The sequence below is a fragment of the Balaenoptera physalus genome (genome assembly GCF_965194825.1).
Source record: "Balaenoptera physalus genome assembly, chromosome: Y".
In the NCBI taxonomy this organism is placed as follows: Eukaryota; Metazoa; Chordata; class Mammalia; order Artiodactyla; family Balaenopteridae; genus Balaenoptera; species Balaenoptera physalus.
Window position 1 is genome coordinate 932947 of NC_138904.1, and position 60000 is coordinate 992946.

Consider the following 60000-nt stretch of genomic DNA (forward strand, 5'->3'; position numbering starts at 1 on the left):
CCGGGCCCAGGCCGCTCACCGCGTTGCTGAGGATCTCCTGGCGGCGCGGGGAGGCGCTGGCCAGCACCACGTGCTTGTGCTGCAGCTTCCCGATCACCGGACACAGCACCATGGTGCCGCCGCGACCCGACCCCAAGCTCCACTCCGCGCCTGGATCCGCACGCCCCAGGCCGCGCGCCCAGCGACGCGCGCCTGCCGCCGCGGCTCCGGCTCCGCCCCAACCAAGCCCCGCCCCTGCCGCTGGAGCTCCGCCCGGGCCTCACCCCCCCCATGAAGCCCCGCCCCGGCCAGTGGAGCTCCGCCCGGGCCTCACCCGCCCATGAAGCCCCGCCCAGGGCCCGCCCCCCCTCGGAGGAAGCGGCTCCGGACCGCTTCCGTGCCGGCCCCGAACGAAGCCCCGCCCCACCCACGAAGCCCCGCCCCCAACCGGCAGCCGGCGACGCGAGCTGGGCGCGGGCTGGGGGCCTGGGGTGAGGGCGGTCTGCGGGTCCCCAGAACCCGGAGACCAAGGGGCACCTTGAGAGCACTGAGCGGGCGATGGGGAAAAAAAAAGGAGTGTCCGTGTGAATCGGTGGAGGCGTCCCCGCGGGTGCCGTGGGGGACGGAGATGAGGGGTCCCCGGGGCGCGGTGGGGGGCGGAGATGGGGGTCGACGGGGCGCAGTGGGCGTGCGGCACGTCTCAGCCTCAGCGCTGGTGCTGTTTGGGGGCAGGTCATTCATTTTTGTGGGGCTGCCCTGGGCGATTGCAGGGTATTTAGCAGCATGTCTGGTTTCCGTCCACTAGATGGCAGTAGCTGCCCTCCAAGTTGGGGACAACCGAACGTCTGCGCATGTCCTATCCACTGGGGGACCGAATCGCCCCTCGTTGTGTGCCTGGGCTATAGATAGATGATAGATAGATAGATAGATAGATAGATAGATAGATAGATGATAGATAGATAGATAGATAGATAGATAGATAGATAGATAGATAGATAGATAGATAGATAGATAGACAAGGTGAATAGATGATTGATAGATACCATGGATGGATGGGCAGTTAGATGGATGGATGGCTACAGATACATAGATCGTAGATAGATAAATAGATGTTAGATAAATGCTAGATGGATAAATGATAGAGATAGATTATTTATTAATATAGAGACAAATAGATATGACGGATGGATGGATGGATACATAGATAGATACACAGATAATTAATAGGTAGGTGACAGAGCACATATATATAAACTAATACATACCTACGTGTATGTAGATGTACATGTGTCTGTATATATATATGGTATATCATGGTATGCGGGATATATCAACGTGACATCCTAATATATGTTTTGATGGCATCGTAATGTCCAGTTTTTTTCCCCTTAACTTTCTGTGCTGGGTGATCCCGCACAAGGCATCAGATGGTCGTGCAAACCAGGTCCCTGTGCACCAAGCCCCCCAGGTCCCCACCCTAACGCCCTCTTGGTTAACCCATCAGAGGGCTGACCACCCACCAGCAAGCCCCTCCACAGTGAGTTCTGATTCACCGTGTGGACTCACCCTGCCCCAAACTTTACCCGTTTTGGGGGAGTCATTTCCGGATTGGTTGAACTTTACGTTTCCCTCAAATGTCTAGAGTTAGAAATAATTCTTCTTTTTGTTCTTCTTCTTTCTAATTCTAGGCATTTCAAGGAAATGTAAAAGTTCAACCAGTCAGGAAGCATCTTTATCACGTAATCATCTTCCCCCAGACAGTGACAATGAATATTTAGCTGGAAAGGTCAGGATGGAGGCATAAATACCTGTTTTCAAATTGCACAGCAGAAAAGGTGCCAAACTGCCCGCCCTCCAGCCGAGCTTGAGGCGCCCTTACTGGTTCTCCTCTGTCGATGCTGGCGTCACTGAGTTTTATCTGGATGAAGACATCAGAGAAGGTATTGCAAAGGCAAACTCGAAAACCATTTAATGAAGGATCACTATCCGATGGGGTCAATTCCCCCCGAATCTCCAGAACCAGCCCCGAAGACTCCTGTTCAGTTCAATGCACAAGCCAAACATCTTGCTTAAAAAAATAGACGGTTTATTCTGAGGAAGTTCTAGGTGTACAGGGCAGTTGTCAGCATAGTACTGAAGCTCGTCAACCACCTTCCCCATCCTTCCCCGCCATGTTAACACCGACATCCCGGCCATAACGAAGAACCGACATCAGTCCGTTTCGAAGGAGGGATCGGTGTTGGAATCTCGTCCGTTTTCCCAATGCTCTTCTGGGATCCAGTCTGCGATCCTCTCATTTTCCTTAGATGTTCCACCTTCCATCTTTCTCAGGATTGTTGACAAGGAGGGGAGCAGGCTGACGGATGTGTTGATGGTTTTGACTTACGCTGTAGGAAGGTCTTGGTGACAGACAAACTCAACAAGGTGACGAGGAAGGCAAGAAAGGAACGGTGGTTGGCACGGGACACACTTTAAATTAGGGATTTAGCCAGGGACGTCCGGCAGAAGTTACCAGCCAAACCTGGGTCCCCACGGGTGTGGGATGGGACTCTGGGGCAGGTGCTGGGTTCGACTCCCTGCCGTCTCACTCACCAGCTCCGGGCCACCGTTGTGGCCTTTATCGCTGAGTCCCACAGCAGTAATCCTACACATCTCATCCCCCTTAGGAACACGCCCTGCACGTTTATTTACATCCATTCCTACACTAGAGGTATTTTAACAGCACTAAGGAATCTCACTGGCATTACAGAATCGTATAGGTTTCCAAAGACAGATCAGACGCTGGAAGAAAAAATAAATCAATGTCTTCGTGCGAGAGTTTCCAACAAACCACCTGCTTTTAGCATGGATATTTTAAAACAGGCTCAAGTAAAGAGAATGACATAATGCAACCCCGTGTTGCCATCACCCAGGCTCAAGCATTGTGAGCCATGGGCATTCTGGCAGTTTTCGTTCATCCGGTCCCCAGATATGCAGGCACAAATGCACACACGCGCGTGCACACACAAAGACGTGGGCGCGTGCACGTGTACACACGTGTGTGAAGTGTGCGTATATGGGTATGCACGCACGTGTGTATGTGCATGCTTGTATTTGCTCTCGTATTTTAAAGCAAGCATCAAGCATCGTAGCACTCCGCCCAGGACTATTTTCATTTACATCTTCAGCCTTTTAGGATTTCTTTTAACAAAGCCAAAGCCCCATCATCCCACCCAAGCAATCCTGGATTCCACCCCACGCCCCGTTCATGTTCTGCTGCCCCGGTTCACTCCAGGAGCCCAGAACAACATGATTCTGCCGTCCTTGAAATTCCAGGGAGCCCGGTGGGAGGGTAATGGGCTGGTTCGGCCGTGAGATGGGAGGGGTCTTGGTCAGGCAGGGGTCTCAGGAGTCAGAGAGAGAAACCTGTCCGCCCAGCACATGGGGAAAAGTCAGGGATGTGGGTCTCTGCATTCCTCCTTCTCCCACACCCTCCCAAGAGCTGAATCACAGAATCACATCTTGTTTTTTTTTTTTATGTCTATGTAAATGCAAATGTGCTATCCTTTTACGGGAGGCTTAAGAGGGCGACAGATTGAGCGAGTGTGTGGGGAGAACACACACGTACACACACACACACACAACATTATTAAAAGGCTGAAAGAGAGGCAAATCCCGCCCTGGGATTTCAGGTGATCTGACGGACCTCTCGGACAGGCTGACGGTCGCCTGAAGTTCTGGATGGAAATTCCCAGCAATTCGAAAGACCCTGTCGGGCCTCCTGAACTTCGGTGGAATTGGGGGCCCCTAGAGTGCAGAAGTCACGGGGGCGTCGACAGCCCTGGATGGCTGAGTGGCCGCACAACCAAATAAGGGCTGGCAGAGCCCTCTGTGACCCAAAGGCTAGAGGGACGTGACATCCACTGGGGGAGGGTGTTACTACCTAGACTGGCTTCCTCTGAATTCAAGCTGTGATGCTTAATCACAAAGCAGCAGAAAAACGTCCTGTGAGGGTGGTTTGAGGTTTTTCACAGCTTTGCAGCATCAGACGCTGGAGGCCCACGCCCAGACGTGGGTGCCACTGTCTCTCCGGCTCAGGGTTTCCGCCCCCGGCCTGTTGCTGGCTCGACCTGGCTTTCTAGGGTTCGGCTTTGGGACGGCCGGGAAGAGTGGGGGGACGGCACGTCATCCACGGACCATCCAGGTCCCCGACACGTGCCCTTTTCTCGTCCCTTCCGCCCATGGGCTCAAGTCCTTCCTCAGGGGCACGTCCGGCTGTCCCTCTGAGGCTCCCGAGGGTGGCTCTCGGCTCCCTGTAAACACAGGAACTGGCTCGGACGCTGTCCTCTGTGGCGATGTCCCAGCTGTGTGGCCTGGGGCGGAGGAGGGTGAAGGGGACCTCCAGGCTGCACCTGCAAGCCTCGGGATTGCATTCCACAAAGCAGGTCCCACGCTGGCAGCCAGCGGCAGGCACCGGCCCTCCTGCAGTCACCCAAGCAGGTGCCAGAGGCTCGGTCTCAGAATTTCAGAGTGTGGTGTGTCCTGGGGCAGCCATAACAAGTTCCCATAAACTGGAGGCTAAAACCCCAGACAGACCTGCATCCTCCCCCAGCCCTGGGGACCAGACGTCTGAGGTCGAGGTGTCCCAGGGCCGCGCTCCCTCCAGAGGCTCCAGGGGAGGGTCCCCTTCCTGCCTCTTCCAGCTCCTGGGGGCTCCAGGCGTCCCTGGGCTCGTGGCCGCCTCCCTCCCGTCTCTGCCTCTGTCTTCCCGGGGCTTCTCCTCTGTGTCTGGGTCTCTCCTCTCTGCCTCTTAGAAGGACCCTGTCGTTGGATGTAGGGCCACCCTGATCCCATAGGTCACACCTTGCGGTTCCTAGCGGACATGGACTTTGGGGAGACACCGTTCACCCCAGGACACGTACGTCTGCTTCTCTTCCAACGTGACCAGGTGCTTCCAGGACATCAGCTCACAAGCCCCACCCGCATCTCTGACCCATGGAGGGGACGTCACCTGCCCCACAGCCAACCCACCCTGGAGGTCCCTGAGCCCCCGCCTGCCAGCCCCTCCAAGGTCTCACCTTATAGGCTGCAGGGCTGTTTTCCTTTCCCAGGGGAGCCCTGAACTCAGTTCTGTGCATCTCCCTGTGATGTGCAAAGCACCCAAAAGCTTGTTCTTTCAGGCAAATCCCGGCCTCCCGGGAACCTGCTGGTTTAGGATCCTGGGCACTCCGGGGACGGGGCCCCTTGTCTTCCCACAGCAGCCCAGGTACTGGGGCCGGCCCAGGTGTGTCCCAGGCGTGTCCCAGGTGTGTCCCAGGTGCTGAGCAGACCTGCTTCGGGCTCGTGTGGTCAGTGCTCTCCCCTGGTCCTCAGAGGATCCCACGGGTCAGGCCAGGAGCCCCTCCAGACCCCCAGGACGACTTGCTGTGGCCTGGGGTTCTCAGCTGGGAGGGGGCCCCCCCCGAGGCAAGCTGCACCCCGAGGCGGGTCAGGGAGATGCAGTTGTAGCTGCGAACACTCAGAAACTTGTCATCCGCCCAGAGACCCTCGGTCCACACCTCCGGGACGGACGTCCTTCCGGTCTGGGGGCCGTCGCTCGGGGATATTTAAGGAGAACCTGACCCCCGACGGGAAGCCCCCGTGTTTGCTTGGCTCCGGGGGGCGGGGGGAACCAGGTGATGTCGGGGGGAACAGGTGAGGTCGCAGGGACCCATGGGCCCCCAGAGCAGAGCACGGGGCCCGAGGTGGCCGGTCCACGGGCACGTGGCCAAATCCCAGCGCCCGGCGGGATGGCGGGTGGATCGCCCGCAGGGCGGGGGAAGGACCCCGCCGCCCTCTCCCGGCTGCCCCTCCCCCGCCCCCGAGGGCGCCCGGCTCAGAAGACGCTCTCCTGCCGCTTGACGCTGGGCCGGCCGGCGGCGTCCAGCCCCTCCGCGGAGCGCACGGACAGCGTGCGGCCGGAGCCGAGGCTCTCGCGGCACCCCTCGGGGCTGCCGGTGGCCAGGGGCCTGTAGCCCAGGTAGCGCCGCATGTGGAGCTGGAACTCATGGGAGGCGAAGTAGTAGACGAAGGGGTCCAGGCAGTTGTTGAGGCAGCTGAGGCAGAGCGTGAGCTTGTACACGTGGTAGTAGCTGCGGCCGAAGAACAGCCGGCTGACCACGTGGGCCAGCAGCACGAAGTTGTTGGGCGCGAAGCAGGTGACGAAGGCCAGCAGCACCACGGCCGCCAGGCACACGGCGCGCCTCCTCCGGGCCTCCCCGTGGCGGTCGGCCGAGCGCAGCAGCGCGAGGATGGTGGCCGTGTAGCAGACCACGGTGACCACGAAGGGGATGAGGAAGAGCACGACGAACAGGGTGAAGAGGAACGCCGCCCACGTGGCCACGCTGGGGAGCATGGTGGACTTGAGGACGTCGAAGCAGGTGACGATGCCCAGCGCCTCCACGGCGTAGGTGAGGTCCGTGCGCGCCAGCGGCGACAGGGCGGCCAGAAGCAGGAGCCACGTGCCGGCGCAGGCGGCCGCGGCGTAGCGACGGCAGCGCCAGCGGGCGGAGGCCAGCGGGTACACGACGCCCAGGAAGCGGTCCACGCTGATGCACGTCATGGTGAGGATGGAGGAGTACATGTTCGCGTAGAAGGCCACGGTCACCACGTTGCACAGCAGCTCGCCGAACACCCAGTGGTTGCCGTTGCAGTGGTAGTAGATCTGGAACGGTAGCACGCAGGCCAGCATCAGGTCCGTGACGCTCAGGTTGATCATGAAGATGACCGAGGGTGTCTTGGGCCCGATGTGGCGGCACAGCACCCACAGCGAGAACAAGTTGCCGGGGATACTGATGAGCGCCACCAGCGAGTACACCACCGGCAGGACCACCGCGATGGCCGGGTCCCGCAGCATCAGGAGGGTGGCGTTGTCTGGACGCGTCAGGTTCATGTCCATCCTGGAGCCGGGCGTTTGGGGGCCGATCTGGAAGAGAAGAGGGGCGCCAGGGGTGAGAGGGGCGGACGACGGGGTGTGCTCGCGCAGGGGCGGAGAGGTGGGAGGGTCCCCGGCGCCCGAGGGGCGGGCAGCTCCCGCTTCCTCCTCCGCTGACCCTCCCTCCCTTCTGGTCCCTCTTCCCGCCCTCCACCTGTATCCCAGACCCAATGGATGCTAAGTTCTCAAGGGCTGTATCACTCACAAAAGCTGCAAGGAACCATCTGAAAACACCCACCACCGGCTGCCCGGCTCCTGACCCAGCGTGGGGGTCACAAACCTGCCCCTCCATCCTGCACTGGGTGGTGGTGGGGGGGAAGAGACCCCGCACCGGGACGTGGAGACCCCGTGTCCTGTCCCTGCAGGCAGCAGGTGTGGGATCAAGTCTGCCAGGGCCAGAGGACACAGGACTCTTCCTGTAACTGCCCACAGCCCGGCTGCACCTCGGTCACTGCACTCCTGCCCCTCCCCTGGCAACTTCCTTCCTGCCTGCGACTTGGAAGCATGGGGCGCATGCTGTGAGGCACGGTGCGGAGGCGTCAATGCTGGGGCCATGAGGATGCAGGGCAGTGAGGCTGAGGTACAAGGTTACAGAGTTACCAAGGGAATGACTCTGTTTCCAACATGCAAAGCAGCTTCCCTCGGATGCTCTGAGCCCCGATTTCTTCACTGGCACACAGTGAAGTCAGGGTCCCCCCACCCCAGGGCTGTGCTGGGTATCGCAGGCTGCCCTCCCCGACCACACGGGTGTGCTGTGCTGCTGGCGTCGTGGTCCCAGCAGGATAGTAACTGTCACCCTGGGCCTGGCCTCCTGCCTTTGGCCCATAGCCGCTCATCGCCCCAACACCCCAGCTCCACTCCCTTCCACATTCGGGACCCCAATCCCAGAGCACCCATTGTGGCTGCTCCTTTGGGGCGGGGGGGATGTTGGGGCCCCTGAGACATCATCTCCATGTCCTCCCTCCCTCCCTCCCCGGTGATGTCACAATAACCCTCTTATTGTGACATCACCGGTAGCACCAGCAGGACATGAAGATAGAAAAGGGGCTTGGAGGTGTGCTGGTGACACGTTCCCAAACTGCAAAGGGGAGTGGATGCCCTGCCCGGCCCTGGCCCTGATGGGGGCTCCTGGGGGTTCCCCCCAGACCACACAGAGCATCCTCTGCTCCTCCCCCAGTGGTCCCACAGAGGAGCCTCCCCCCGGGCTGCTCCCAGCCGAGGGAGCCGGGGACCATGGTTGAAGGGAGCAGTGTCTGTCTTGCGAGCACCTGCTTCCAGGTGCCACGTCCCCACCGTCTCCACCGTCCCCGCCGGACGTGGTTTTGGAACCCCAGCGGCCTCCTTGCCTCCCGGGAAGTGCACAGCAATACAGGAGCCCACGGAGAGGCCCAGGTACCTCGTGGGAATGGCAGCCCATCCTGCTGCAAACCATGGGGAAGATGGAACGGCTGATGGGCGGGTGTGTGACATCTTTGTTCTTGTCTTGACCCCCCCAGTGAGCTCCCAGAGCTTTTCCCAAGCATAGGACGGGCTCTTTGTGGGCAGAGGGTGCAATCGGAATATGTATTACAGGAGTGGGGGAAACTGCCCATCAGGTCACGGTCTTAAAAGCAGACGCTGAGGTTTCCCGGAGAAGAAGGAATTCTGAGTCCAGACAGCAAGGTCAGCTCGTGCCTGGGTCTCTAGCCCCGCCCCCTGCCCTGCGGATTTCACACTCACCAGCCCCACAGCCGTGTAAGCCAATTCCTTGAGATAAATGTCTTTATGGATATATTGTATTTTACATTTGTAGGTACGTATATGTGCAAATATAGGCATGTGTCTTTGTATACACATGTACACTTATGTGTATATATATCCTCTTGCATATAGTTGTATGTATGGGTGTGTATATACGCGTGTGTGTGCATATACACACGTATCCGGTCGCATACATATCATATTGCATGTATACATACGTGTCTATATACAACACACACCCTATTGCCTGTATACAGTGGGTTGGCCAGAAAGTTCGTTCGGGTTTTTCCGTACGGTCTTATGGAAAAACCGAAACAAACTTTTTGGCCAACCCAATATATGTGTGTGTGTGTGTGTGTGTGTGTGTGTGTGTGTGTATACACACACAGATATATGTCCTATGGCATAGCCATGCATGTGTATGTATATATATACACATGTATATTCAATTGCACAAGTATGTGTATACAATTTATGTGTATATATGTAGACATAAATATGTATATAAATGCAATAGGGTATATATGCCGTAGGTTATATATGTGTGTGTGTATATGCACACATATATATACACGCATGTCATAGGCTGTCTATGTATTGATGTACATACACATCTATGCGGTAGTGCATTGTACACATACATGTACGTGCAATTGAATATACATGTGTATATACATCTTTCTAGCTCTCCATCCTCAGGTTTCTGTTCCTCCGGAGAACCCTGATGGTACAGAGCTAACGGTCCTGAGGGCCCTCCTGAGGCTGGGGAACCATGACTAGATGCTCGTTACTTTTATGCTGACCCTCATGTGAAGAGACAGTGGGTTTGCATTTCCAGCTCCTTCCACAGAGCGCTCGGGATAACAGAGGTGGGAGGTCCCTGCCCACGACGACACCTCCCGCCGGCTCCTCACGCCGCGCTTTATCAGGAACGTTAAAACCAAAACCAGTTGGGAACAAGTGGCTGGGTCTCCTGCCCACGTTCACGGCGTGAAAGCTCCTGTTCTTTGCCTGGAGCCGCTGGGGAGCACCAAGCCTGCCCTTCAGAGCTCACGGAGCAGTCTGGAGCCAGAGCCCCAGAGCCCTGGGCTGGGCACCCATGCCGACGCCAGGTCCCAACACGCCGGGTCCCTCCTGCAAATATGGACATAACTGAGGTGTGGGAAGAGGCCCTGGACCTGGTCTGGAAATGCAAACCCTCTGCAGCCAGTGGGTTCTGAGCTGCTGGAACCTGAACCGCTGGCCCTTGAACCTTGCACTCCTGAACTTCTGTTTTTCCCGCTGATCTTCCCCCCGCCCCCCGCCCCCGTGACAGAGAAGTCTGCCCAGCTGTCCGCACACCCTGCTCCTGACTGCCGGCCCCTCAGACCCACAGAGAGGGGGGGCCCGGGCCCTGCGGGGACAAGGGATCCCTGGGGCTGCCTACACCCCGCCTTGTGGGCACAGCGGGTCCCTGTTTCACTTTCTTTCTAATTTCTCATGTAAACACAACCCAAAGGCAGCTCCTAGTTCACTTCTGTTGCTTTTCAAAGTCTGGGTGACGGCTTTGCTGCCGTATCGACCTGGATGATACCGGATTTCTCTTTCTTTGAATGCTGGACAAAAGAGCTTTGACACTTAAAGTAGGAAAAACACAACAAAAATACCCCAACAAAGCAAACAAACAAACACAAAAGAAAGAAAGAGAAGCGCGGCGTGTGTATTTTCTCACTTTCAAAGATGGCACCCAAGTTGGGCCACCTGACCTGGAGTCCACGGGGTGGGGACAGCTGGTGGGGGTCAAGAACATGGCTTAAGGGTGCCATGAGGGACCGTGAAGTGTGCTGTTCGGCTGAGGGTCTGCCCAGGGTGCCACGTTCCTGTAAGGGGCCGTCTGCAAGCCGGGAAGAGGGTCCTCCCCAGAATGTGACCCTGTTGGCACCGTGATCCCAGACACCCAGCCTCCAGGACCGGGAGAAATAAATGCCTGTCGTTTAAGCCGCCCCGTCTGCGATATTCTGTGATAGCTGCCCGACCTGACCCAGACAGACATTATCCTGATGGCCTCAGCCCGTGGCTGCAGGCACCTCAGCACCACGTGCGCTGTTGTGGTGACACGGCGCTGGTCACAGGTGTGTATTCCCTGCACCGCACCTCACAGGGCCCTGCATCTGGCTCTTAGGTCTCACTGATGGATTCACCTGGGTTTTGACTCACTCCACGTGAATCCAGACTTTCCTTCTGGCTGCGTTCACCTGGAGAAGCCCTTTGCCCCCAAGGGTTTGGGACTCGGAAACCGGAGCTGCAAGCTTGTGCAAACAGCATATCATGTAAAAGTCGGCCGGGTCTCAGCCAGCCTGGGGGTCTTTCCCTGGAGCCCAGCGTACACCCCACGAGAGGAAACTCTGCCATCTGCCTGGGGTTTCAAGGTCTGTGTTTCTCACCGTGCCTCTTCCTTCTCTTCTCGAGATCCCGTCGGGGATGACCGAGTTGCTATTTTGCCGTTGGCCGAGGCTGTCCCTTCTGCATTTGACCGCAACTGTGTACGATGCCAGGGCTCCTGAGATCAGGGTGTGGGGCTCAGCCGGGCGTCAGGCCCCTAAGACACCCACGGCTCCCATCCCCACTGCAGTCTGACGTGTCTCGACATGGTCACAGGGGCGTCCATCCCTGGATGTCTGTGAGCAGGAAACGTGGTCATTGAGCCACCGGGGAGGCCAGGGCCCAGCCTTCGACTCTGATCTGACTGCAACTCCCCTTTCAAGCCTTCCTGCCCTGCTCTTTCTTCCTCTGCAGGGGACGCGCCATCTGCGGTGAGTGTGCACAGCGAGCTTCCGCAAACCCACTTAAAAATGGCCTGCGTTTCGCTTTGAGTGGGAAGCTTTCTGCTCCGCTGGCTCACGGCCAGGTGCCATCCTACGGTCATTGTGTGGGGGGGTGCTGGCCCCTCCTCACAGCCACCCACCTCCATCCATCCTCGGCTTCAGGCGGAAAAGGGAGCCGTACTTCTCGGGGTCCCCATGGATGCTGCAGCGGGACCCATGGAAGGGAGAGATGCCCATAATGTACAGAGGACGGGGGGTGACCGGGGAGGCTGCTGTGTGTTCCCGGGGGGATGGGGGTGGTGGTCTGAGAAGACCCATGACGGACAGAGCTTCACACAGAGAACCCATCCCCCTCGAGCGGAATTCCGAGGGCGGGGTGGCATTTGGGGGGCCTTTTTCCATTTCTGCTCAAACAGTTATGAATGCCACCCGCCCCCCTGGGATCTGATCTGTCCTAACCTCCAGGTGGGAGCTTCAAAAGAGTGAGAATTTGCATAACACGCGGCCGCCCTGCATGGGTTGCAGAAAACCCATGTGGGTGTCAGGAGGCTCCCGCCACCCTCTGCAGCCCTGGCGCTGCTGCCTCCCCCCCCCCCGCCGTGGGCCCCACCGTGCTTTCACCTGTACCGTCTCAGGGGAGGGCAGGCAGCCCCCTTGGGGCTCCGGAGCCCCAGCCTGCAGCCTCGTGGTGTCTGGAGCCCGGAGCACGGCCGCCGGCTGCAGAGATCACGGCTGATTAATAAAGAAATCACCTCTAACAGATGCTGGCTTCTCTGAAACCCACGGCGTTTGTGGTTTGGACCTGGAGGAGGTCTGGGAGGTGGCAGGATGGAAATTTTGTGAAACGAGCAACAAACAGCCGCTGGTGGCCACCAGACGCTCTCCAGGCGCTGGGCGAGCAGAGGTGGCTCTTGCAAAAGGCACCGGGCACCGGGCTGCCCAAAGCAGGCGGCTTGGAGGCGGCGGGCGGGAAGTTCTGGCTTGTTCTCTGCAGGAAACCGCACGCAGTTCTGAGACACAGACTCAGCTGCATCTCAGGTGTCCAGGGCTCCTGTGTATCGCCCCCTCCAGACCCCCCGGCCCCCGTCTTGGTCTCTTTTTTCTTAATAGTCGTATTGAGCTGTAAGTTATATATCATCAAGTTTCCCCATTTACAATGGACACATCAGGACTTCCCTGGTGGCGCAGTGGTTAAGAATCCACCTGCCAATGCAGGGGACATGGGTTTGAGCCCTGGTCCGGGAAGATCCCACATGCCGCGGGGCAACTAAGCATATGCACCACAACTACTGAGCCTGTGCTCTAGAGCCCAGGAGCCACAACTACTGAAGCCCACGCACCAAGAGCCCGTGCTCCACAACAAGAGAAGCCACCGCAATGAGAAGCCCGCGCACCGCAAGGAAGAGCAGCCCCCGCTCGCTGCAACTAGAGAAAGCCTGCATGCAGCAACGAAGACCCAACACAGCCAAAAATAAGTAAATAAAATAAATTTTAAAAAATGCGCAGTGCAGCAGTTTTTCATAAATTTGCAGACATGCACCCACCCCCAACACGTGATCCCAGAACATTTTCATTGTCTTGAAAAGAAACCTTGCACACCACGGCCGTCACCTCACACTCCCCTGCCCCAGCCCACATGGATACAGGTTTAGAAATTAAGTTTGAATTCACCTGTCATACAAGTGACCATGCTTAAAGTGCACCATTCGGTGGCACAGAGGACATTCACAAGGTTTTGGGGCCATCGCCTCTATCTGTTTCTAGAAAGTGTTCATTATCCCGAAAGGAGACCCCATCCCCATTAAGAGTCACTCCCTATCTCCCTCCCCCAGCCCTTAATCTGCCTTCTGTGTCTGTGGGTTTGTGTGTTCCGGACGTTTCCTCTCAATGGAATTGCATACTGTGTGTCCTTCTGTGTCAGGCTTCCCTCACTGAGCATCATGTGTTCAAGGTCCATCCACATTGTAACCTGTGTCAGAGCTTCACTGCTTGTCACGGCTGAGTCATATTCCACTGTGTGGATGGACCCCATTCTGTGTATCCATCCATCCCTCCATCCATCCATCCATCCATCCATCCATCCACCCATCCATCCATCCACCCATCCCTCCACCCATCCATCCATCCACCCATCCCTCCACCCATCCACCCATCCATCCATCCACCCATCCCTCCACCCATCCATCCATCCACCCATCCCTCCACCCATCCATCCATCCACCCGTCCATCCACCCATCCATCCATCCACCCGTCCATCCATCCGTCCATCCATCCACCCGTCCATCCATCCGTCCGTCCATCCACCCATCCATCCATCCATCCACCCATCCCTCCACCCATCCATCCATCCACCCATCCATCCAGCCATCCATCCATCCACCCATCCATCCAGCCATCCATCCATCCACCCATCCATCCAGCCATCCATCCATCCACCCATCCATCCATCCATCCACCCATCCATTCATCCATCCATCCATCCACCCATCCATCCATCCGTCCATCCAGCCACCCGTCCATCCATCCGTCCGTCCGTCCATCCATCCATCCATCCATCCATCCATCCATCCATCCACCCATCCATCCGTCCATCCATCCGTCCATCCACCCGTCCATCCACCCGTCCATCCACCTGTCCATCCGTCCACCCGTCCACCCGTCCATCCATCCATCCATCCACCCATCCATCCACCCATCCACCCATCCATCCACCCATCCACCCACCCATCCACCCATCCACCCATCCACCCACCCACCCATCCATACATCCATCCATCCATCCATCCATCCACCCGTCCATCCATCCACCCATCCATCCACCCGTCCATCCATCCATCCATCCACCCATCCATCCACCCATCCACCCATCCATCCACCCATCCACCCACCCATCCATCCATCCATCCGTCCATCCATCCGTCCATCCACCCGTCCATCCATCCGTCCATCCATCCGGCCATCCGTCCACCCATCCATCCATCCATGGACACTTGGGTTTCCACTTTTTGTTTGTTGTGAACCAAGCTGCTTATCACTCACACCCAGCCTGGGACCACCCCCGACGTGAAGTTTGGAGATGCTGAGTACACTGGTCCTTCCGTCTCTGTTGAGGTGGGTCTTACTCAGGTGGGGAGGAGAAAAGCACCCCTGAGTCAAAGGGATGAGTGCTGTTTGGGGACTGCCCCCCCATATCCTTTCAACCATCACAGCCAGTGTTTCCCGAGTGCTGGGGCTAAACTCACAGCGGCGGGCACTGGAGGGTCTGGACCCTGGGAAGCCGTGACCCGGCCCCGTGCAGTGTGGACTGGCCTTCCTTGGGGGTTTCTTGGGTTTCTGTGCAACCCAGGTTGTGGTGCTTTGCTACGGCAGCCCTGGGAGCCTCAGCCCCGAAGCGTTCAAGGGCCACGGCTTCAGAGAGCTGGTGATGTCGGAGCCTCCAAATGGATGGTGCCTTGTGGTACGTAGAATATTCACTCCTGAGATACACATGGGCGGAGCAGCCCTGTCCGGCTGATCGCTGCAGGGACCAGTGGTGCCTCTCGTACCCGCGACAGCTCCCACCCCACAGATTTTGTTCAACAGACTCAGGATGACGGAGCCACGCTGAACTAACAGCTGACTGATGTGGGAAGTGCTGGGAAAATGAATGGTGTGGGGTCTCCCCACCCAAACACTCAAGTGTCCTCATGTGTCACATCGGGGATATAGACTCATCCTCTGAGGGTTGCCGTGGTACCAAGTGACCCAGTGATGGTGAAGTGTGTCATAAACCGGGGTGTGTCCATAAATATTAACTAGGTCAGTAACTGGGGGGGGGTCCTGGGTTGTCCTAACAAATGACCACAAGCTGGGGGCTTTGCAATAACAGGAATTCATCCTCCTCCAGTCCTGGAGACCAGACGTCTGAGCTCAAGGTGTCCTAGGGCCGCGCTCCCTCCAGAGGCTCCAGGGGAGGGTCCTTCCCGCCTCTTCCAGCTTCTGGGGGCTCCAGGCGTCCCTGGGCTTGTGGCCGCATCCCTCCCGTCTCTGCCTCCATCTTCCCAGGGCTTCTCCTCTGTATCTGTGTCTCTCCTCTTCTGTCTCTTAGAAGGACCCTGTCATTGTGTTTAGGGCCACCCTCATCCAGGAGGACCTCATCTCAGGCCCTTCACTTCATCACATCTGCAAAGACCCTATTTCCAAATAATACCCCTTCCTGAGGTTCTGGGTGGTCATGAATCTTGGGGGACACCATTCAATTCACTACACCCTCCCACTGAGCAAGAACCCTATAAATAACTCAGCACATAACAGGTGAATTTCTCCTGAAATTTGATCATGACATTTAATGCACTTGTCTTTCCAGAATCCTTACATAGGTGCCAATAATCAATAATAATCAGTAGGGTTTTAAAGAATATCTCAGGGTCACCGACTGTTTGACACACTTGTGGAAGGACCCTGTCGTGGGATGTAGGGCCATCCCAATTCCAGGAGGACCTCATTGCAGATCCTTCATTTCATCACATCTGCAAAGACCCTGTTTCCAAACAAATCACATTCATAGGCTCTGGAGGCCAGGACGTGGATATGTTTTTTGCAGACCCCCACGCGGCCAACTTCAGGCATCAAGGAGATTATTTCTAAGAGCTCTTTGACCTCAGTGCACCCCGGGGTGAGGGTTCCAGGTTTAGCCACATCCCCTCCAGCACCAAGGCTGAGGCATGTTTTTGGAGAGAAGACCCCCTCCGCCCACCCCAGGCACCCATGCTGCAGAGGTGGAGGGAACACAAGGCTGGTCTGGAATCTAAGCATCACGCCCAGAAATTCTGGCCATTCCCTCAAGGGTCGGGACTCCAGGGAGGCTGTGCGCCCTCACCACCAGGCTCGTGTGGAAGACCCCCTTCTTGCCCGTGACCCCAGGACTTTGCTAATGCTTCTGAAGCTGCCCGGCAGAGGAAGCTGCATTGGGTTTTCTGGTCGACCATGGGAAACTCACAGAAGACATAGGAAACTCTGTGGTTCTCGTGGGTGAACTCCGTCTCCCCCCAAGTTCATAGGTTGAAGTCCTAACTCCCCGTAGGTCAGCGTGTGACTTTAGTTCCAAGGAGGGTCTTTGCAGATGTAATTAGTTAGATTTAGATGAGGTCCCACTGGAGCAGGGTGGGACCTGAGTCCACTATGACCGGTGTCCTTATAAAAAGGGGACATTTGGACACAAACACACAGAAGGAGGGAGACAGCCAGGTGGGAATGGATGCAGAGAAGGAGGTGATGTTTCTGTAATCCAAGAAATGCCAAGGTGGCCAGGAAACTCCAGAAGTTGGGAGAGAGGCGTGGAATAGAGTCTCCCGACAGCCTCCAGAAGGAACCAACCCTGCAGATGCCTTGACTTCAGACTTCAGGTTTCCAGAAAGGAGAGACACTGAATCTGTGTTGTTGAAGCCCTCCAGTTGGGGGTGATTTTTTCCAGCAGCCCCAGGAGAAAAATGCACAAGGGGAAAGAGAAAGGATTGAGCCGACAGACTCCAGAAAGCCAAAGCAATGATCCTGCAAAATAAAAGAGAGGGAGGGATCTCAAAGAAAAGACGCAGCCTGAAAGGATGAGATCGTAGGAAACAGAAAGACATGAAGACACAGCCGACAGCCTCAGGGGTGACATCGGTAGCGGGGAGGAGGGATAGAAATAGTGAAAGATGTAAAAACTGCATGGCAAGCAACATCAATGTATATTGATGTGACCTCCCCCCCCTTTTTTGGCCAACACTCTCAGGGGGCGGGCATATAAATGAGCTTTGCCAAAGCCCAGGATGAATGGAAGCTCCAGCCAACGTGGAGCTGCACCCAAGGACTAAAGAAATACTTCAGGTTCTCCTGCTCAGGTCTCATGCCCACAGTGGGCGAGCTTTCCCCCCAGCACCCCTTATTCCAGAGGCCCACAGTGCTGAGGGACACTCCCCCAGGACCCAGACACAGCATCCTGTCCAGCCCTGGTGGGGACAGGGGTACAGGTGTATGTTTGTAGGCAGGGTCACACTGGCTTCAAGGAGAATTCAGCTTTGGGCCAACTTACTGGTGTGGCCGGAATTTTAGACATGGTCCCGTGGTCCCCATTCACACACTGAAACTTGTTGGAGCAAGAGTCTTGATTGACAGGTCATCTCGATATATGAGGGGTCCTGAGGGGGGAAGAGACAGTGGACGGACCCCAGGGTTCTCACCCAGGCAACGTTGTCATCCCCGCCAGGGGACACTCGGCAATGTCTGGGGACATTTCTGGTTGTCACAGCTGGGAGACGGGGTGCTCCTGGCACCTGGCGGGTGGAGACCAGGGAAGCTGCTCCACAACCCACAGTGCCCAGGACGCCCCTCATCAGAGAGTCATCCAGCCCCGATGTCAGTAGTGCTGAGGCTGAGAAACTCTGACCTAGCATGAGAGACTATCTATCCATCTATCTATGTACCTATGTATCTATATATCTATGTATCTATCTGTCTATTTACCTTTCATTGATCTATGATCCATCCAGCTATCCATCTATCATCTAAGTATCTATCAACCTATCATCTCTATCCTGTCTATCTATCTATCCATCCCTTCATTTATCACCTGTCTACTATAGCTATCTATCTATCATCTATTTATCCATCTATCTGCTTATCTATCATGTATCTATCATTTGTCTAGGGAAGTCCAAATGATCCCATCAACAGATGGTGTTGGAACAACTCCCATCCACATGCCAAAAAAAAAAAAAAAAAAAGGAATCTAGACACAGACCTTGCTCCCTTCACAGTAATTAACACAAAATGGACCACAGACCTACATGTAGAACACAAAACTATAACACTTCTACAACGTAATGCAGGAGGAAACCTACATGATCTTGGGCATGGCAATCTGAATATCTGATTGCATATTTCAATCAGATATTTTTAGATACAACACCAAAGGCACAATCCATGAAAGAAATCACGGATAAGCTGGACTTTGTCAAAATTTTAAAAAGTCTGCTCTGCAAATGACCCTGTCAATAGAGTAAGAAGACAAGCCATAGACTGGGAGAACATATTTGCAAAAGACACATCTGAAAAAAAAAAAAAAGACCAGAATCCACAATATACAAAGAGCTCTTAAAAATCAACAATAGGAAAAACAAACAACCCAATATAAAAACGGGCCAAAGATGCCACTTCATCAGAGACTATGTACAGATGGCAACGAGGCACAGGAAAGGATGTTCCCCGTCGGACGCCTGTCAGGGAATTGTAAATTAACACCACGAGAACGAGATACCACCTGGCAGCTATCAGAATGACTAAGATCTGAAAACACCACCAGCACACGCCAGTGAGGATCTGAAATGGGAACTGTCTTCCACGCTGGGCGTCGTAAGAGGGTGCTTGCGTCCTCTGTGGCCGTCCGCTCACTTGGAGGCGGGAACCGCACTTTCTTGAGTGGGACCCGATGCCTTCAAGACTCCACACCCTCCAGGTTCCCCGTCTTTGCCGCCTCAAGACTCCCATTACCTCTGTTCCGCCCCTAAGGGGACGCTAGCTTCTGCCAGCTTCAAAGTGAGGACGGGGGCTTCCCTGGTGGCGCAGTGGTTGAGAATCTGCCTGCCAATGCAGGGGACACGGGTTCGAGCCCTGGTCTGGGAAGATCCCACGTGCCACGGAGCAACTAGGCCCGTGAGCCACAACTGCTGAGCCTGCGCTTCTGGAGCCTGTGCTCCGCAACAAGAGAGGCCGCGATAGTGAGAGGCCCGCGCACTGAGATGAAGAGTGGCCCCCGCTTGCCGCAACTAGAGAAAGCCCTCGCACAGAAACGAAGACCCAACATAGTAATCAATCAATCAATAAATCTTAAAAAAAAAAAAAAAAAGTGAGGACAGAGCAGCAGAGACGGGGCAGCTGTGGGCGACGGAGGACAGACGGGACGTCTGTCCCTCTGTGCTCTCAGCAGAACCCTCCGACCGCAGGGCGAGGACGCTCCCCGCTAAGCGCAAACACGCAAGCGGGGCCCTTATCTCCGTCCCTCCGTCTATTTTCCCCTTGATTACACAATCTTCACACAGTCCATCACAGGTGATTTGCATGCCGCTGGCCGTCTACACACAGGTGATTTTCATCCACCTCCTGCACGCTCCAGCTCGGTGTTCTTGGCCTCCTGTGTCTTGCTCTCCGAGCTCTGGGCGACACCAAAGTAGCCAGAGACCACATTCTGCCCAAAGCAAAAAGCCTCTGCTTTCCTTTTGCATGACAATGGGTTTTTTTGGTTTGTTTTGTTTCCATTTTCAAGCTGCACCTCTCAGCGGTCTCGGTCTCAGCTGAATCACACCTGCACATTTAGCCTCTGTCTGTGAGGCAGGAAGCAACCTGATGTGGATGCATTAATTAAGCGGTAATGAACGTGAAGTGCCAGTCTGTAAAGAAGAGAAAAGAGCTGGCCTGGGGGGTGTTGGCTGGGGCCCTGCTGGGAAATAGGAGTTTGCAAGTGGCACGTATTGTGAGATTCAAAGGCGCTTCTTTCGTGGGTGAACCAGAACGCCAGCTGTGTGAACAACGTGGAGAGACTTGCTTAACAGATCAGTAGAGACAGAGAGTCAGAGAGATAGAGACAGACCTACAGAGAGAGAGGTGTACGCCCTCGATTTACTAATAGCTCTTCTCTGTTTAAAGATAGTCACTCAAATGCCTTCTCTAGGTTACTGACTAGCCATACAACCGTTTCATCACACTCGGGATGATTCCTTTCATCCAACTGCCATCAATGTGACCTGCCCAGGTGCCAAGGAGAAAACCATCCAAGGAACCTTCGACAAGGGACCAAGGTACCGCTGCCATCTCGCTCCTGCCTGAACCCAAAGAGGGGCTCCATCCTTGGTGTCTCGATTCAGACCCCCGGTGACCAGAACCCCAAGGTGTGACACGTACTTTTTCCTGCTCTCAAGATGCTGTGGAAACCTCTCTCTTGGTAAAGTGGAAAAGCTCCCCTAAAATGTCGGTAAGCACAGACACAGATGCATGTCTTGGCAACTTCTTAGGAAGTGCTTTGTGCCCCCCTGCAAAAAGGATATTTTAAATGAAGTCACCATAATAAGCCCTCTTAGACAGTGAGCTGCATCAGACATGAAACTTCACAGACACGCCTCCCACTTGGGTTCCCTGCCCCCAAGCCCCCAGGCACAGGTGGAGAAGGTCAGAGATGGGGGTCTTCCGGGCTGAGCAGACCACACACCAAAACCTACGAGGGTACCCGGGGAATCAGAGATGGCCTGGAGTGAGGGTCTCCAAGCAAGAAGCCCATCCCCCAGAGAGGGTCCAAGATGACCCCTGGGGGCCTGAGAAGAACATTTCAGGGCTTTCAAATTGAATTCTGGTTTTCATCTGGAATATAAGAAAGACATTGCCCTTTGCTAAGAATTAGTAGAAGGATTGACCACCAGTGTGTGTCTGGCTCATAAACGAAATGAACGCACATGTTTTGAGATGCAACGTCAGACATTGACCCACCCCTCCCCCGCAACGGTTAGGTCTGGAAATGAGTAAACGGAAAAATGGGTGGAGCTTGGAAGCTGTTTACTGGGGAAGAGATGAGGTCAGTGGGGTGCCAGCTTTCCATAGGAAAGCTGAGCCACCAACCCCAGAAGGAGATGCAGGGCCCGAGGGTGACAATTCAGGGTGAGGAAATGGCTAATTCCAGGCTGAGTCACGGGTGGCAGGGAGTGGCAGTGCCCACGAGCCTGGGGTTCCTTGCTGGGCCAGAAAGGAAAGATAGATAAATCAGTAAGAGGTGGTGAAGGCAGGGCTCTAGTTTATAGTAGAAAGTGCGAGCTGGTGACTGTGGATTCCCAGTGCCCATGGAGAGAGTGGAAACTTGTCAATATGGGTCCGTGTCCTGGGGCTGCCAGAACCAAACACCCCAAACGGGGGGCTTAAAGCATCCATCCTCCCCCATCCTGGAGACCACACCTCTGAGGTCAAGGTGCCCCAGGGCCGTGCTCCCTCCAGAGGCTCCAGGGAGGGTCCTTCCTGCCTCTTCCAGCTTCTGGGGGCTCCAGGCGTCCCTGGGCTCGTGGCCGCATCCCTCCCGTCTCTGCCTTCCATCTTCACAGGCCTTCTCCTCTGTGTCTGTGTCTCTCCTCTTCTGTCTCTTAGAAAGACCCTGTTATTGGATGTAGGGCCACCCTCATCCCGGAGGACCTCATCTCAGACCCTTCACTGCATCACATCTGCAGAGACCCTTTGTCCAAATAAGGTCCTGTTTGGAGGCTGTGGGCAGATGTGAGTTTGGGGGGACATGATTCAACCCAAGAAACGGGTGGTGTTAACCCAAAGGACCGTTCTGAGATTGATGGGGTCACCCGCACACATAGATTTATGTGGTCCCTCCCAGGACAAACTACTTAATACATCAATTATTACGATCAGCATTTCCATACAAGTCTGGGGTCTGAGAGCCAGGCTGGACTGAGGGGTGGCCCGACCATTCCTAGTGTGAAGGGTGGCCCCAGATGAGGTGGGAAGCCGGGGGACTTGGACCGAGGATAGAGTTTGTCCGGTCCCCTTCAACTCCTCACTCTTTACCAATTGCCTCGTAGAAACAGTCTGGTGGTTCCTCAATTAGTTAAATGTAGAGTTACCATGTGATCGAGCACTTCCCCTCCTAGGTAGAAGCTCAAGAGGAATAAAAACGTATGTCTACATGGAAACATGTACACGCATGTTCATAGCCATAGTATTGACAAGGAAGGGTGGAAACAGCCCAAGTGTCCATGGATGGATGGATGGATGTTGTATGGTAGATGGATGAATGGATGGATGGATGGATGGATGGATGGACGGATGGATGGACGGATGGATGGATGGACGGACGGATGGATGGAGGGATGGATGGATCGGTGGGTGGATACATAGCATGGGGTCCGTCCACACAGTAGAATATGACTCAGCCATGAAAAGGAGTGACGCTCTGACCCAGGCTACAGCGTGGATGGACCCTGAACACACGACGCTCAGTGAGAGAAGCAGACAGAGGAGGACGCGTATTTTATTATTCCATTTACGTGAAACGTCCAGTATCATCAAATCCACAGAGACAAAAAACGGATTTTTGGTTGCCAGAGTCCGCAGGGAGTTGGGAGTGAGGACTGATTACTCAATGGGGACGGGGTCTCCTTTTGGGGGGATAAGAATTTTCTGGAACTGGACAGAGGAGAGGGTTGCACAATATTGTGAATGTGCTAAATGCCCCTGTATTATTGACTTTAAAAGGGTTAATTGTATGCCGTGTGAATTATAGCTCAATTTTTTTAAATGCCTCATAAATCGCAGGGAGAAGCCTGAGGACCTGTCTGCTGCGCTTGCCTGTGTGCAGCTGGCCCTTTGCCCCGGGAACTCCTAGCTCTCTGCTCACCTCACGTTCTGAGACTTTCGTCCCTGTATCCCAGCGTCCTCACCCCTCGGGTCACTGCCAGCGTGTCTGGAGTTGACCGCCCACGTCTTCAGATCTGTGGTCCCCACGGCTGAGCGAATCCCAGCCAGGACCTGAGCAGGAGGAAGGGGTGGCCTGAGCATCTTTGCTGATTGCGCAAAGCTTCGTCCTGGAAGCCACCAGGGATGGGCCGAGATTCCCAGGGGCTGCCATTGTTCTCATTTCCTTCTGTACCAAGGCCACAGACAGCATCCTTTCGGGCCCTGCACCCGGGGGATGACGTGGAAAGCTCGGGCCACCATTCCCTGAGCCCTCGGGCTGCGTCTCCCGTTCCTTGGAAAGAATCGCCCTACACGTGTGCAAACGTGTCCTCCTAGACCCTTCCTCGGGAGACAAGCCCCTACTGTTTTCTGTTTACAAATCGGGAAACCGAGGCACAGAGGGATGAAGGGCCTTGCATGGCACACGGACAGCTCTGTCCTGAGTTTGAGTCGGACACAAGGATGTTCCTGATAAATGAAGAGTGAGGGGATGGATGACACGACGACGGTCTCCATAAACGCAGAGTGAATGGACAGATGGAGGCGTGATGGACGAACAGAAGTAAAGGGGTGGCGTAGAAGGTGACCAGCCCTAGGCCTGTGACTTCGGACAAGTTTACCAGCCACCCCTCCTGTCCCCCCACTGCAGTGGACCTGGTGTCCAGAATACCCCATGTCCCCCCCTGCAGTGGACCTGGTGTCCAGACACCCCTCACATCCCCCGCTGCAGTGGACCTGGTGTCCAGAACCCCCCTCACGTCCCCCCTGCAGTGAACCTGGTGTCCAGAACCCCCCTCACGTCCCCCCTGCAGTGAACCTGGTGTCCAGAACCCCCCTCACGTCCCCCCTGCAGTGAACCTGGTGTCCAGAACCCCCCTCACGTCCCCCCTGCAGTGAACCTGGTGTCCAGAACCCCCCTCACGTCCCCCCTGCAGTGAACCTGGTGTCCAGAACCCCCCTCACGTCCCCCCTGCAGTGGACCTGGTGTCCAGAACCCCCCTCACGTCCCCCCTGCAGTGAACCTGGTGTCCAGAACCCCCCTCACGTCCCCCCTGCAGTGAACCTGGTGTCCAGACCCCCCCTCACATCCCCCTTGCAGTGAACCTGGTGTCCAGAACCCCCCTCACATCCCCCTGCTGCAGGGGACCAGGTGTCTAGTATCCCTTCTTCCTCTGGAACCTGTCCCACTCTGAGCCTCTGGTCCGAGGGGCTGTCAATCACACAAGAGTGAGAAGTGGCCGAAACCTGGCCCATCACGGATCCCCCTCACTCTGTCCTTAGGCATCAGTCCAGGGCTGGTCATTTGACCCTGGCAGGGCCAGTCAGAACCCTCTAGAGGTGCTGGGAGAGAGAGGCTGTCTCCTTCCCCTGTGAGTTCTGCTCTGTAAAGATGGGGGTTTGGGGCTGCCAGGACCCTCTTTACCTCCACGGAGCGACTGGCCTTTCCTCCAGGGTCACTAAAGCCTGCAAGGGAGACAGAGGATGGCGGAGCTGAAATCTGGGACAAGAGAGAAAACGGGAGCGGACAGCCACTTGAGCCCCTGGATCCAGCCACGCCTGAAGCTGCCCTGACATTCCTAATTATCCAATTTGACAATTTCCACGTTGGCCTCGGCTAGCATGAGCCAAGTTTCTATTGTTTGCCACCAAAAGAGTGACGACTCACCCACCAGGAAGCAGTGCGTCCCCAGTCAGGGGACAGAATACCAGAGGAGGGCGCCCACGGAGCCCTCACCTCCTGCCTCAGCCAACGCTTGGCCACTCCATGGTAGCCACGTGCGTGCAGCCGCGGGCACTCGCCTCTGCGGCTCTCTGGATCTGGGTTTTGGGCAAATTCCTTAACTCAGACCCTCAGTTTCCATATCAACAGAAATGACAAGAATAGCACCTTAGGATGTGGAAGAGTGGGGGTTTTCCATGGAAGTCTCAACCATTGCCAGCACCGCCCACCCTAGTCTCACGACTCCTCTGCAGCCTCTGTCCTCTCTCGGCAAACCCCACAAATACTTTTAGGACTTTGGGGTGCCCGGGTTAAAATAACACAGCCCTAAAGTGAGCTGATGTGACGTGAGCCCTTTGCCCGCAATTAAATGGCATCGTTAAAATGGAGACACGCGTCCCCCTGCCTCCCGGGTCATCCCTGGGGGACCCTGTCCTGCCTGCCCCCCCAACCCACCTTGTCCCGTGACTTACAGTGGCTGCCGGGAGGGTGGCGGTCTTGGGTGAGCCGGCCCCTCGCAGCTTGTGTGAGCCGGCCGCTGCGGACCCTCACTCCGGGGCACGGGAGGTTGCCCCTTCGGAGAAAGGTCCACACAGGAGCAGGGGTAGAACGACAGCTCCCTACTCTCTTGGTGACCCTACTGTCTGTCCCCCCACCAGCCCTGCAACAGACACAGTCCCCAACCCTCCAGGGACCCAGCAGGCTGCCTCTAACGGTAACCTGTCATCTGCAGATGTAATTAAGTGCACAAAGGTTACGAAACTCGGAGCCCGGGGGCAGAGCTGCAGTGGATGGAAAAGGTTCCTCTTTTTCACGGTGGGGTCCCTGGGGGTGGTGGTGAGTGGGTCACTAGAGGGGATTTTACATATTTTTATATAATATGTCTTTTTAGAAAAACAAGATTAAAAAAAAAGACTCACCTAAATATATTCAGGAATCACTTCCTAAGAGTTGTTAGTTTATGATGAGAGACTGTAATGAGTTGAAGTGTGGCTTCCTTTGAATATATTTAATATTAGTTTATTTTTCAAAAACTGCTAATATTAACTATTTGAAAGCTTACTCATTACACTGTGATAAGAGGGCTCCTTGTTCTCAAGGAATGGGATATATTCTCTGAGGTTCCCCCTGATATGGACTAAATTGTATTCCCCCCAAAATTCATATCTTGGTATCCTGACCCCCAGGACCTCAGGATGTGACCGTATTTGGAGATGGGGTCTTTAAAGAGGGGATGAAGGTACAATGAGGTCACTAGGGTGGGTCCTGATCCCATAGGACTTGTGTCTTTATAAGAAGAGGAGATCAGGACCCAGACACACACAGAGGGACGACCCTGTGAGGGCACAGGGAGGAGAGGGCCGTCTACACAGCAAGGAGAGAGGCCTCGGGAGGAACCAGCTGTGCCCACGCTTGGATCGCGGACGTCCAGCCTCCAGGACTGAACGAATAAATGTTTATTGTTTGAGCCGGCCTGTCTGCTTCATTACAGAAGTCACCAGACACTCATACAGCTGGGACTAGTTTCTACTCAGCCTTGAGTCTACGATCATTGTGTTTTTCTTCTCTGCTTCCTGTTCTAACCTGTTATTTCCCAGCAACAGTGACCAGTCCCACAGAGTAGAGACCGACACCGCTGTCTGCTAGAGGACGCCTTCCGTCCGGAGACACCCTCGCTGGCCTCCGTAATGAAATGTGGCCTGCGCGTGGCTTCCAGGAGGAGCTCATTGTATCCACGGCCCCTGTCAGCGGGAGCCTTCTCCGGAGCGGATGCACATGGACCACTCGGTAGCGTTCTCTCTCCTGTCAACCACTGAAGCCGGTACCCCAGGGAACAGAGACCACGGAGAGCAGTACGTGGACAGCCCTTGGCCTCAGGCCACCCCAGATTTCCTTATCTGTGCTCTGGACCCCACGGACATAACGATCATCTCCACACAGTCCCCACACAGAACATCTCCTGAATCTGCAGGAAACCTCACACATTTCAAAGGATGAAACGCATTCAGGATACACTCTCTGACCTTCATAGAATTAGGCTGGAAACCCGTGAACTGAAAGATGACTGAAGATTCTTCAACTGCTGGACATTTCTGAATAACCCAAGGGCCAAAGAAGGAATCATGATGACAACAGAAGCGATTTTTCATGAACGATATAGGTCAGCCCCCTGCGCCCAGTACCAAAGCATACTCCCAGGCTCTGGGGATTAGGATGTGGACGTCATTATGTGTGAAGGAGGCGCGGTATGGTCAGGGCGTCTTGCCTGGAGAAGGGGCTGTGATCAGGGATGCCCCCCCAAGGCTGACAGCCTGCATCTCCTGGGTTGCCATGGCTTTTGAGAGTTCACAGTGAGGGCCAAGAGGAGAAAGCGTCCAGTGGGCCCAGGAGAGCAGCAGGTGGCCGTGGAAGTGGCCGGCACAGGATGAGGGTCTTGTGGGTGGGGAAGGGCGGGGAGGGGGGCCGCGTGACAGAGTTTAGGGAAGTCGGAGGCCAACGCTGGTGCCCCTGTTGGCCGTGGGAACCGCTGACATTTCCCATGGCCGTGGGTGGAGTCCAGCCTCCCTGCTTCCCTAAAGTTTGTAGGGCCAGCAGTGGGGTTGACCGTCCTGCCCGGGAGCCCAGGGACAGCCGGAATGCACAGGACACGCATGTCACCCAGGGATTACTCAGAGGTTGAGAATTTTGACTCGGATTCATCCTGGAGGGACCCTTGGGACGTCTCCACGTCTTGGCTGTTGTGAGTCCTGCCACTGTGAAGATGGGGGTGCCGATCTCTCTTTGAGGTTCTGATTTCAATTATTTGGGATATAGAGCCAGACCTGGGATGGCTGGATTATACAGTAGCTCTATTTTTAATTGTTTAATGAACGGATATACACAGAATGGGGTCCTGCTGTACCGTGGAATATTATACAGCCGTGAAAAAGGAAGGAGATTCTGACACAGGCTACAACAAGGATGAACCTTGAGGACATGACGCTCAGTGGGATGAAAGTCACAAAAACACAAATACTCTGTGATTCCACTTATTAGGAACTCCCTGGAGTCGTCAGATTCATAGAGACAGACAGTAGGATGGTGGGGGCCAGGGCCTGGGGGAGGCGGATGGAGAGTCAGTGTTTAATGCAGACAGAGTCTCGGTTTGGGAAGATGAACAAGTTTTAGCGACCTGCCATACAGCACTGTGCCCATGGATGACAATATGGTATTATGCGCTTAAGAATCTGTTATGAAGGTAGATGTTAAGTGTTCTTTCCGCAGAAACAAAATAAAATGAGATAAAATAAAGCAAGGTAAAATTAAAATGTTTAAAGTAACATACAGCATGGGGGGCGGGGAGGGATAAATTAGGAGTTTGGGACTAGCAGATACACACTTCTATATATGTTGTAAAATAGATAAACTACAAGGTCCTGCACAGGGAACTGTATTCAATATCTTGTAATGACGTATAATGGAAAAGAATACGAAAAAAGAAAAAAAAGTAAAATAAAATAAGACACAATAAAAAAGAAGACAAAATAAAATAGAGCTTTTTAGATTTGGTGGGGGAAAAAGAAAGGGAACGTCTACACTGATTCCAGTGTAAGCTTTCGGTCCACGGTGCGCAGCCTGGAAACAGGGTGCTGCTGCGTGAGCAGGCGTGGGCCTTGCCTGGTCAGGGGCGGCCCTGAGGCGGGGACATGACCCCGGGTTGTCCGGGTGGCCCCGTGTCACCACAGAGTCCTTCTAAGAGTGATGGGGAGGCAGGAGGGAGAGACCCTAAATGCTGTAGGTGCTGCTTTATGTTCAGGAGTTTCCGGATCGAACCAGGCTCAGAGGGAGCGTTTGGGGTCATGATGGCATCAACAGAAGGCGGCTGGGGGTCTGAGGGTCGCCCCCTCCCCAGCCTTCCCCGACCGCCGCAGAAGCTCAGCTGCTCCCCGTGTGCCCAGCGAGGACACTGTGTGTGTGTGTGTGTGTGTCCCTGGCCCCGCCAAGCACCCTCAGCCAGGATGCAGGGTTTGCAGGGGCTTCCAGGGAGGAGCGACCTTCAGGACTAAGCCGGGATAGTCCCCAGGAACAGGAGGGTGGGCTGGAGCTGGTCCACCCCCTGGGTGGCAGCCACGGAAGGGACAGGGCATGGGGGCCCAGAGTGGCCCCCGTCTGCAGCCCGGGCTGTTCTGTCCTGTTGAGGTGGGGATTGTTTTTCCATTATTACTTTTTTGTTGGACTGTAGTTGATTTCCAGTGCTGTGCCAACGATTGCTGTACAGCAAAGTGACCCCGTTATACACGATATATACGTATATATGTATGTATATATTTTTTCTTTTTCATATTCTTTTCCGTGATGGTTTATCCCAGGAGATTGGATGCAGTTCCCTGGGCTCTCCAGTGGGGCCTTGCTGTGGACCCATCCTATATAGGACAGTTCGCACCTGCTAACCCCACACCCCCACTCCATCCCTCCCCCTCCCCCGTCCCCCTTGTTTATCGAGGTGGGGTTTTTTAACCCTGACCTCTTCCCGTGCCCACAGGGCAACGTGACAGGGTGTGGGACTGTCCTCTGCGTGTCTGGCTCTGGTCCAGGCCTGTCTGTGTTGGGAGGTGACTCCTACTAGCGCAAGATGTCTGACCCCGGAGCCGCTGGCGGCGCTGCTGGCCGAGAGCTGCAGGCCTTCGCGTGTCTGTGAGTCTTTGTTCAGCTTTCACTTTTGGATTTGCAAGTAAAGCCCTTTCCAGGCGTGTGATGGCTGGAACTATGTCCCCAAGTGTACCTTGCAAAGACAATGGGTTTATTCATCCTGCTTCTAAGCCCCTCTCCCTCGGTCCCTCCCCGCTGGTAACATGGAGCTTGTGTTGGTGACAGCCGGCCGGGGACGAGCCCCGCTGGGAACATGGTTCCTCTTTCTTGTCACTCTCAGTGGGCCCTGCCCCCTTCCCCTGCAGACGTCCTGCTGGGGCCTCCGTGCCAGCTGCCATGCCCACCCCCAAGGCCCCCCCGGGGGATCCCCGTTGTGGGACAGCCCTGTCCCCAGCTGGCCCCTCAGCAGTGAGGCTGGGTCTGTAGTCTCCAGCCAGCAAAGCGGGGTTCGTGGCCTCCAGTGGTGTGGCGAGCTCAGTGGTGACCCCCAAACGTGTCCACATCCTGACCCCTGGAACCTGGGAACGGAACCTTATTTGGAAACAGGGCCTTTGCAGATGTGATGCAGTGAAGGGTCTGAGATGAGGTCCTCCTGGATGAGGGTGGCCCTACATCCAATGACCGGGTCCTTCTAAGAGACAGAAGGTGAGAGACACAGACACAGAGGAGAAGCCCCGAGAAGACAGAGGCAGAGATGGGAGAGACGCGGCCACAAGCCCAGGAACGCCTGGAGCCCCCAGAAGCTGGAAGAGGCAGGAAGGACACTCCCCTGGAGCCTCAGGAGGGAGCGCGGCCCTGGGACACCTTGACCTCAGATGTCTGGTCTCCAGGATGGGGGAGGATGCATTTCTGCTGTTTTAAGCCCCCAGTTTGTGGTCCTTTGTTATGGCCCCCAGGGAGCTAGCACGAATAACGTTCTCTGTGCATGCTAAAAGAATTTCAGCGTTGACAGCTAATATTTTAAGTTTTAAAGGATGCAAACAATTTCCGACAAACCATGAACCACGCTATTTCAAAATACAACTGCTGGGTGACAATTGTGACGGTATGCAGTGGCTTCCAAGTGTATCGGTGATATATACTCCAGCATCTGTTGAAATAGCCCGAGGAGAAACTCTATTTAAAGGTTGAGGAATTTCACAGTATTCCTTTCTTTCTTCTTTAAAATCTTTTTTTTCAAAAATTCACATCTTTCCTTTCGGGAAATTGTCTTTTCATTTCGACCATTTTTAGAGTCTAATTTTAGTATTGTCAAAATCTATGTCGGAAAATCTTTTGTATATCACCCCATCCAACTCACAGCAACAAAAATAGGTGTAAGAGTTGACACATCAACATGGGTTTCACTTCCTGTACCATCAGGGCCTACGTGCTAAAAGGTTTCTTCCGAGTGAGTGGTCCTCGGATGAAAACTGATCAGAGCAACAGAAATATATTATGCACCTTGATACACAATAATTAAACAGTAAAGTTAAAAAAGAATGTATTGGATTTTACTTCCTGAATGAGTTGAATCACGGTCAAGATCTTCCTACACATTTAACGAAAAGGAATATTTGTACAGCTAAGGATTTATAAAACCCTGCAGCTAGTATGTCATTTTATTTTATTTTAATTTTTTAATTTTTTAACTTTATTTAAATTATTTTTTTATACAGCAGGTTCTTACTCATTATCTATTTTATACATATTAGTGTATACATGTCAAGCCCAATCTCCCAATTCATCCCACCACCACCACCCCACCCCGCCACTTTCCCCACTTGGTGTCCGTACGTTTGTTCTCTACATCTGTGTCTCTATTTCTGCCCTGCAAACCAGTTCATCTGTACCATTTTTCTAGGTTCCACATATATGCGTTAATATACGATACTTGTTTTTCTCTTTCTGACTTACTTCACTCTGTATGACAGTCTCTAGATCCATCCGCGTCTCTACAAATGACCCAACTTTGTTCTTTTTTATGGCTGAGTAATATTCCATTGTATATATGTACCACGACTTCTTTATCCATTCGTCTGTCGATGGGCATTTAGGTTGCTTCCATGACCTGGCTATTGTAAATAGTGCTGCAGTGAACACTGGGGTGCATGTGTCTTTTTGAATTATGGTTTTCTCTGGGTATATGCCCAGCAGTGGGATTGCTGGGTCATATGGTAATTCTATTTTTAGTTTTTAGGAACCTCCATACTGTTCTCCATAGTGGCTGTATCAGTTTACATTCCCACCAACAGTGCAAGAGGGTTCCTTTTCTCCACACCCTCTCCAGCATTTGTTGTTTGTAGATTTTCTGATGACGCCCATTCTAACTGGTGTGAGGTGATAGCTCATTATAGTTTTGATTTGCATTTCTCTAATAATTAGTGATGTTGAGCAGCTTTTCATGTGCTCCTTGGCCATCTGTATGTCTTCTTTGGAGAGATGTCTATTTAGGTCTTCTGCGCATTTTTTGATCAGATTGTTTGTTTTTTTAATATTGAGCTGCATGAGCTGTTTATATATTTTGGAGATTAATCCTTTGTCTGTTGATTCATTGGCAAATATTTTCTCCCATTCTGAGGGTTGTCTTTTTGTCTTGTCTGTAGTTTCCTTTGCTTTGCAAAAGCTTTTAAGTTTCATTAGGTCCCATTTTTGTTTTTATTTCCATTACTCTAGGAGGTGGATCAAAAAAGATCTTGCTGTGACTTATGTCAAAGTGTGTTCTTCCTATGTTTTCCTGTAAGAGTTTTATAGTGTCCAGTCTTACATTTAGGTCTTTAATCCATTTTGAGTTTATTTTTGTGTATGGTGTTAGGGAGTGTTCTAACTTCATTCTTTTACATGTAGCTGTCCAGTTTTCCCAGCACCACTTATTGAAGAGGCTGTCTTTTCTCCATTGTATATTCTTGCCTCCTTATCAAAGATAAGGTGACCATAGGTGTGTCGGTTTATCTCTGGGCTTTCTACCCTGTTCCATTGATCTATATTTCTGTTTTTGTGCCAGTACCATATTGTCTTGATGACTGTAGCTTTGTAGTATAGTCTGAAGTCAGGGAGTCTGATTCCTCCAGCTCCGTTTTTTTCCCTCAAGATTGCTTTGGCTACTCGGGGTCTTTTGTGTCTCCATACAAATTTTAAGATTTTTTGTTCTAGTTCTGTAAAAAATGCCACTGGTAATTTGATAGGGATTGCATTGAATCTGCATATTGCTTTGGGTAGTAGAGTCATTTTCACAATGTTGATTCTTCCAATCCAGGAACATGCTATATCTCTCCATCTGTTTGTGTCATCTTTGATTTCTTTCATCAGTGTCTTATAGTTTTCTGAGTACAGGTCTTTTACCTCCTCAGGTAGGTTTATTCCTAGGTATTTTTATTCTTTTTGTTGCAATGGTGAATGGGATTATTTCCTTAGGTTCTCTTTCTGATCTTTCATTGTTAGTGTATAGGAATGCAAGAGATTTCTGTACATTAATTTTGTATCCTGCAACTTTACCAAATTCATTCATTAGCTCTAGTAGTTTTCTGGTGGCATCTTTAGGATTCTATGTATAGTATCATGTCGTCTGCAAACAGTGACAGTTTTACTTCTTCTTTTCCAATTTGTATTCCTTTTATCTCTTTTTCTTCTCTGACTGTCATGGCTAAGACTTCCAAAACTATGTTGGATAAGAGTGGTGAGAGTGGACAACCTTGTCTTGTTCCTGATCTTAGAGGAAATGCTTTCAGTTTTTCACCATTGAGAATGATGCTTGCTGTGGGTTTGTCGTATATGGCCTTTATTATGTTGAGGTAGGTTCCCTCTATGCCCACTTTCTGGAGAGTTTTTAACATAAATGGGTGATAGAACGCTTTATAAAGCTTTATCAAAAGCTTTTTCTGCATCTATTGAGATGATCATATGGTTTTTATTCTTCAATTTGTTAATATGGTGTATCACATTGATTGATTTGTGTATATTGAAGAATCCTTGCATCCCTGGGATAAACCCCACTTGATCATGGTGTATGATCCTTTTAATGTGTTGTTGAATTCTGTTTGCTAGTATTTTGTTGAGGATTTTGCATCTATATTCATCAGTGATATTGGTCTGTAATTTTCTTTTTTTTGTAGTATCTTTGTCTGGTTTTTGTATCAGGGTGATGGTGGCCTCATAGAATGAGTTTGGGAGTGTTCCTTCCTCTGCGATTTTTTGGAAGAGTTTGAGAAGGATGGGTGTTAGCTCTTCTCTAAATGTTTGATAGAATTCACCTGTGAAGCCATCTGGTCCTGGACTTTTGTTTGTTGGAAGATTTTTAATCACAGTTTCAATTTCATTACTTGTGATTGGTCTGTTCATATTTTCTATTTCTTCCTGGTTCAGTCTTGGAAGGTTATACCTTTCTAAGAATTTGTCCATTTCTTCCAGGTTGTCCATTTTATTGGCATAGAGTTGCTTGTAGTAGTCTCTTATGTTGCTTTGTATTTCTGTGGTGTCCATTGTAACTTCTTTTTCATTTCTAATTTTATTGATTTGAGTCCTCTCCCTCTTTTTCTTGATGAGTCTGGATAAAGGTTTATCAATTTTGTTTATCTTCTCAAAGAACCAGCTTTTAGTTCTATTGATCTTTCCTATTGTTTTCTTTGTTTCTATTTCACTTATTTCTCCTCTGATCTTTATGATTTCTTTCCTGCTACTAACTTTGGGTTTTGTTTGTTCTTCTTTCTGGTTCCTTTAGGTGCGAGGTTAGATGATTTGAGATTTTTCTTGTTTCTTGAGGTAGGATTGTATTGCTATAAACTTCCCTCTTTGAAGGGAATGCATCCCATAGGTTTTGGATTGTTGTGTTTTCATTGTAATTTGTCTCTAGGTATTTTTTGATTTCCTCTTTGATTTCCTCAGTGATCTCTTGGTTATTTAGTAACTTATTGTTTAGGTTCCATGTGTTTGTGTTTTTTACTTTTTTTCCCCCGGTAATTGATTTCTAATCTCATAGCATTGTGGTCCGAAAAGATGCTTGATATGATTTCAATTTTCTTAAATTTACCAAGGCTTGATTTGTGACCCAAGATGTGATCTATCCTGGAGAATGTTCCGTGTGCACTTGAGAAGAAAGTGTAATCTGCTGTTTTTGAATGGAATGTCCTATAAATATCAATTAAATCTAATTGGTCTATTGTGCCATTTAAAGCTTGTGTTTCCTTATTTATTTTCTGTTTGGATGATCTGTCCATTGGTATAAGTGAGCTGTTAAAGTCCCCCACTATGATTGTGTTACTGTCGATTTCCTCTTTTATAGCTGTTAACGTTTGCCTTATGTACTGAGGTACTCCTATGTTGGGTGCATATATATTTAAAATTGTTATATCTTCTTCTTGGATTGATCCCTTGATCATTATGTAGTGTCCTTCCTTGTCTCTTGTAACATTCTTTATTTTAAAGTCTATTTTGTCTGATATGAGAATTGCTACTCCATCTTTCTTTTGATTTCCATTTGCATGGAATATCTTTTTCCATCCCCTCACTTTCAGTCTGTATGTGTCCCTAGGTCTGAAGTGGGTCTCTTGTAGACAGCATATATATGGGTCTTGTTTTTGTATCCATTCAGTGAGCCTCTGTCTTTTGGTTGGAGCATTTAATGCCTTCACTTTTAAGGTAATTATTGATATGTATGTTCCTATTACCATTTTCTTAATTGTTTTGGGTTTGGTTTTGTAGGTCCTTTTCTTCTCTTGTGTTCCCCACTTAGAAAAGTTCCTTTAGCATTTGTTGTACAGCTGGTTTGGTGGTGCTGAATTCTGTTAGCTTTTGGTTGTCTGTAAAGCTTTTGCTTTCTCCGTCGAATCTGAATGAGATCCTTGCTGGGTAGAGTAATCTTGGTTGTAGGTTCTTCCCTTTCATCACTTTAACTATATCATGCCACTCCCTTCTGGCTTTTAGAGTTTCTGCTGAGAAATTAGCTGTTAACCTTATGGGAGTTCCCTTGTATGTTATTTGTCGTTTTTACCCTGTTGCTTTCAATAATGTTTCTTTGATTTAATTTTTGTCAATTTGATTACTATGTGTCTCAGTGTGTTTCTCCTTGGGTTTATCCTGTCTGGGACTCTCTGCGCTTCTTGGACTTGGGTGGCTACTTCCTTTCCCATGTTAGGGAAGTTTTTGACTATAATCTCTTCAAATATTTTCTCAGGTCATTTCTCTCTCTCTTCTCCTTCTGGGACCCCTATAATGCGAATGTTGTTGCATTTAATGTTGTCCCAGAGGTCTCTTAGGCTGTCTTCATTTCTTTTCATTCTTTTGTCTTTATTCTCTTCTGCGGCAGTGAATTCCACCATTCTGTCTTCCAGGTCACTTATTCGTTCTTCAGCCTCAGTTATTCTGCTATTGATTCCTTCTAGTGTAGTTTTCATTTCAGTTATTGTATTGTTCATCTCTGTTTGTTTGTTCTTTAATTCTTCTAGGTCTTTGTTAAACATTTCTGGCATCTTCTCGATCTTTGCCTCCATCCTTTTTCCAGAGTCCTGGATCATCTTCACTATCATTATTCTGAATTCTTTTTCTGGAAGGTTGCCTACCTCCACTTCATTTTAGTTGTTTTTCTGGGGTTTTATCTTGTTCCTTCATCTGGTACATAGCCCTCTGCCTTTTCATCTTGTCTATCTTTCTGTGAATGTGGTTTTCGTTCCACAGGCTGCAGGATTGTAGTTCTTCTTGCTTCTGCTGTCTGCCCTCTGGTGGATGAGGTTATCTAAGAGGCTTGTGCAAGTTTCCTGATGGGAGGGACTGGTGGTGGGTAGAGCTGGCTGTTGCTCTGGTGGGCAGAGCTCAGTAAAACTTTAATCCGCTTGTCTGCTGATGGGTGGGGCTGAGTTCCCTCCCTCTTGGTTGTTTGTCCTGAGGTAACCCAACACTGGAGCCTGCCCCACTCTTTGGTTGGGCTAATGGCGGACTCTGGGAGGGCTCACGCCAAGGAGTACTTCCCAGAACTTCTGCTTCCAGTGTCCTTGTCCTCACGGTGAGACACAGCCACCCCCGCCTCTGCAGGAGACCCTCCAACACTAGCAGGTAGGTCTGGTTCAGTCTCCTATGGGGTCACTGCTCCTTCCCCTGGGTCCCGATGTGCACACTACTTTGTGTGTGCCCTCCAAGAGTAGAGTCTCTGTTTTCCCCAGTCCTGTCAAAGTCCTGCACTCTAATCCCGCTAGCCTTCAAGGTCTGATTCTCTAGGAATTCCTTCTCCTGTTGCCGGACCCCCAGGTTGGGAAGCCTGACGTGGGGCTCAGAACCTTCACTCCAGTGGGTGGACTTCTGCGGTATAAGTGTTCTCCAGTTTGTGAGTCACCCACCCAGCAGTTATGGGATTTGATTTTATTGTGATTGTGCCCCTCTACCGTCTCACTGCAGTTTCTCCTTAGTCTTTGGATGTGGGGTATCTTTTCTGGTGAGTTCCAGTGTCTTCCTGTCGATGATTGTTCAGCAGTTAGTTGTGATTCTGGTGTTCTCACAAGAGGGAGTGAGCGCACCTCCTTCTACTCCACCATCTTGAACCAATCTCTAGTGTGTCATTTTAGCTTCTATTTATTTATTTATTTATTTTCTTTCTTTCTTTCTTTCTTTTTTTATTGAAGTATAGTTGATTTACAATGTTGTGTTCATTTTAGGTATATAGCACAGTGATTCAGTTATACACGTATAGCTCTATTTTTTCAGATTCTTTTCCATTATAGGTTATTACAAGATATTGCATAGAGTTCCCTGTGCTATACAGTAGGTCCTTGTTGTTTATCTATTTTATATATAATAGTGTGTATCTTTTAATCCCAAACTCCTAATTTATCCCCCCCCCCCTTTCCCCTTTGGTAACCGTAAGTTTGTTTTCTAAGTCTGTGAGTCTCTTTCTGTTGCATAAATAAGTTCATTTGTCTCACTTTAGCTTTTAATAGGCATTGAATGTATTGCACAGTTTATAGGGTCATATAGAATGAGGACTTCATGTACCAGACCAAGTAGGCTGTGACTTGTTCAAGTAAGTGGGTGCTAAGTCTTGGGGTAACATGTAGCAGATCTGAAGGAGATGGTGCAAAAGTCTCATCCCTGGGATTAACCCATGAATCTTGAAAATCACAAGGAGATGAGATGATCCCGCCATGTTGAAATGAGTTGGTGTGTCCAACTGGCATCTCTCCGTTCTTTGCAGCATCGTGGGTGGAGGAGGGGAGCTTCCCCTTTCTGGGGCCCTGAGCACCTGCTTCTGAGTCAGCCCCCCAACCATCAAAACACAGGTACCTCCAGAAGCGCAGACGTGGGACCTTCTGGGTTTGGGACACCTGGGTTGGATGTTAAGAAGGTGAGCACCTCCTTTGCTTGTTGTTGTTCTACATCTGTCCTGGGGGAGGGCTTGCTTTTTTCGTATTCACCCAGAATTCTAGAATTTTCTTGGACTTGCATTTGTTTTTTTTTTAAATTGAAGTATACTTGATTTACAGTGTTGTATTAATTACTGCTGAACAGCAAAGTGACTCAGTCACACGTATATATATACATTCATCTTTTTTGTGTGTTCTTTTCCATGATGGTTTATCCCAGGATACTGAATATAGTTCCCTGTGCTCTACAGTAGGATCTTGTTGTTTATCCATTCTGTATATAAAAGCTTACATCTGCTGACCCCCACTTCCCACTCCATCCCTCCCCCAAATCCCTCCCCCCTTGGCAACCACCAGTGTGTTCTCTATGTTGGACTTGCATTTGAACTGTAGAGAATCTTGATTAAAAACAAAACAAAACAAAACGATTGTGGTTGTCATGAGTCGGATGAGCTGATGAATTAAAGACTTTCCAACATAGTTCTGTACGATACTAGAATCATCCTCTTGAACTGTACAGGATCTGACCTTGATTGTTCTAAAAACCACGATGATCTTTGGTGCTCTGGGTATCCCAGCATGAAAACTCCACTGCCCTAAACCTTCATGCAGGAAGAGGCAGGGGATAACCCAGGACTCAAGGGGGGCTGGGCTATGAGCAAAAAGGCATTCCTAAATGAAATTATTTTGATTTGTATGGGATTGTAAATGCATGCGGAAATGTTGAAAATGTTAAGTGAGGGAGTGTGATTTGGGGGCATTTTTCAGAAGGGGACATAGAATCACTCAGCTCAGAGCCTCAGGAACCCTGCATGGAGCTGGGCACCTGGAGACTGACATCCATCCCAGCTGAACAGTATCTGGAGAGGGAGAGAATCTTAGTGAGAATGTTTCTGCTTTCCACTGACCAGCTCAAACTCCAGCAGAGAGTGGGAGTGAAAAGTTGCTCTTGGGACGAGGATGATTATTTCAAAGGATTAGCTTTACTATTTACTAAAAAGCTCGATGACTATATGGTATTATTATACTGAACACAATAAAAGCACTAGAATAAATAAAATTAGTCTTTGAGCCTGGGTCTCAAAAGTGTTTCAAGGGTTGCCTGTTATTTTTTTCTTTCTGGTTTTAATGGGTGTAGACAGGAGGCAGATGTTTCAGAATTTCGCTGTGTTTGCAGCAAACATACGTTTTCGGAGGGTGTCACATGAAGCAGGGTGGTGATTTACCCTTGGAGAACTTAGGTGTGGCTTTCTTTGGAACTTCTCACTCTAAAGAGTGGGTGTGTGTCAGACATTACTATCAGCCAGCATCCAACAGATGCATCTTGTTCAACTCAAAAGGACCCCATGGTGTAGATATTATTCTTGTGGATTTTTCTCTTGTGCACATTTTTTTTTCTGTTATACTGATCTCTGATCTTTTTCTTTTTTAAAAAAAATTTATTTATTTTATTTATTTATTTTTGGCTGCGTTGGGTCTTTGTTGCTGCACGTGGGCTTTTGCTAGTTGCGGCGAGCAGGGGCTACTCTTCGTTGTGGTGCACGGGCTTCTCATTGTCGTGGCTTCTCTTGTTGCAGAGCATGGGCTCCAGGCACGTGGGCTCAGTAGTTGTGGCTCGTGGGCTCTAGAGCACAGGTTCAGTAGTTGTGGCACATGGGCTTAGTGGCTCAGTGGCATGTGGGATCTTCCCGGAGCAGGGCTCAAACCTGTGTCCCCTGCATTGGCAGGCGGATTCTTAACCACTGCGCCACCAGGGAAGCCCTGATCTCTGGTCTTATCTTCATCATTTTGCTCCTTCTACTTTCTTTGGGTTTGATCTAAAAAGAGAAACTCTTTCTAGATTCTTAAGATGGAATCTTGGGCCATGGCTTTGCAACCTTTCTGCTTTTCCAGTGAATGCATTCAAGGCCATGAATTTGCCTGTTTTCCCTGCTTTGGTTTCATCCCATAGGTTTTGATTTGTTGTATCTTCAGTATCATTTCTGTGAGTTTTCTGTGGCTGCTGTAATGAATTGCCACAAGCTTAAGACAACCGAACTTTATTTTCTTTACAGTCCTGGAGGCCAGTAGTTTGAAATCAGTTTCACCAGCTCAAAGTGTTGGCAAGACTGGTTCCTTCTGGTAGCTCTGGGGAAGAATCCATTTTCTTGCATTTTCCAGATTCTAGAGGCACCTGTGTTCTTTGGCTAGTGGCCCCTTCCTCCACCTTCAAAGCCAGAGTAGCTTCTTCTCTCCTCTCTGATTCTCTCTAGTCTGAACATCTTCAAATATCTTTTTCTCTGTTCCTGTCATCACATCTCCTTCTCTGACTTTGAGAGTCACACCTCCCTCTTATAAGAATCCTTGTGATGATACTAAGACAGCCTAGATAATCCAGGACCATCTCCCATCTCAAGAGAGTCACACCTCCCTCTTATAAGAATCCTTGTGATGACATTAAAGCAGCCTAGATAATCCAGGACCATCTCCCATCTCAAGATCTTTAACTTAATCACATCTGCTAAGGCTCCTTTGCCAGGTTACATATTCACAGGTTCTGGGGCTTAGAACCTGGACATCTTTGGGGACCATTATTCTGTCTGTCATTCATGAAAATTCTCTTCTGTTTTCATCATGATTCCTTCTTTGGCCCTTGGGTTTTTCAGAAATGTCCAGCAGTTGAAGAATCTTCAGTCATCTTTCAGTTCACGGGTTTCCAGCCTAATTCCATGAAGGTCAGAGAGTGTATCCTGAATGCGTTTCATCCTTTGAAATGTGTGAGGTTTCCTGCAGACTCAGGAGATGTTCTGTTCGGGGACTGTGTGGAGATGATCGTTATGTCCGTGGGGTCCAGAGCACAGATAAGGAAATCTGGGGTGGCCTGAGGCCAAGGGCTGTCCACGTACTGCTCTCCGTGGTCTCTGTTCCCTGGGGTACCGGCTTCAGTGGTTGACGGGAGAGAGAACACTACCGAGTGGTCCATGTGTATCCGCTCCGGAGAAGGCTCCCGCTGACAGGGGCCGTGGATACAATGAGCTCCTCCTGGAAGCCACGCGCAGGCCACATTTCATTACGGAGGCCAGCGAGGGTGTCTCCGGACGGAAGGCGTCCTCTAGCAGACAGCGGTGTCGGTCTCCACTCTGTGGGACTGGTCACTGTTGCTGGGAAATAACAGGTTAGAACAGGAAGCAGAGAAGAAAAACACAGTGATCGTAGACTCAAGGCTGAGTAGAAGCTAGTCCCAGCTGTATGAGTGTCTGGTGACTTCTGTAATGAAGCAGACAGGCCGGCTCAAACAATAAACATTTATTCGTTCAGTCCTGGAGGCTGGACGTCCACGATCCAAGTGTGGGCAGGGCTGGTGCCTCCCGAGGCCTCTCTCCTTGGCGTGTAGACGGCCGTCTTCTCCTTGTGTCCTCACAGGATCACCCCTCTGTGTGTGTCTGTGTCCTAATCTCCTCTTCTTATAAGGACACCAGCACCACTGGATTAGGGACCTCATCTTAAAAGACCGTGTTCTGCAAAAGGATCTTAAAAGACCCTCCTCGGCAAAGACCCTATTTCCAGAAAAGTCATATTCTGAGGTCTTGGGGATGAGGACGTCCACAACTGAATTTTCCAGGGACACAATTCAGCCCATAACACCGTCCCACATTTAAGGCAGCGATTTTTTGGCATGCACACATCAACAGGATGCGTAACTAGGTATATGGTTATTCTGTCGGTTTCCCACTGAATGAATTACATGAAAATTTGCTTCAGGCTCTCACTGTTTATCTGTATCTGTGAACCATTGGAGACTTGTGCTTTGCAGACACAGAATCTGAGGCCCCATCTCCTACATGAAGAGGCATGGCCTCACGGTGGAGAAGGGCTAGGTTTCCTGGGTGACGAGTGGAGACCAAGGGGCTGATCATTGCGCAATTGATAAGATCATACGAAGCAGATCTTTATCTTTCTGTGAAAGGAGTGATGAGTATCCCGCAAGGTGCCTTTCCGTTTACCTTGGGGTGTTCATGACCACATAGCCTATCCGCTTACTGAATTTCCCAGCGTGCACCATGGCGGGGATCAAAAAATTGACCCTCTCTGTCTTGATACAGCTGACGAATCTCCAAAGGCATAAATAAAGTTTTCTTCACTTTCACTCTGACCACAAAATTCAGAGGATTCTCAGTGAGATTAGGAAAAAAAAAATAAAGAAGACTGGTTTGCAAATGAAGCGGTTGTAATTTTTCTCCATTTCTTCCACTGTGTAAAACTTCCCTTCTGTTTCTGAGGTTCAAAAGAAGTATGGCCTTCTTTTATTGTTTCCCATTTCTAAACTTTATAACAGAAATCTATGTTGATTGATACTGAACAAAGCATCTTCGTTTCCTTCTTAAACCCTCCTCCCTCATACTGGTACCCAAATCATCGTGTTGTACACCTTGGACTCAGACAATGTTATATGTCACTTATATCTCAGTAAAGGTTGGGGGGATAACTCCTACATCCTAAACAGTTTAAATATTTATGAGAAGAAAACCCTATGTGTAGGGCATCTATTGGAGTGGGAGACTTTTTTTAAAAAAATTAATTTATTTATTTATTTTTATTTATGGCTGTGTTGGGTCTTCGTTTCCGTGCGAGGGCTTTCTCTAGTTGCGGCAAGTGGGGGCCACTCTTCATCGCGGTGCGTGGGCCTCTCACTATCGCGGCCTCTCTTGTTGCGGAGCACAGGCTCCAGACGCGCAGGCTCAGTAATTGTGGCTCACGGGCCCAGTTGCTCCGTGGCATGTGGGATCTTCCCGGACCAGGGCTTGAACCCGTGTCCCCTGCATTGGCAGGCAGACTCTCAACCACTGCGCCACCAGGGAAGCCCCTGGGAGACTTTTAAACATCTTTCTTGGTGGCTCCATAAACTGCAAGTGTTGCTTTTCTTTTGGTAGAGGTCTGCCCATCAGTTTACATGCAAAATGCCTTTCTGTTATTAAAACAAAGCAGTTTCTCAGGAGCTAGATTTCTGTCTTTGAGGTGATTGACATCATGGTTAAATGTAATAGTGTCCTGAGTTTTGATATCCTTTTAGAACTTAAGTCTAGAATTTCAGAAATGTTAACTGCTGCTTGTATTTGTGTCTTTTGCATATTGTTTGTAGCCAATGTTTGCTCTTTCTGTCCAGTCTAATGAATAGTAATAGTTAAAAAAAACAATGTTGGAGGGATAAAGAAAGGAAAAAAACATGTCCACACAAAGACTTGTATAAGACATCAAAACACATGTTCCCCATGCCCTTATCCCCTCTACAGTGAGATGGGAGGTTTGTCACACAGAAGGGAGAAAAGGGCTCACCTCCTTAGCGAGGAAAGATGCCCGTTGGGTGAATGTGAGGCTGTTGCCCACCCCAGATCCCCAAGGACCCTTGAGAGACCGCTCCCCATTGCTGCCATGGTGACCAGAAGCTCAGCCATGTCACCATGGCCCAGTGACTTATGAGTGTTACACTTGAGTCCTTGATATTTCCATTTTCTGGACACTTGTGGTTCCCTGGGACATGGGTAGGCCCTGCGAGTTCCACAGCCACAGAAGAGGATTGGGGAAGGGCGGCTGAAAGGAGACCTGGGGCCCAGCCTGAGGAGTAAGGGGCTAGTCACAGAAACCCAGGGTGGATATCAGATCTGGGGGCCTGATGCAGGACACGGAGGAGACTTGGGAGCTGGTCAGACCCCGGGACCCAGGCCATGCTGTGAGAGGCAGGGTCAGCCCTGAGCACGGCCCCAGGGACCAGCCATCATCCAGGTGTGTTGCTACCAAACCAAGATGGCGAATTTTGTGTATCCAAATACGTGGTCAAATGCCAGTCTAGATGTTGGTGTGAAGGTATTTTTTTTTAAAGATGGAATTAACATTTAAATCGGTGAACTTCGAGTATAGCAGATGACCCTCCCTAATGTGGGTGGGCCTCGTCTAATCAGTTGAAGGCTTTTAGAGAAACGAGACTGAGGTCCCCCGAGGAAGAGGGAATTCTACCTTCAGACATACTTCAGACTCAAGCTGCGACATCACCTCTTCCCTGGGTCTCCAGACTACTGGTCTACCCTGCAGAATTGGGACTTGCCAGGCCCCACAATCACATGAGCCAATTCCCTAAATCTTTCTCTGTCTCTCCTATCTATCTATCTATCTAATCTATAGATAACTATAGATATATACATCTATCATGTATCTATCATCTATCTTGTCTATCTATCCATCCATGATCGATCTATCTATCTATCCATCCATCCAACCTTTTGGTTCTTGTATTAGCATTCTCCAGAGAAACAGAGCCAATAGGGTATATATAATAAGGAATTGGCTCCCATGATCATGGAGGGTGAGAAGTCCCAGGATATGCCATCTACAATCTTACAGACACCCAGGAGAGTGAACGATGTATGTCTCATTCTGAGAAGACTAAAGTCCGTTTCAGAGATGGTCAGGTAGAGAGAGCTCCTTCTTCCTTACCCAGGCTTTTGTGCTATTCAGGTCTCCAGCCGATTGGAGGATGCGACAAGACCCACCCACCCTGGGGAGGGCCATTTGCTTTCCTCAGTCCATTCATTCAAATGCTCATCTCGTCCAGAAACACCCTGACAGACACATCTGGAATAATACTTAACCAAATACCTGCGCACCTTCTCGCCCATCACATTGACACATAAAATTAACCACCTGAGTCTGTTTGTTTGGAGATCCCCGACTTATACCTGAAAGTTCACAGAAGCAAGACCCTGGACGACCTTCCTGATTCCTCCCAGTGCGGAGGGCAAACACATATCTCTCTCTGACTTCTGAGACCCCCACCTTCCAGAGAGCCCTCCCACCTGCCTCCAGAACACCCACGTTACCCTCCCACCATGCCCCTAGGACTTCAATGACAAGACTCTCAATCAATGACAGAACCAGGTAACTTCAATGCAACGGTGTGAATTGGGGCAGCGGAAGGGACAAGGTGACCAAAAGATGCAGTTTTCCTGGAAGCATCATAGACTCAGGGGCCCCAGGAGCCAGGCAAAGCCAAGATCTGTCCTGGGGAAGGTTCAAACCAGAGGCCATGTGGGTCCAAGGAGCCCTGTCCCACCATCACGAAGCTACTGGAGACCCCTTCTCATGCACAACCTACCACCTGCCTCTGAGCAGAGCCAGGAAGGTTTAGAAAGTGAGGAGTTGGAGGAGGTTATCCTGGATGGGGGAGCTGGGCATATCCTAGAAGCCACCCCGTGATCATGGAGGGTGAGAATTTCCTGGATCTGACGTCTACAATCTACAGACCGATCACTCATGGACCAATATTGGGACCCCACCGAGCCTCAACACCAGAAAATCGTCATTGAGCTGATAATCAACGTTGCCTAATTTACCGTGTGTCCTGGGATGGAGGCACGGAGCTGATTTAACCTTCAACACCAAAGACTGCCGGTATACCCATTGTATGGATTGCTAAACCGAGGCTCAGAGGAGCTGAGGACACTCCATCGATAGCCAGTAAACCTGTTTCATGGGTGGACACCTCTCGTTTGTGGAGTTTTATATCTACAGAAGCTTGTTTATTAGTACAGCGTCCTTGTGATGAGAAAGTGGTGTTTTTCTTCTTTGACAGAAGAGGAAATTGAGGTTAAGTCATTAGGTCATGGGGCGGCTGTGGTCAGACATACAGCTGGGGATATGTCAAGATCTGCATGGAAGAAGCAAAGCCACACGGGTCCCTGCCACACACACACGTCCTCACGGTGAGGCCAGACCATGCATGGCCCATGTCATGATGCTAGAGGTGGCCCCGTGGTCCTCACCTCCTACCTCCATGGCTTCACACAGGGCCGGAGTGAGCCCCTGATTCAGTCTCATGGCAGAGCCCCAGACAGACTCCCTGTGGGTTTGGGGGAAAGACCAAGGGCTGGTCATGGTCAAAGTACATTGAATTCGGTACAACTAACGCTGATTTTCTGGTCAATATTAGAAGCCCCGGTATCCCTCAAAACCAGGGGCGGTCAGCCCACGAGATGCAGCTAATATTGCGCTTTAACCAGGCTGAGTATCCGTCAAGGGCTTTCAGCAATCTGGTCCCCCAGGGGACACTTGGCAATGTCTGGAGTTGTTCCCGGTTGTCACAACTCTGGAGGGGGGGGGTCCTACCAGCAGCTGGTGGGTGGAGACCAGGGAAGCTGCTCCACACCCCACAGGGCCCAGGACGCCCCACATCAGAGAGCCCTCCAGCCCCACATGTCAGCAGTGCCGAGACTGAGAAACCCTGACCTAGCATGAAAGACTCTATCTATCTATCTATCTGTCTATCTATCTATCTATCTATCTATCTATCTGACATCTATCTATCATCTGACTATCTATCTATCCATCATGTATCTATCATTCATCCATCTATGTATCATCTAAGTATCTACCTATCATCTATCTCATTATCTATCTATCCATCCATCCTCTATCTCTCTATATAATCTATCCATCCGTCTATCCATCTGTATTTGCATCCATTTATCTATCTATCAATCCATCCATATCTATATATCTATCTATCCATCCATCCATCATTTCTCTCTCCACTCTTTCATCCATCCGTCTATCCATCTACATATTCATCCATCTATCCATCTATCTCCCTATCTATCTATCTATCTCAGCGGTTCATAACTGGGGGTGACTTGCCCACCCAGAAAGACACTTGACAATGTCTGGAAACATTTTTGGTTGTTACAGCTTGGGAGAGGGTCCATCTGGCGGGTGGAGACCAGGGAAGCTACTCATCACCACACAGTGCCCAGCATGCCCCACATCAGAGCACCATCTAGCCCCAAGTGTCCACAGTGCTGAGGACAAGACAGCTGGCCTGGGTCATAATTCACTGGATTCGATACAACAGACTCTGATTTTCCATGACAACACTATTGGATGTTCCCTGAAACGTGAGGAAGCCCCCGTGTCCCTCAATGTCACGGACGGTCAGCCTCTGGGATGGAGTCATGTTCCTGTTTAACCAGGTGGGCGTCCATGAGCTGCGGTTAGATAGATCCCCTGCGTGGGGTCCCCCTGACCATGGCTGGGCCATCCTGGGAGGGAGGGCAGGAGTGGCTGGTGGTCCGATCTTCATTATGGCCCCCAGGTGGCGAGGGGTTCTCAGGATCAATCTGCGGTCACTACCATTAGGACTGAGTGTAGGACGGCAGGACCAGGAGAAATGGCAGAAAGACCCAAGACCATGGCACACAGGGAGGGAGGGAAACTGAGGCAGGGAGATGCAGTGACCCTCCCAAGGGCACCTGAGTATTTCAGGGCTGGTCTTCTGTTCCAGCCTTCCTTCTGGACCCTCTCGTGCAGGGCCCATCGCAGGACATGAGTAAAATCAACAGGACGCGCCTGGAGGCTTGGTGGTCACAGGGCTTGTAGGTCTCCTTCCAGGGTACAGTCTAGAATATGAGTGTCCTGGGGCTGCTGTAGCAAGTGACCCCACACTAACTCCCTCCAGAGGCTCCAGGGGAGGGTCCCTCCTGCCTCTTCCACCCTCTGGGGGCTCCAGGTGTCCCTGGGCTTGTGGCCGCCTCCCTCCCGTCTCTGCCTCTGTCTTCCCAGGGCTTCTCCTCTGTGTCTGTGTCTCTCCTCTTCTGTGTCTTAGAAGGACCCTGTCATTGGATGTAGGGCCACCTCATCCAGGAGAACCTCATCTCGGATCCTTCACTACATCATATCTGCCGAGACCCCGTTTCCAAATAAGGTCCCGTAGTTCCTGGGTTCTGGGGGTCAGGACATGGATGTGTGTTTGGGGCATCCTTCAATCCCTTACACCAGGGTGATCAATTAGTTCCATTTCTCAGGCCTGTCCCCATTTTAGCCCCCAAAGCTCTACGCCCCTGGAGCTTCCTGCTTCCCGGGCAAATCGAGACGGCTGGTGACCGCACACCTAACACGTAGACTGTAAGGGGATGGCATGGAGACCGTGGGCTGGTGCTAGGTGAGTGGCGAGGAGGTGGGATAGGGGCTCCGTGCACACCTGGGGGACAGGTGAGCGTGGTGGTGTTGAGCGGGAGCTGGCTTGTGCTTGGTGGGTGTGAACCTGGACATCCGGGGAGGCAGAGACCTCCAAGGACAAGCAGTAAGCACCACACATGTCAGCCCTCACGTGGGGGAGCGGCCAGCCCCTGTCCCACCCCTACGGGAAGCCCCGGTACGTGGCCTGGGGCTGATGGGCCCCCGTCCCCCAGAGTCCGAGGACAAAGGATAGGCACTAAGGAAGTTTTCTGATGCTCTGGGTAAAATGGAAACTGCTTTCGGTGGAAAATGAGGATTTGCAGCTAATCCGTGCGCTGAGCTCGGGCAGAGATCAAATCCTCCAAGTTGGGGTCACTCTGCACGCGCGTGGCCTTTTCACATTCTCAGGGGAAAGTGTGCTCTGCCGTCTCAGAGACCCAGGTGAGATCCCCCGATGGTGGGGAATGAGGCCAAAATGTTTGTAATGTGTCCCCAATAATCTCTTGCCCCCAGTAATCTTTCTGAGGCCCAATATTTTCTCTGGTCCTGTAGTAATCTCTGGTCCCCAATAATCTGTCTGGTCCCCCAACAATCTGTCTGGTCCCCTAGTATTTTCTCTGGTCCCCCAAAGTCTCTGGTCCCCCAATTATATCTGTGCCCTCCGACATATTCTCTGGCCCCCCAATATTTTCTCTGGTCCCCCAATAATATCTCTGTTCCCCAGTATTTTCTCTGGCCCCCCAGTAGCTTCTGGTCCCCAATATTCTCTCTGCTCATCGATATTTTCCCTGCTCCTCAGTAATCTTCCTGGACCCTAATCTGCTCTCATGTCCCCAGCAGTGTCTCTGGTCCCCAGTATCCTTTCCGGTCCCCCATCATCTCTCTTGCACGGTCCATTTTAATCATCGGCAACATGGACAAAGACGGATGTTTTTACAGAGCAGCCAGCATGGAACCTGTCTGTGAGGCATCTCAGGAACCGGGAATCAAAGCCACAGCCGGGAGGGGGGACGCCCTGCCTCGGGCTGCACAAAGCCCCACGTGCAGAAACCTGGCCATCCATCATTTGCATGATTGTTTAGAAATGGCAACGGCCGTGTTTATTTAGAAGGCAGACGAGCTCAGTGAAGGAAACCAGCCAGCCGTGGCTGGGCACAGGCACTTTGTGGTGGGGATCTCAGCAACGCCCCTTCGCCGGCTTCCTGTGAGTGTGACTCAGAAGCTGCCAGAGCTCACGGAGGCTCAAACCCTCCTTCAGCGAGTTTATAGCCCGGGATGAGGAAGTAAGAGCAGGGCTATTGTAGCGGACAGTTATTTTTTTTTCCTCTCTCTCTTTTTTAAACGGAGATACAACTCACCATTTCAAAGTGAATGATTCAGTGGCATTTGCTGCATTCGCCATGTTGTGCAAACACCACCCCTACCTAGTTCTAGAACGTTACCATCACGCCCATGTGGACGGGTATTTTAGCTTTAAGTACAGTCAACAGACGGAATGCTCAGAATCCCCATGCACGGAGGAATCATCATCATAATAATAGGCATAATGATAGCAGGCAGTGTAGACCATTGGCTGGGTGACTTTGAGAAGGTCACTAAGCCGCTTGGTGCCTCAGTTTCCCCATGTGTAAGGGGATTTAGACAATGTTCTCTGAGGGACAACCTGAGGGCTCCATGAGTCCATCTGGGCACCACCAACAGCGGCCCTACTGGGAACCCTGCATGATTTGGGATGAACCCCCCAAGGAGAATGACATCTGTCAGGGACTTGCTTGCCACCAGCGTTGAACAGGTAGACGGATCTTACGCAGTCTTCAGAACGACCCCATGAGGCAGTCTGCGGCCAGGGGTCCGTGAACTAGTGAGGGACTCAGAGTCGGGGGGCATCTGAGCGGGGCCCCAGGTCTCCACGCATCCAATGCACCCTCTCTCCTCCTCTGGTTAGGATGTGGAGCACAGGGTCTCGTGGAGAATTTGTTTGAGATGTATGGAAGTCCAAGACCTGAGAATGTGGCCTTATTTGGAAATAGGGTCTTTGAAGATGTAATTAAGATGTTTCAGTTAAGATGAGGTCATTAGGGTGGGCCCTAATCCAATATGATTGGTGTCCTTATAAGTAGAGAAGATGCACAGAGAGACACAGAAACACACAGACAGAAGAAGGCTGTGGGAAGACAGAGGCAGAGATTGGAGGGAGGTGATCCTAAGCCAGGGACACCTGGCGCCTCCAGAGGTTGGAAGAGGCAGGAAGGACCCTCCCCTGGAGCCCCGGAGGGAACGCAGCCCTGCAGAAACCTTGATCTTGGAGTTCCGGCCTCCAGAATGTGAGAGGATAAAATCATGTTGTCTTAATCTGCCCAGTTTGTGGTAATTTGTTATGGCTGCCCCAGGAAACTAATTCAGGGGAATTCATGGGGAACCAGCCTTATCTCTTGTTTTATCTGTCCATTCATTCATCATCCATCTCTCCATCTGTCTATCTACGCACTCATCCACTCATCCCTCCATCCATCCACCCATCTACCCATCTATCCATCCATCGATCCATTGATCCACCAATCCATCCACCCATCCATCCATCCATCTACCATACAACATCCATCCATCCATCCACCCATCCATCCATCTACCATACAACATCCATCCATCCATCCATCCACCCATCCATCCATCCATCCATCCACCCATCCATCCATCAATCCATCCATCCATCCATCAATCCATCCACCCATCTACCCATCTATCCATCCATCGATCCATTGATCCACCAATCCATCCACCCATCCATCCATCCATCTACCATACAACATCCATCCATCCATCCACCCATCCATCCATCCATCCACCCACCCATCCATCCATCTACCATACAACATCCATCCATCCATCCATCCACCCATCCATCCATCCATCCATCCACCCATCCATCCATCCATCCACCCATCGATCCATCCATCCATCCACCCACCCATCCATCCATCACCCAACAAACCGTCAGTGAGCTCATGCTGATTTATGCTGGCCGCTCATCTACAAGGTCACAGCTCATGCAGGCACCCTGCCCATTTGTTTCCTGTGGCCGTGCCTGAGGGGTTATCTCTGATCCTACCCCACGTGCCTGCCGGCTGGTCAGCCCGTCCTGAGTGCAGAGATGGCCTTGCCCGTCCCACCGCCGGCAAACGTGCATGTTTCACGTAAAAACCTGGAGACCGGTGCCTCCGGTGGCAGGGTACTCGCAGGAGAAGATGCCAGTGGCAGATGGGCCACGCCTGCAGCGGGGAATGACCTGGCAGCCGGGAGCTGCATCACCTAATCCCCCCACTTCCTTTGTTCCCTTTATAGCACAGGATATTACAAAAGAGTCTTCCTACCGGTCCGGGTTTGTCAGAAAAATGCCACTTGTTGGAGCCCATGTTTGGTTCTTGGGCAGATAATCCCACGGGACCGGGATGACACACGCTCAAGCCGGGGCCCTTTCTGTGGACGGTGGGGATTAAATCCTGACCCATTTGCCCTGGGACGTGGCCTGCCAGAGGGATATCTGTTTATCCTATACACATGATCTCTGTGCCTATCACAGGGTCTTTTAAACTTTAATTATTATCTTATAGGAACAGGAGCACACAGATAAGATTGAGACGTGGGAGAAAGTGGCCCAGGATGCCCTGACCCAGCCTGGTCCTCTCCCTGAGACCCGGGGGATGGGACATGGTCCTGCTTCTCCTCCCAGCCCTCTGGCTGCACTGTCCCTTGACCCTTCTTGTGTTTTCCCCGGTCGTCCTGAATTGGGGGCAGTTCTGCCCCCCAAAGGACACCTGATAATATCTGGGGACAGTTTTGGGGTGTCATAATTTGTGGGGCTGCTACTGACATCTGGTGGGTGGAAACCAGGATCCTGTTTAATACTCTACAGTGCGTAGGACACCCCGAGAATTATCCTGTCTAAAATGCCAGTAGTATGAGTTGAGAGCCTTCTATCTATTTATCTATCTATCTATCTATCTATCTACTATCTGTCTATCCATCTATTATCTACCAATCAATCAAACTACCATCTATTTATCTATCATCTATCTATATTTTTCTATTATGTATGTATCTATATTTATCTATATATATCTATAATTTATTATCTATCTATCCATCAGTCTATCATCTATATATCTAACATTTATTATCTATGTATTTATCTACGAATCAAAAAATCACCTACTTGTCTATCTACCCATCTATCAGCTGCCAATCTGTCTACCATCTATCAATCAATTATTTATCATCTATCTAATTTATTTATAATCTGTCTATCTACCTATCATCTACTCATCTATCCATCAATCATGTCAATTGATGTATCATCTGTCTATCAATCAATCATCTGTCTATTTATCGATCATCTAATTTACCTATCTATTTACCTGTCTTTTATCTATCATCTCTTCATCTATCAGTGGTGAGTGACCAGGGGTGACTTTGCCCTCCCACCCGGGGACGTATGACAATGTCTGGGGACATTTCCGGTGGGGGGAGAGGGAGCTCCTGGCACCTGATGGGTGGAGACCGGGGAGGCTGCCCCACACCCCACACTGCATGACAGGACCACCCAGCCCGAGGGTCACTCATGCCACATCACAGAAGATGGGTCCTGATCCTGTATATGTGACCCTTGATTCTTCACCAAGACCCCCTCGCCCCTCTCTTCCCACACCCCCTCCTTCCATCAGGGGTCCCATGCTCATGCTGCCCCCCATAAACAATGCCCAGCCCCCCCCATGACTACTCAAAGCCCAGGGTCCACACTCTCAGCCCCCTGCCCATTCATGAGCCTCCCTGGGGGTCAGGCCAGCACCACCTGCAACACACACAGCCCGGCCCGGCCCTCTGCCCTGCCTGGTCCATGCCACCCTCTCCCCAGCCGTGCGCTGCCTCGGCCCCTACCTCCTATCCGGCCCCGTCACCGGTCAGCGAAGCACAGATTCCACCCCTACGTTGTTTTCCGTTCAGGGCACCGTTGACCCCATTGACACCCCTGTTCCAGCACCATGGCCCTGCCCAGAGCTCTTTCCAAAGCACAGTCCAGCATCGCCAGCCATGTCGGAAGCTTCCACAGCTTTTCTGGGCCAGCCGCTAAAGTCTCGCCATCCTCCCGGGACCATTCTGTCCCATGCACCCCAAGCCTTCCCCCACCCAGAACACACCCCCCATTCCCCCCGCAACCCCGCTCCAATTCACGACGTCCCTTCTGCCACAGCTCTGCTCTCCCAGCTGTCCCACTCGGCCCCGGCAAACGCCACCTCTCCCAGGAAGGCCTCCTGGATTCCTTCCCGCCCTGAACCCTCGTGACCTGCATCTCACTGTGTGGTCCTTCTATTCCCTGGAAGCGCTCAGCACCACACCGGGCACAGGGTGCCTTGTCCACCGCCTGCATCAACTGTCCAGGCCAGCGGCTGGACACGGAGTTAGGTAAAAGGGCCCTGGAGAGCAAAAGTCGGTCCAAGTTTCCCATTCAGTCCCTCAGAGGCGCCATGTGCTTGGCCGAGTTTCAGCCTCAGTTTCCCCACCTGGGACGTGGGGACGATGACGGTGAGGTTAGGGTTGGAGGAGACGGTCCACGGGCAGCGTGTGCATTGCGGTCGATGCACACACAGTGCTGGCTCACAGCACCGGTCCACCGACGCCCTTGCTCTGGCATGTTGCCCTTCCTTGCCAAGGAGCCTGGGACGGGGAGAGCCAGCTTCTGCCCCTCAGGCCTGGCCATCTTCCCCCCAGCAGGAAAACTTGCACAGAATGGCAGGCGTTGCTCCCTCACCCAGGCGCCCACACGGATGTGGCCCCCAGGTCCCAGCATGGACGCAGCCCCCCAAGGTCCCGGCACAGACGTGGCCCCCTGAGGTCACAGCAAGTACATACCCTCCCCCAGGTCCCGGCACGAACGTGACCACCCGAGTTCCCTGCATGGCTCAAAGGCAATCCCAGTCACCAGCTGCCTTTCAAAGCGTGGCTTTCCCTAGAAGAAGGCAGACCCTGCATCCATGGGTCTGTCTGTCCAGCCAGGAGGGTGGGGACATGGCTGCAGAATTTTCCCTGGGGGTTCCCAGTGCTGACCCCAGGGGACGCACTGGGGGAGCCCACCCCGCAGCCCCTCTGTGTGCTCATTTGCCAGGTCATGCCTCCCCGCGGTGCGGTGTTGACCCTGGGGGGGGGGCGGGTCTGTGGCCGGCGTTGGTCATCTCCGGGGGCCTGGTCAGCTGCCAGCGGTCAGGGAGCAGGGCGAGGTGGCAGGGGAGGGTGGGGCTCCCCGTATCCCGCAGCCCAACCCCTTGCCTCGGGGCCAGCACAGGGCTGTGGGCGGGAGGCCCCCGCTTCTGCCGGCTGGTGGTCACACCTCCGGGCGGGGCGCAGGCAGAGGCACAGGGCTGGGTGAGAAGCAGCACCCTGGGGACCGCCATCCTGTCGCTAACCCGTCACTGCCCGCACCCCCTGCCCTGTCCCTAAGGTGACAGCACAGGCCTCCGTAGGGTTGGCCGGGGGTCCCAGGTGGCCTGTTGAGGGTGGTCCTGCCCCTGCGCCCTCCTCGGTCCGTGCGGCTGAGCGGGGATATTTCAGAAACTACAGCCCAGGTCTGGAGGGTCCTCCTGACTCTTCCCACGGCCCGGTTCCTCCTGGAGGGGCAGGGGGTCGCCGGGACTCGGGGACAAAGTCCAGGGGTTGAAGCCACTCCCTCCACCAACGCTGGCCTTGGCAACGCCCCAGCAAATGAAAACACCATTCTCGCGCCGTGGAAGCATCTTAAACGGAAAATACACGCGCACGTCCGGCCCAGCTGCCCCCTTCAAATCCAGCCGCTCAAGGGGCTTCCTACGCGGCCCTGCGGGGGCGGCCCTCCGGGTCTTGGTTCCTCCCGGCTCCTGCCCGGGGCCCCGCTCCTGACCGCACGCGCTGAGCGCACGTGACAACATGACAGAAGGCAGAAAAGAACCCCACCTCGGTTTGGAAGCGGAACCACAAGTTCCGTAATTCCTCCCGGCCGGGCGTGACCCGAAGGGCGCAGACGGCTGGTTTGCACGGCCGCGAATTCCCGGGGCAGCCGCCGGCCCGCGCGTGCGGCGCCCCTGCTCCCAGGCTCGTCTGGGACGGTTTGCAAAATGCACCTAGAACCTGGGTTTCTGGGTGAGCCGGGGCCTCAGAGCTGATCTGAGCTCTCACGGGGGGTCCCCAGCGGCCAGAACCGTCCCAGCCCCAGCCTCTCGTCCCCCCTCGTGCCTGGCCGCCTTCAGCGCTCACCTGTGCGCAGGTGCGGTTTCCTGAAGGAGTTTGCACAGGAGAGCGTGTCCCGACCATCTCCCCGCCAAGTGGCCGTGCGTGTCTTTCTACAGGTTTTCCTGTTCTGTCTGCACCGCGGAGACGAGAGCGCACGCAGCCCTCCTCCCAGGCTCTCACCGCGTAAGACCCTCCCCGCGACCCTCCCTGTTCCAGACAACGCACGTCAATAAGAAAGGGCATTGAACGCACCTGGAACGGCCGGGGCTGCAGTAGCGGCGCGCGTCTGCAGTGTAGACGCCGCCGGGATTGAATCGGAAGGCGCAGCAGCTGTGCCTCAGAGCCTGGTGTCAGGAAGCGGCGTCCCGCTGCCCCCGAAGGAGCCGGGGTGGGTGTCGGGGCGCAGCCCCAGCGCCAGCATCCCCGCCGTCTCTCGGGCCAGGTGCGCGGGGGGCATGACGCGCCGGCTGCACCCTCGCCGGCTGCAGATCCTCCAAGGTCCCCCTGCCGGGCTCCGGAGGCTGCTGCGGAGACTCAGGGCAGGTGGAGAGGAAACCCGTTTTGAAATTTCCTGTGTAACGTCTGTTTGTCTGCTCGCTCCTGTAGTGCGAACCCGCGGGTCCCCGTCCTATCAGCGCGCGCCCTGCCGGGGGCGGGGTGCCGGCCCCCAGAGCCGGGACCTCAGGGCTCGTCCTGTCCCGAGGCGGCTGCGGGGAGACCCTGCCTCTCCGAAAGGGCTTGCTGCCTGCAGACCGGGCCGGGAGGGAGGGCCCCGTCCCGATGGTGCAGCTGGCGGTGACCTGAGGTGGATTCCCATACGGAGCAAATGCCTGGGATTTTAATTTTTTTTTAAGTTTTAAAAATATGCTAAGCGAACTGACTTCCTCTTGCAGGCGAAAGCTGGGTGCCTGGCGACCTCTTTTGGTCTTGCAGCCAGAAGGTGACCCGCCCGGTGACCCATGCCCGGACACTGCCGAGAGGGAGCTGGGTGGCCGGCGGGGCGCACGTGCGCAGGTGAGGACGATGACTTCACAGCCCGGTGCGCTGTCGTCGGAAGGAGGCAGCTGCTCGAAAGCCCCCCTGAGAACCAAGGTCCAGCCCTGGCGCCCCGGGGTCACTTGGAAGGGGGAAGGAGGGTGGTGATTCTCAGAGGCTGTGTTCCGGGGAGTCACGGGGATGGTGAATTAGCGAATATGGGAACGCTGTTCCTGGGGAAATCCAGGGTCATCTATTTACAGCGTATGGAGGATGTATGTACCCCTAGGCATCTATTGTCTGTCGATCAATCATCTATTTACATTCTATACCTGTATCTATGTTTATCTATCATTTAATTATATTTTTCTATCATGTATCTATCGTCTATATCTATATATTGATCTATTATCTACCTACCAATTATCTGATTTATCTTCTATCTCTCTATATATCATCTATTATCTATCTATATCTATCCATCAATCTGCCTGCCTGATGACATATATCCATCCATCCATCAGTCTTTCTATCTCTATATTTATCTATTATCTACCTATCAGTGATCTATCATCTGTCTTCTATCTGTCTTCGATATCTATTATCTATCTATCCATCCAACCACCATATCTATCTATTATCTATGTTTCTATTTGTCATCTACCTGTATCTATTTATGTATCATCTACCTATTATCTCTCATGTATGTATCAATCACTTATCTATCAATCATTTATCTATCTGCCTGCCCATGCACACACATAACCTTCCATCCACTCTTCTATCTATCTACCCACTCATCCATCAGTCTGCCTACCTACCCATCCATCCATTCATGAATGCATGCATGCATTCATCCATCCTTGCATCTATCACCGCTTATTATCTATCTATCCATCTATCTATCCATCCATCCATCTGCTTACCTATCCATCCATCCATCCATCCATCCATCCATCCATCCATCCATCCTTGTATCTATCACCACTTATTAACTACCTATCCATCTATCTATCCATCCATCCATCTGCTTACCTATCCATCCATCCATCCATCCATCCATCCATCCATCCATCCATCCATCCATCCTTGTATCTATCACCACTTATTAACTATCTATCCATCTATCTATCCATCCATCTATCTGCTTACCTATCCATCCATCCATCCATCCATCCATCCATCCATCCTTGTATCTATCACCACTTATTAACTATCTATCCATCTATCTACCTACCTATCTATCCATGCATCATCTCACGATGTATCTATCAACTATATCTATCATCTATCTGTATCTACCATCCATCAGTCCATCCATCGATTTATACATATCATCCTTCTATAGACTGTGGTCCTCCCGTGTTGCAAGTTCACAGCTAATGGTGGTGGGTCGGCCACTTAGAGAGGACGTGGCCCTGGGCTGCTAGGGGTCTGGGCACCACCAGGGAAGTCCCTGTTTCTTTTTAAATGGCCCAAATGTAAAACAGAAGAAAAGAAAGGAAAATAGTGCACATGTGCTGGGCAGAAGTGTCAGAGGAGAATTTAAAAGGTCAATAAGTTGTGGATAACGATTGGAATTGGGTGAAGGGTATATGAGCTTCCGTACGCTATTCTCTGGTTTGCTTGTGTTTGAAAGCGTCTGTGTTAGCTCAGCTCAGCTGCCATAACAAACACCACAGACGGGGAGGCTTAAACGTTAGACATTTATGTCTCCCAGTCCTGGAGGCTGGAATCTGAGATCCAGGAGTCAGCAGGGCTGGTTCCTCCCGAGGCCTCTCTCCTGGGCGTGTAGACGGCCATCTCCTCCCTGTGTCCTCACGTGGTCGTCCCTCTGTGTGTGTCTGTGTCCTGATCTCCTCTTCTTACAAGGACACCAGTCCTATGGGATCAGGCCCAACCTAATGACCTCATCTTAACTTGATCACCTCCATAAAGACCCTGTGTCTGGACTTCCCTGGTGGTGCAGTGGTTAAGAATCCACCTGCCAATGCAGGGGACACGGGTTTGAGCCCTGGTCCGGGAAGATCCCACATGCCGCGGAGCAACTGAGCCCATGCGCCATAACTACTGAGCCTGTGCTCTAAAGCCCGCAAGCTACAACTGCTGAGCCTGCGTGCCACAACTACTGAAACCCACATGCCTAGAGCTCGTGCTCCACAACAAGAGAAGCCCCCGCTCGCCGTAAATAGACAAAGCCCACACACAACAATGAAGACCCAACACAGCCAAAAATAAATAAATAAAATAAACAAATTTACTAAAGAAAAAAAGAATTTGAGGAGGGGGACACAATTCTGCCCATCACCCCTGATATCTAAAGGTTCCACCTGGTGAGTTTGCACATGATTTCCATTTTCAAAACCATCCTTTCTCATCAAGGCTGAGGAATACAAAGTAATTTTTGGGAGGGGGGGCGGGGAGGACAAAGTTCAACCTCTAAGGGGGCTGACTCACTTGAAGGCAGATTCGAGAGGAACTGTTCCCTGGTGTCCACGGCTGATTTCAGGAAACCGTTACAAGTTTCCTGCGGAGGTGGGTCAGGTTGGAGGGGCCATGATGGAGTTCCTTACGGGAAATGGGCACCGTGCGTGGGAAAGGGGGCAGGTGGATTGGGCCGCGGGGCTCAGGTGTGCCCAGGTGAGGCCGTGAGGTTGAGAGGTCCTATGAAGTAGTGTGGAGAAAGAACCACCTGGTCCAGGAGATGGTGGATGGGATCGTTATCTACAGGATGCTGCCCTGGCCACACAGAGGATGCTGAGTGATTAACTTCACCATCCTAAGGTCAATTCTCTCACCTCTAAACAGACCAGGTGGAGTTTACCTGTATCCGCTGTCCCATCAGCTCCAGAGTATGCAGGTCTAAGGCAGATCCATGCCAAGAGTGAAGTTTTTAAAATGATGCAGCCAATACCTCTTTGTGCCTTCAGAGGTCAGAATCCTGATGGGCTGAAGGCGTCAGAGACCCTGCCCTGGAGTGTAGACCTGTGGTGAACACACATTGGAATATTTTGTCTGCAGCAGGGAAGCAGATACATATTTAAGCTTTGAGGCCCATGTGGTGTCTGCTGAGATCATTGGACTCTGCCATTGTAATGAACAATGTGGTGCTGAGTGGACCCAGCACTGTTCCAATAAAACTTTATTTACAGAAGCAAGTTGAGGGCCAGATCAGGTCTGAGGGCTGAGTTTTGGAGCCCTGTTCTGTGGCCCCTGTGGTGGAACGGCGAAGTCCCCTGTGCACAGGCCACACGTGGGGGGTTAACTTAGGGCCGTTCGCGAACCCCACGTGTCTGTGGGATGTGGTCTGTGTGTGCCTGGCGGGGAAAATGGACTCATCTTCCTGAGGATCTGCTGACTGTTTTCCCCAGTGGCTGCTCCATTTTACCTTCCCACCCCCTGTACATGAGTGGTCCGATTTCTCCACATCCTCACCTTGCTTCTTTGTTTGCCTGTAACACAGACGGACCCCAGGACTGGCCACAGTGTAGACAAGGTACAGGCTCTGGGAAGTTCAGAGGCTCCATGGCAAATGGCCCCTGGTGCCCCTTAATTCCCAAAAGGCGTTAGGAGGATGACAAACAGCCCCATTGGAGCCACCTGCATGCCTGATGCTGGACCCACGCTGGTTGATCTTCATCTTCTAGGGTTTTCATCTGAGAGACGTGCCCCATCCTGTCCCCAGCGAACCAAACTGGGGTTCACTCGCCTGCGTGCAGTAAAGCCAATCTACTGACCGCGGGTTGTGGTGAAGGAAAGTACAGCGTTTATTGCAGACACCAAGCAAGGAGTCCAGGCAGCTGGTGCTCAAAAGACCCAAACTCCCTGATGGCTTTCAGGGAAAGCGTTTTAAAGACAGGGTGAGGGAGTGGGGTTGTGGGCTGTGTGATCAGCTGGTGGACACTCTTCTGATTGGTTGGTGGCGAGGTCATCGGGAGTCGGCATCATCAACCTTCTGGTTCCAGCTGGTCTGGGGTCTCCGTGCTGGTGGGCAGCATGCAGGTAACTTCTCCCACCTGCTGGGGCTTTCAGTATCTGCAAAACAGCTCACAGGATACGGATCAGAATAGGATCTACAGCCCTTGAGGAGGAACTAAAGGTCCTTGACTTTGTTTTATGGCTCAACTATTATTATTTTGTCTTGCTTGACTGTTTCCCTTTCTTTCTGCATTTTCTCACTT

At 51.8% G+C, this 60000-nt stretch overlaps 2 protein-coding genes across 4 annotated transcripts in view; both read right to left on the minus strand.

The window, feature by feature from the left end:
* LOC309653361 (putative bifunctional dTTP/UTP pyrophosphatase/methyltransferase protein) overlaps positions 1–212 on the minus strand; it is a 27111-nt gene extending 26899 nt beyond the window's left edge. For both annotated transcript variants that reach the window (XM_082447969.1, XM_082447968.1), the window contains exon 1: positions 20–212. In XM_082447969.1, coding sequence (XP_082304095.1) covers positions 20–112 — 93 coding nt within the window. In that variant the 5' untranslated portion in view covers positions 113–212. The remainder of the gene's footprint in view (positions 1–19) is intronic.
* Positions 213–5411: 5199 nt separating this feature from the next.
* LOC309653367 (S-geranylgeranyl-glutathione receptor P2RY8-like) lies at positions 5412–55330 on the minus strand. Of its 2 annotated transcripts, none has more exons than XM_082447982.1 (2): positions 55097–55330; positions 5412–6922 (listed from the first exon to the last, which is right to left on the minus strand). In XM_082447982.1, the coding sequence occupies exon 2, from the start codon at positions 6893–6895 to the stop codon at positions 5834–5836; it is 1062 nt and encodes a 353-aa protein (XP_082304108.1). In that variant the 5' UTR covers positions 6896–6922; positions 55097–55330; the 3' UTR covers positions 5412–5833. The 2 variants fall into 2 exon arrangements, with proteins under 2 accessions (XP_082304108.1, XP_082304107.1); XM_082447981.1 differs by lacking the exon at positions 55097–55330 and adding an exon at positions 54869–54928.
* Positions 55331–60000: the final 4670 nt, after the last annotated feature.

Bases quoted from the DNA above. Each gene is read 5' to 3' on its own strand.
- LOC309653367 (XM_082447981.1), bottom strand. From the start codon at position 54,925: ATGGTCGGGACACGCTCTCCTGTGCAAACTCCTTCAGGAAACCGCACC. The intron at 6,923-54,868 runs GTGAGCGCTGAA...CTTCTCTTCCAG, and splicing joins GAAACCGCACCTGCGCACAG to ATCGGCCCCCAAACGCCCGG.